General features: G+C 38.6%; 5 protein-coding genes and 1 long non-coding RNA gene across 6 annotated transcripts; 2 read left to right on the forward strand and 4 right to left on the reverse strand.

Annotated features, from left to right (window-relative positions):
* Positions 1–8,793: 8,793 nt before the first annotated feature.
* On the reverse strand, positions 8,794–10,343 carry LOC110860414. The gene is made up of 3 exons (XM_022109445.2): positions 10,161–10,343; positions 9,635–9,826; positions 8,794–9,312 (listed from the first exon to the last, which is right to left on the reverse strand). Exons 1-3 carry the CDS (start codon positions 10,209–10,211, stop codon positions 8,848–8,850), a joined length of 708 nt encoding a protein of 235 aa, XP_021965137.1. The 5' UTR covers positions 10,212–10,343; the 3' UTR covers positions 8,794–8,847.
* Positions 10,344–13,341: 2,998 nt separating this feature from the next.
* On the reverse strand, positions 13,342–15,766 carry LOC110860415 (mucin-5AC-like). The gene is made up of 2 exons (XM_022109446.2): positions 15,645–15,766; positions 13,342–15,205 (listed from the first exon to the last, which is right to left on the reverse strand). Exons 1-2 carry the CDS (start codon positions 15,709–15,711, stop codon positions 13,773–13,775), a joined length of 1,500 nt encoding a protein of 499 aa, XP_021965138.1. The 5' UTR covers positions 15,712–15,766; the 3' UTR covers positions 13,342–13,772.
* A 5,207-nt stretch (positions 15,767–20,973) lies between these two features.
* On the forward strand, positions 20,974–22,078 carry LOC118439235. The gene is made up of 2 exons (XR_004837298.1): positions 20,974–21,138; positions 21,777–22,078. It is a non-coding gene; the product is annotated as an uncharacterized LOC118439235 (long non-coding RNA).
* Positions 22,079–32,137: 10,059 nt separating this feature from the next.
* On the reverse strand, positions 32,138–34,116 carry LOC110860416 (lysosomal acid glucosylceramidase). Its single transcript, XM_035860340.1, has 5 exons — positions 33,576–34,116; positions 33,282–33,509; positions 33,205–33,250; positions 32,502–33,130; positions 32,138–32,431 (listed from the first exon to the last, which is right to left on the reverse strand). The coding sequence occupies exons 1-5, from the start codon at positions 34,104–34,106 to the stop codon at positions 32,261–32,263; spliced, it is 1,605 nt and encodes a 534-aa protein (XP_035716233.1). The 5' UTR covers positions 34,107–34,116; the 3' UTR covers positions 32,138–32,260.
* Positions 34,117–53,067: 18,951 nt separating this feature from the next.
* LOC118439233 lies at positions 53,068–56,071 on the forward strand. The gene is made up of 5 exons (XM_035860367.1): positions 53,068–53,172; positions 53,865–54,383; positions 54,822–54,958; positions 55,037–55,199; positions 55,584–56,071. The coding sequence occupies exons 2-5, from the start codon at positions 53,877–53,879 to the stop codon at positions 55,938–55,940; spliced, it is 1,164 nt and encodes a 387-aa protein (XP_035716260.1). The 5' UTR covers positions 53,068–53,172; positions 53,865–53,876; the 3' UTR covers positions 55,941–56,071.
* Positions 56,072–61,563: 5,492 nt separating this feature from the next.
* LOC118439234 lies at positions 61,564–66,671 on the reverse strand. The gene is made up of 11 exons (XM_035860368.1): positions 66,434–66,671; positions 66,177–66,347; positions 65,744–66,092; positions 65,448–65,670; positions 64,984–65,387; positions 64,741–64,929; positions 64,566–64,675; positions 64,359–64,481; positions 63,923–64,289; positions 63,770–63,852; positions 61,564–63,698 (listed from the first exon to the last, which is right to left on the reverse strand). The coding sequence occupies exons 1-11, from the start codon at positions 66,645–66,647 to the stop codon at positions 62,728–62,730; spliced, it is 3,204 nt and encodes a 1,067-aa protein (XP_035716261.1). The 5' UTR covers positions 66,648–66,671; the 3' UTR covers positions 61,564–62,727.
* Between the last annotated feature and the right edge of the window lie 5,177 nt (positions 66,672–71,848).

Below are 71,848 nucleotides of genomic sequence, written 5' to 3' on the forward strand. Positions count from 1 at the left end.
GGGTTATTTTTACTTATAGGCACTGTCGCTACTTGCCCATATATACGAAACTACAGCAATGAAGCAATAAGCTATGAAGCTATGAAGCAATAAGTTAAATGATATAAAAAGTTTAAGTCAAGTCGAAAGTATTTTACTTTTACTCCATTTCAAGATTTTCAAAAATGGGTCCGAAAATTGACCCCAAAGTGTTTCACTCAGTAAAAGCACTTTGCGCAGCTAGAGTGTCTCCTAAAAATATTGTCGACCAACTTAAAAATCAGGGGATTGAACTTTCCATAAGGTCTATTCACAGAATAAAAAATTCCGAAGGAAACAGGCACCAGGCTACAGAATTAGGACTTCCACATCCGCCCAACACCTGCCCCGAAAAGTGAGAAAACCGACGCTCATCACAAAAGTTAACCGTGACACTAAAAAAGAAAACCCACCGACCCAAAATCAAATGGCAAAGAAGTATCATGTATCTCAGTCAACAATAAATAAAATTATTCATCAGGATTTAGGAAAGAAGACATACAAAAAGACCAAAGTGCATGCCCTCAAACCACGGCACAAGAAAATACGGAAGTCGACATCTAGGAAGCTGTACAAAAATCACCTCGCAGGTAAAAAGTCCGAATTTGTTGTCACATTGTCCGAACCATTATTCTTCATCGAGGATTGCAAAAAGGATCGTAGAATTTGCTATTCAAAGTGCCAAAGTGACATGGAGAACTATGTCTGCGAAAAAAGTGAAAAGTTTGCGGTCAAAGTTATGATAGTCGGCGCTATGTGCGGTCGTGGAACACTCCCCTTGATTCGAGTTCCCCATAATGTGAAGATTAATGCGACCTATTATGTTGACAAAGTTTTAAGTCCTCTTTTGGAGGAAGAAATTCCAAAACGCTACCCTGGCGAGACCCACAAGGTGTTCGTTCACCATGATGCGGCGTCCTCGCACACCGCTCGAATCACGACCCAGTACGCGGCCGAATTAAAAGAAAAATTCGGAATAACAATTATTCCTAGTCCAGAGATACCAGTTAAGTCCCCTGATGCATCCCCGATGGATTTTTTTGGATTTGGAATGTTGAAACAGGCCCTTTTTAAGAGGCGAGCTACCACTCTCGACGGACTTTGCAAAGTTTTAGATGAAGAATGGCGCAAAGTCACCCCTGAAATGTGCCTAAAAGTATTCAATTCTTGGAAACGACGACTTCGTGCCATATCAGAAAACGATGGGGAACACGTAGAAAATACCAAAAAAATTCACCGACGAGCCCTTCAACCCAAAAATTAAGGTTAGTTACAGTGCCTATAAGTAAAAATAACCCTCTGTATTAAGAGAATGGTAATAGATGAAACAACTTTGTAACTTTACCTCAGGTCAAGGAGTACGGGTAGGGCCTAGCGCTTCAGGATGACCCTAAAGCAATTGTCCTGGGGATTGTCCACGCGAAGTTTGCCCGCTCTGGCATTTGGTTCCCTCACAATCGAGGAAAACATTTACACATATTTCTCTAGATATGGTGCTTTCACCCTCACCATTACACGGAGAGGGACGTGTAAATTTTAAAAACTGGCTACATCTAAATAACTTAGTATGACTAAGTTTTTGAGCTATGGCAACAAAATAAAATCCGACCCTTTTTACCGGCGATGGCTCATGGAAATCGTCCGCTACAAGGCTAGTAAACGTTAAAAAGCCGTAGAAGTTTTGGGGAATGTTCCCAGACTGCTTCTCGCCTCCATAGTACTTAACGTCAATTACATTAGATGAACATCTACATATACGATTATATGTACGTATAATCACGTATATGAACATTTGGACATATGCATGTGTATACGAAAATCGAGGATGAAAGACTTTTGACATTTGTAAATAGATCATTGGGGGTTGTTCGCGTGGTAACAAAGTTGCTAAAATATTTGAGTGAAATATGTACCTGCCCTCGAGATGTTCAAAATTAATTTTTTAGCCAGATTTTTTCAAACACTACTTCATTCTCTTACTTTATGTATCGTTTTATATTGGACCACTTAAAATTGGGACGAATAGTAATTTACGAGGTGATAAAAAATAAGTTGGAGCCAATTAAATTCATGAACCATAAAGCACAGCACTAATTGTTATCTGCGCATATCTGTATATGTAGATATGCACATTCCAACGCGAAAACAATCCCACTCTCAAAATCGGTATGCACATATCTGTGAATACGTTCACAGGTCCGCAAAGTTGCACGTATTTAATTGCACGTATACCATCAACCCAGATCGTGTTATCTATCTGTGCCATAGCTTATCTAACTAAAGCAAGGCGATTGATTTGACAAGAACCTCATATATGTATTCATTGTGTAATAATTGTGTGAAGTCATTCAGTCTCCACTTTGTGCAAATTAAACTATTCTTGGTTATTTTCTTCACTTGCAAAAATGAACCACAACTCAACTTTAACACCAGCACAAAGGAAAAGGTGTGAGGAAAATAGGCGAATTGCTCTATCTAAAAAGGCAGCAGTAGAGGTACGTACACACGCATAGAGTGCTAATTTGAGGAACATGGTTTATTAATTTTTAATTAATTACGAAATCTTTACATATTTTTTCACAGGTGGGGACAAATAGGATTCCGACACCGGAGGAAATTGCACGGTGTGAAGAAAAACGTAGAAATTCTATATCCAGGCGGGAAAAATCTGTAAGAATAATTAATTTAGATAATTTAGACCTTAATTGTTCTTTATCGCGGTGAGGCATAAGTTTAAGAGTGGTTAATTTTGCGTATAAAGTCCATGTAGTTTTTGTATGATTACTTGGTTAAGTATGTACATGGGCGGAGCTCTGCAATAAGTTTTACATACATGCGTATGTATTGGGCACTAAATTTTGTAAAATTTGCGAATGAAAAGGTTTACGCAATAAAAGTGTAGCGTAGCCTTTAACATTCTTTGTAATAGAAAATATGTAACTGTGATCAATGGCAGGTAAACAAATTAGTCATAATTATCGGAAACCTTATTTTTAAGAATTGGTTAAATTTCTGATGAAGTAACTAATGTGTTTAATAAGTTGGCACCTATAATTAAGGTGTCGTTTTATCAACAGGGTGTAAAAAAATACATATCTGAAGAAACAAAATCGCTCATAAAGGAGAGAGACAAAATGTACAAATTATCAACTACTGATCCGTCTAATCAAGTACTAGAAAAGTTGGCTAGGCTGAAAAAAAGGTGTAAAAAGAAGCGTCATAAAGGATTCAAGAGAGAAATTCAATAAAACCGTAGACAAGCTGCACTTTTGGGGAGCAATGCACAAATTATATCCACTTCTCAAACCTACATCCCAAATCCAATTAGATGCAAATATGGTCAACAAATATTTCGCTGACATCTGTACTCGTGACCTTATACTATCGCAACCGAGATTACCTTGTAGACCAAGTTTTTCTTGGCCGGATACCGTTGATTTCAAATTTTCATCGATCACCGCGCTGGAAGTTAGAAAATCATGGAAACTAACTAAGAATAAGAATTCTACTTCAACTGATAATCTGGATATGTGTAATATTATGTTAAATCATTGCATGAAATCAGATCACTTTATAGGTCAATTATCAACTCTCTTTAATATCTATATAAATAGTGGGACATTACCAAGTTTGCTAAAATTATCCAAAGTTATCCCAATTCCCAAAAAGCCTAATCCAACTTCGGGTAATGACCTGCGCCCTATATCGTTGCAACCAACAATTGCTAAATTATTTGCAAAGTGTATTTTTGAACAGCTCTTTAGCTATCTTGAATACAACAAAATGTTTTCAAATTTCCAGTTTGGTGGCAGAAAGCACCATTCAACAGCACATGCATTAATAGCAATAACTGATTATGTATATAAAGCCCTTGATAATAACAATTTTGTCATCTTCATAGCCTTAGACATACGTAAAGCCTATGACCGCTGTGACCCAGAGGTGTTATTACATAAATTAAGGTGGTACGGGATTAATGAGAAAATTATTGAATCATTTCTAACTGACAGAAAACAATTTGTTTACATGAAATGTAATAATAGATGCTGTTCTTCTGATACGTTACCGACAAATATGGGTGTGGCTCAAGGTCTATGTTTAAGCTGTCTTTTGTTTCTCATAATGATGAATGACCTGCCACTATGTATTTGTAATTCTTTGTGTATAAAATTTGTGGACGATACGGGAATTTTAATCTCTGGTGAAATCGGTAATATTTCTGAAACTGTTAGCAAACTTGAATCTGATTTATTAAATATATGTAATTGGATGAAAAGTAGCAGGCTTGAACTGAATAATGATAAATGCGAAATGATGGTCATTGCTGCAAAAAAACATATCCAATATGTTCAGGATATTAGTGTTAAACTGGATGGAGTACCCATGAAAAGAGTTAATTTTATAAAAATTCTCGGTATTATAATTGATAACGATTTAAAATTTAATTTACAATGTGATAAGGTAGCGGAGAAATGTAACTTTGCGTTATGGTCGCTATATTCATTAAAGGGAGTCCTCGATGTAAGACATAAAATAATGGTGGTGCAAGCCTTAATTTTACCTATTATAATGTATTGTTGTCCGATTTGGTTAGTTGGGAGTAGCAACTTAAAATGTATTAATAATATTTTACGAAGATGTGCCAGGTTTGTGTATGGTAAATCTAAATTTGACAGCATTTCTGATGAAATCATTGTAGATCTCGAGTGGTTAAATGCAAATTGTTGTAAGTTTGAAATGAGTAAAATTGCCTTTAATATGTATAATAATATCGGACCGGGAATTTTCCGGGACTATATTTGTCAAGAGAAAAGAATAGTAAGGGCAACAAGAACTGTAACGTATTCTGAGCCTAACATTATATGTAATGGATTAATGAGAAAGTCATTTCAATATAGGGCGTCAAAAACGGTACTGAATTTACCGGTACGAATCACTGAAAAGTTAAGAAATCTAAGTATAATTGAATTTAAACGACTAGTTAAATGTGAGCTTGTTCATGAACAATGTACCGAGAGAATGGTGGAATTATTTGATATTTTAGACGATCATGATGCACTTTGCTAAATTGTATTATTTATTTTCTTAAATCTATTGTAATGACAAATTTTTTACCTTGAGGCGTAATAACCCAGCATTGGGGTGTCTCATTGAAATAAATAAATCAAAAAATCAAATCTGATAATTCCGATGATTTTTTACACCAAATATGTGTCCCTTCCTTTATGCACAGAAGGCTTGCCTGTCTGCAGTACGTTTTTGTGGTAATGGTTTCTGTTTTACAAATTTTCCACAGATGGGGACATGGCCTTGTGACAGGAGAAAATGCTCAGTTTGTCCTTACATTAATAGTCATCAGATTTTTGTAAAAAACGGGAATACGCATAAAATTAGTGGTCATTTTACATGCAAAACCAAAAACGTGATTTATGCAATAACGTGTACGAAAAATTGCCGTGATGCGATTTATATTGGTCAAACGGCAAGGTCGTTGGCTAAAAGATTTTCCGAGCATTTAAATTGCGTAAAGAATACGGACCTGACTGGCAGCGGGAAGAAGATCCTTAAGCATTTTAACAACAATGGACATTCCAATGAAAATATGAAAGTCCTGGTTTTGGAGTCAACCGTTAACGTAGATGAGTTTCGCCGAAGAAAGCGCGAATCTGATTTCATGAAAATTTTCGAGTCAGTGAAGTGCGGTCTTAATTACGACAAAAGGTGGGTTTATCATAAGAAGAGGAGAGCTTTCGAACAACAGAATGTTAACTTGAGAAATAGTGGTAGACGTTATCAGCATCGGCGAAGGTCAGTGGCCATACAACGGACTTCAGCCATGCATTGGTCGCCGGGAACAGGATGTCCACCTACGCCACGGTCTCCTGCCTTATCGACAAATCCACCTACGCCACGGTCTCCTGCCTTATCGACAAATCCACCCACGCCACGGTCTCCTGCCTTATCGACAAATCCACCTACACCACGGTCTCCTGCCTTATCGACAAATCCACCTACGCCTCGGCCTCCTGCCTTATCGACAAATCCACCTACGCCACGGTCTTATGCCTTATCGACAAATCCACCTACGCCTCGGCCTCCTGCCTTATCGACAAATCCACCTACACCACGGTCTCCTGCAAGTCCAGCAGGGAGTTCCACGTTATTTTCTCCGTTATGGTCCCCAGGGACGCCACAATCTCCTATTTCGTACGCAGAGTTGACACCACGTCAAGAATGGTGGTCCATGCCTGACATATTTTAAACCTTCCCAAAAAGTTATCACACTTTCGCTTAATTTTAAGAGGGTCATAGAATGTTAACAAATTGGAAACGTTACCGAGATGATAAAATACAAATTCTTGCAAAAATAATAATTAAAGTAAGTATGAACAAATGTACAGTCCCAGGATAGACAATTCTTTGTGGAGATAAAATACACACAAAATATATATGCATGCGTGTTAATTCTTTTCATCCATCTTTTCTGCAGAATCAGTGACGTGGATACTTACCTAAATTTATTATCATAGTCAGAGAAGGAGGGAAAAAGCCTAAAAAATCGTGAATCGCTTGGCAAACATTACCATGAATGTACATTCGTATAGCCACTAGTGCTGTGATTTATGGTTCATGCATTTAAGTGGCCCCAACTTATTTTTTATCAATTCGTAAATTACTAATCATCCAAATTGTAAGTAGTCCGATATAAAACGGTTAGCAGGAAAATAAAGCTCACAAGTGGGTAAAAAAATCTGGCTTAAAAATTAATTTTGACTCGAGGACAGGTGCATATTTCGCTCAAATATTTCAGCAACTTTATTACCATGCGAACAACCCCGAATGATCTATTCGAAAGTATTTACAAATTTTAAAATCCTTTCGTGTACACATGCATATGTACAAATGTATGTAGATATTTATTTTAAGTGGCTAGCCCCAATTAAATAAGTATGTAAATAAAGTGCGGCAAAGCACGATACATAAGTAGCGCAAAAATGCTGAGAATGCTGGGTCTTAACCTTAGTCGCCATATTGCGGCATGTCGACAACACCAAAAAAAATGTTTTGCCCAAATTGTGACACCGCGACCATACCCCCTTGCGCCGAGGGGGTGAGGCACAACTCAGATACACGTAATTTAACTGGATTTCATCCAGAGATTAATTTGCGCTATAAATCTCATTTTGCCCGATCACACTGCGACCACACCCCCTGGCGCGGAGGGGGTGTGGTCCAAAAGTTTACGGGATCCTGCCCCTGGGGTCATGTGTATGATGCCGCAAACAGATTTCGATGATCTTGATGCGTTCTCGAGTTTTAGTGCTCACGGACAGACGCACGGACAGACTAACTAACCGATCGCATAAAGTAGCTTGCGCTACTTCATAAACCGCACGTCTCATTAATCAATTATTCCCTCCAGTCATTTTCAGGTCTACATGCTGAAGAAATTTGAGATCTTGGTGATTTCTTTATTACGGATATTCAATATTTTATCTAACCAACACCTTCATCTTGCCATTGTATCTATAAGTGGTTGCTAATTAAGCTACTACAAACACCGAATGACGCCGGGTGGTAAACGATTAATCAACTTTTTAGCAACATTATCAAACTCAAATTGGTCGATCCATAATAAATGACAAATTATTCTTACACAGAAAATATGGCTAGTTTTTTCTCCAAATCCTTTCATAGATTCAGATTATCAACCTTATTTATGAATATGCTATCGTAGGTAAAGTGGGGCGTGACTAATCTCTTGTAAAATTTTATGTGTTCCAAATTCTAAAAATAAATTAGTCTTGTTGTCCTTGCAAGAAGGCTGTGAATTTGTAAATTTAACACGTGAGCAGAGAAATTCGCATTAAATATTGTCTATGAGCAGATTGTTGTGTGTATGCACCAGTGTTTCTTTTGTGAGCACGAAATTATTCGTATGCCTGAACTGTGCATGAAAATACATAAAATGCATAAAAGTGTACGAAAATGCACGTAAATGCATTAAAATTAATGAAATTCATTTCGTGCAGAAAATTTCATATTTTTGAGAAATTTTATATTTTCCTGCCATGTCAAATTTGGTTATTTCATACCTTACTGATTTGCAAGCCTATGACACTATTTCCTAAATTTTAAACTTTTTAAATTTAAATATTTCATTAAAAGGGAAAATCTTTTGATACTAAAAATTTCAATATTACAATATTATTTGCGCTCATATGATTCTTGTGCGTTTTTGTGCATTTTCATGCCCATCTCGAGATTTTTGGCGGGTGTTCTAAAACGTTTAAAAATATTTTCTTGTACTAATTTCGTGCAGGTGTTATTTAACAGCTGAACCACGGAAAATTGTACAGTTCGGCGGAAAAGCTGTGACGAGAACTTACAAACTGTCATGAGTGGAAATTTACGTAGGTCACTAATACTAGAAAATATACTACAACATATCGTCGTACTAATTCTAAAAAGATCTATGCGCACCGGTTTTTTAATTCTAAAAAGAGCTAACTGCCTTTGTTCGTTAATTCTGAAACCAGTTAAGTGCAGCCACTTCTTAATTCTGAAACTAATTAAGCCCAGTCACTTCTTAATTCTGAGACCAGCTAAGTGCACCGTTCACACCATTGGTTCTTATCGTGCACTTAGCTTTTTAAAATTATGCGCTAACTGCACATAGCTGTTTCAGAATTAACAAACGACTGCACATATGCCATTTTAGAATTAAGATACCCGTACACATAGATCTTTTTAGAATTATTGCCACGATATGGATTAGCCTGAGTCACAAATTCATTTATTAAATTATCTTGCAGCGATTTAATCGAATCAACTCCTATAACCATACGAACTGAGCCGGTTGTACAAAACCCAGTCGAACGCAGGCCACACTTCCGTTATGAAACACTTCACAGGCTCCCACAACCAGGGGAGGAGGCACAGAAGGAGAATTTTGAGACAACACCACGCCCACAATTTCAAACACAGGATCCAAACCTTGAACAATTTAAAGAACAGAATCTTCTTCTTCAAAATGATAACTCCTTTAAGAGCAATTAGTAAACTGATCGGGTTGAAACAGGGTAACGGCGGGCAGTAGCAGGTGCAAATTTTCGCGTAGGAATCAGTCGTTGGGATGATCGGTCCTCCATAAACTTCTCCACAGATTGCTCCTGCACCGCCGGGACAGAGGGTGGAACATTGCTGGTTGCACCGTGCCCCAGCCGTGGGGTCGGGGTCGGGTGGGTCAACGGATTCGGGGGGACACCGGTCACCAAACCGGACGGAAGGGGGCTGAAACCAAGAAAATTTGTTGGGTACGTAAATAAAGAGTAAATTTTGCAAATTTGTGAAATGGACCGGTTTTGCCAAAAATAGGGAAAGATAATAAGCAGGAAACCATAATGATAATGTTGTATCAAGCTGTTCTTACATTAGAAAACATATCGCAAAATTTTTTGCAAATCTTCTCAAGTTAATGCTTCGCATCGTAAAGACCATTGCGCATTTTGACCAGGTAATTTCACACAATTGTTGAAGGTTGAGAATTGTGATTTTCGTAAGTGTACAATTACAATAAATTGTTTTCAATAGTTATTTACATATTCCAACTTACGGCCGTTCCACAGGGTCGATTACACTGACAGATCCCACTCGCCGTACAGGTGGCCGTGTTGGTCATGTCCTCCACCAAAAGATCGTACCCGCACGAGTGATAGCAGAAAGAGTGGCTGAAGGTGGCAGAATTCAGGGCATGATCCTGTATCAAGGGATCTGCACAGTCACGGATAAATCGTTGGCCAAAAACCTGACAAATTAAGAAAAAAATAGTAAAATTCACAACAAATATCAAAACTGAAAAATTCAGATAAAATAGCAAAATTCACAAAAAATATCAAAACTGAAAAATTCAGAACAAATTGTTAAATTCACAAAAAATATCAAATTGACAGAAAATATCAAAACTGAAAAATTCACAGAAAATATCAAAATTCACAAAAAAATCGAAACCGTAAAATTTAAAAAAAAATAGTAAAATTCACAAAAATATCAAACTGAAAAATCAGAAGAAATTGTAAAATTCACAAAAAGATTACAATCTTTAAATAAAATTATTTTTAATAAAAAATTTTTTTACTCACGTATTTTCCCAGTAGAGCAAAAAGGATTGGCACGAATTTACGAGGAAACATTTTGTCGCAAAAATATTTCCATCCCAATCCCACCACGGCGGCGTCATAGCGTCTGACACTTCGTGCGGTTGGTGGTCTAATGACTGAAATCGGAAGGAGTTCATATTCACCTGCGAAAGATGAGTATGTAGCTGCAAAATTAGTAGAAGCGAATCCAATCAAGCCATATCTTAAGGCTGATATCTATTTGTAAATCAATCGTGAGATGCAAGGAGGGTGAAAAAAAGAGGCCCAACAATTAAACCCGATTTAAATGCAATTGCAGTCTCACGGTGTGTGCAGATATTTTCTAACAATGCATCATCTCCGCTTCATTACGACCGACTTTGTTATATGGTGGAATTCTTCACGCTACGAGTTTCAGTGATGATGGATGATGGATTGTTGTGTGTTGTGACTCGATACACATTAACGTATTAAATTTATTTACCGTGTAGGATTGCATTTTGGTGACGGTTGATACCCAGTCTGAATATGTACGATAAATGATGTAGGCTGGTTAAAAAGTACCTAAATCGTTGTCATGATTGGCATTAATTAACGTGTTTTAATTAAACATGGTGTCCCCCATACCATGCATTTCGGTGCCACTTGTGTACATATGTCCAAAAGTAGTTGAAATCATTATCATTACAAAGACTGTAATAAATAAGACGAAATATTTATTAGGGGTATTCACCACATGTAATAAATTTAGTCAGTGGTAATCGTAAATATGTTGTTGGGCAGCGACAAGAATTTCTATCAGTAGTATTTCCGTAATAAAACGAATTTCAAGAAAAAAAGTTGAAAAACTTCGCTCCAAAAACAATTCCTGGATTTATCCCAATCCCAATTAATATAAATTTGTGTAAAATTGCCACTAACGCAACTATTGAGTAAAATTTAATATGACAAAGGTAAAATTTACTCAAGGCTGAGGAAAAATCTTTCAAAGTTGGATAAATTTTAACTTTTATTGGGCAAATTTCACACAATAGTTGTGTTGGTGGAAATTTCACTCAAAATTCAGTAAATATTAGCCAAATTTGTTTATGTAGTGTGTGCATAATATTTTTTCTGCAAAGCATTTAGAGTGATGAAATAAATACCTACTTAAGTTGTTAAAAATTTGAAAGAATTTTAAAAAACAACAAATAAATATCTTGCTGCGGTGAATACCCCGATTTTGATTCTTTAATTGACTTTCAGTACGCAATTCATCCCCAAGAGCGGATCCGGATTCACTTTTTACACGAATCCAATCACTCTGAAAGATTTAGTTTTGTGTGAAATTATTCAACAACGCAATGTTCATCACCTACTTCAGTAATTATTTTAATGTCACTCACACCCACGGACCATTAAAAAGTACGCAATTGGCTCATACATAATATTTAATGCGAATTTCTCTCCTCCTTTGTATTAAATTTACACATTCATAGCCTTCTTGCAAGGGCAACATGACCAATTTATTTTTAGAATTGGAAATACATAAAATTTTACAAGAGATTATTCACGCCCCACTTTACTTACGGTAGGATTTTCATAAATAAGGTTAATAATCTGTATCTACGAAAAGATTTGAAAAAAACTAGCCATATTTTCTGTGTCAGAATAATTTGTCATTTATTGACAATTCTGGATTTAAATCTTATTGAAAATAGTTGGTGATATCTATCGCGTCAAGTTTATGCCGAAAGTCTACAGTATTCAGCAGTTTCGGAAGTAAAACTATGAATCATTGATGTGTGGGATTCAATGCCAATCAGTGTTATTTATATGCACGTGGGGTTGATGAAAAATCTTATTTTTCGTGTAATCAGCAAAATCGGTAGTTATGCTGAGTATTTATGCTGACCATAAATGAAAAAGTTCAAAATAAATCCTCCAAAGACCAATAATTCGAAAAGTGTCCTTGTTTTAAGAGCCACCTGATTTTGAGATATTATTAGATAATTAGTGCGCCGATGCAGTAATTTGTCATTTATTAGAGGCAGAAGAATATTTTTGAGTTGGTCTGTATATTTGTCCTATTAGCTTCCAATCTACGGCTGTGTTAAATTCTGGAGAATCGAGATTTCTTATCTTTCTGCCCATGGACCCCCAGGGAGTGGTCCCGGACCCCCCAAAGTATATATATTCTGAATCCTCTCACCGAGACCTTACCAACGATACCCCATATGTGGGGTTATGTGAGACTTTATCTCCCGATTTATCCCGGTGGCCTCTGAAACAAGGTCACGCAGGTCGATTTCGACCTACCGGTAATTTATCTATGTTCGGTTACTAAGAGTCAATAACATACCTAAATTTGAAGCAAATCGAACCAGCGGTCATTAAGAAAGTTAGCATTAAGGGCACTTTGTCGCAATTTCGACCAAAGTCGGTCTTCCTACAAAGTACCCTTCATTTTTTAGCTAGGAGGTCCAGACCACCGGCATTGGACGCAGAATATATGGTTTCTGTACGGTTTTGAAGTGGGATAGTTACCATTTAATAAACATGGAAAATATTTAGAAAAAACGAAAAAAATGTCGAAATTTTCAGGTCAAGGGCATTACAGACTTTGACCTGGGGACTTGATTTTTGCTCACACGAAGAACGACCCCAAATGAGAGGCCCATGCCAAGTTTGGGAAATCTATCTTCTTTGGGGGCGGAGAAAAAGCTGAACTAAGCTAAATGACCTCTGGGGGCAAGGGGGTGGGGTAATTCGAAAAAAAAATATTTTTCTGATTTTTTTTGGAGCATTTCCAGACTATTCCCGTTACTCATTTCCAATTCAAGAAATGTGAGGAAATGTGCTTGTATACCTATACCAAGAGTCCGTCTGGTAATAAAGAAATCACAAAGATCTCAAATTTCGTCTGCATACATTGATCTGAAGGTGACGGGAAGGAATGATTGATTAATGAGACGTGCATTTTAGTTACATACATACTTATTTAATTTGGGCTGATCATTTAAAATGTTATACTTGACATGAAAGGATTTATTAAATACTTAATAAGTATTTATTAAATATACTTATCTATTTGTTTAATTTATTAAATCTTCAATTTTATTAATTTAAGTTTTTTTTACTATTTTTTACTAATTAATTAATTTTAATTAATAATTTTATTTTAAAGCTTTAATGAATTAAAACTTCAATTTAATTTATTAAATTTATCTATGTATTAAATTTATTAAATCATAAACCTGTAAAACTACATAATATGCAGTTTGGCATGTTTATTTACTAGTCTATATACTAGTCTAGTTTATAATTTAGTCTATCTGCCTGTCCGTCTGTCAATACGATAACGGGAGAATAAATCGAAATAATCGAAATCGGTTTGCGATATCACACGTATGACTCCACTGGGTGGAAAATGTGGCTATGAGGATGATATATGTGTCGGCAGTGCGCAGAGAGTTAGGAAAGTTGACTAATTACTTGTGTTAAAAAATAAATCTAAAATTTCGAAACATTGGAATGCAATATCTCGTTTTTGTTAATTATATAGATATAGATATATGTTTATATTTTGAAATTGTATATGTCTATTTGAGCTGACGATGGCGACGTGTTGCTTTATTACCAATACTTTCTCGTAGTACGCACAGTTGTTGGGATAGTTACCCTCGTGGTTGTCGTTGGGACTGTTGTTGATGTCACAGGAGTTGTCGTGGTAGTCGCTGGAGCTGCCGTTGTTGCAGGGCCGGCGGTTGTCGTTGTTGCAGGGGTTGCGGTTGTTGTTACAGGTGCAGCGGTTGTTGTTACAGGTGCAGCGGTTGTCGTTACTGGCGCGGCGGTTGTTGTTACAGGCGCTGCGGTTGTTGTTACAGGCGCTGCGGTTGTTGTTACAGGCGCTGCGGTTGTTGTTACAGGCGCTGCGGTTGTTGTTACAGGCGTTGCGGTTGTTGTTGTTACAGGCGCTTCCGTTGTTGTTGTTGTTGTTGAAGGGGCTGCGGTTGTTGTCGTTGTTGCAGGAGCGGCGGTTGTTGTCGTTGTTGCAGGGGCGGCCGTTGTTGTTGTTGTTGTTGCAGGCGCGGCGGTTGTTGTCGTTGTTGCTGGGGCGGCCGTGGTTGTTGTCGTTGTTGCAGGGGCGGCGGTTGTTGTCGTTGTTGCAGGGGCGGCCGTGGTTGTTGTCGTTGTTGAAGGGGCTGCGGTTGTTGTCGTTGTTGCAGGAGCGGCGGTTGTTGTCGTTGTTGCAGGAGCGGCGGTTGTTGTCGTTGTTGCAGGGGCGGCCGTTGTTGTTGTTGTTGTTGCAGGCGCGGCGGTTGTTGTCGTTGTTGCTGGGGCGGCCGTGGTTGTTGTCGTTGTCGCAGGGGCGGCCGTGGTTGTTGTCGTTGTTGCAGGGGCGGCGGTTGTTGTCGTTGTTGCAGGGGCGGCCGTGGTTGTTGTCGTTGTTGAAGGGGCTGCGGTTGTTGTCGTTGTTGCAGGAGCGGCGGTTGTTGTCGTTGTTGCAGGGGCGGCCGTTGTTGTTGTTGTTGTTGCAGGCGCGGCGGTTGTTGTCGTTGTTGCTGGGGCGGCCGTGGTTGTTGTCGTTGTCGCAGGGGCGGCCGTGGTTGTTGTCGTTGTTGCAGGGGCGGCGGTTGTTGTCGTTGTTGCAGGGGCGGCCGTTGTTGTTGTTGTTGCAGGTGCTGCGGTTGTTGTTGTTGTTGCCGGAGCTGCCGTGGAAGTTGTCGTTGGTATAGTTGTGGTAAAAGACGGCAGTCCTGTAATTGACCCAATTGTCGTTGCAGGTAACGTGGTAGGAATCAATGTTGTCACAACAGGGGGGAGAGTTACTGGTGCCAATGTAGTTGTCGTCGTCGTGGAAGTTGTCGATCCACCGCATTGGCAGGGGGCACTAGGCGCATAACATGCACATGTCTGCAAATCATTCGAGCATTCCGAGTTAGCAATGCCCAGCGCTGAACACCAAGTTTGACATGGTGTCAGACTACATCCAGCAGCAACCTTGAAAAAAACGTAGTCGTTTGTACCCACTTTTGCTGCATAGTATTCATTTCCGTTCAGAATTCCTGTGTAGAAAAGTAATTATTTAATTAATTATTCATTTCGCTGATGTCGAAAAATTTTTCACGAAGGGTAATGTCGTTTAGATTTACTTTAACCCGTTAAGAACCAAGCACACACACTTGTCTACTTTTCTGCTTTCCGCTTATGACCAAGTACACATATTTGTGTCGTTTTAAATTTTTCGATGACAACAAGAAACCAAGGCAAAAATTGAAAATGGGAAAACTTCATTGTCAAAAGTGGTATTCTTGTTGACTGTTTCTGCAAAAAAACTGAACTTATCCTATACAAACGCCATGTAAAAAAGTGGAGTTTTCGAGTTTGTCACTGATTTTTTCATATTTTTGAGATTTGGCATCTAAAATAAAGTGGTAGCTAAAGAATTTTTGTGGGAATTTTTGTGGGAACGAAGGGGTTAACGTAAATCTATATATTTTTTACCTGTAGTTTGTGATACACCTGTTCGTGTCAACCCCAGTATTAAGAAGGACATTAAAAGTGTTACCATTTTTGCTTCCGTAAAGCTTAACTAAATTTTTCTTTGCTAACCGAACTAATTGAATCTCTCCAGGTTAATGGGCACCGATCCAAATTCATCACGCCATCAGGAATTTCAAGGTTCACCATACATACATAAAACTAACCATTGATACACAAATATTTGTGGTACGTGTCGATACTTATTGTAATCACAGCTGCGTGCAGCAGTTGCTTGGTGACGTGAAATTATAGAAATTCAAGGAATCTATGAATTAAACTTATACACAAAAGACCTTTATTCAGTTGGAAAATGTATTTCATACAGCATGTGGATTAAAGTAAATAGTTTTATGATTTATGAAATTCTATTATATAATTACGTTTTACTGGGGGGTGGATTCTATTACATGGTAAATGTATTCGAAAAATGCTTACACCTTAAAAACTCCTACATATCACTGGATTTATTTAATGATGAGTATATTTATATCCGGGTTCGAAAACCAATTTCAGTTTTGGTGGACCGAACTTAAATTTTTATGTGCAGACTTTCTTGTTTGTTCTTAATCTTTGGATGGCATTTGCAGCGAATTCTGTAACTGCTTTGTGCACTTCGCAAAATATGCTGTTACTCTTTATTAAATTACATACATATTTACATATGCCTACGGTGTATATATTTAGTGATTTGAAAATATTTTTCAAAATTCGAGGGGGGGGGGGACGGAAGCAGATATGAGCCAAAATGTGTAACTTTTTGTTGTTAATTTTGAGATATTGATGTTTCAAACTAACGCTTTGCTTTTGTGTGACTCGACATAACTAGAAAACTTATGTTGACTAGAATCTTGCCGCTGTGTTCATTTCTGACCCCAGTTACCAATTTGTTGAGTATTGTAAAATAATTGCATTTACCAAATTAGTTTCATTTTCCCAATTCTTGTTCATTCAGAAATACTGGAGCAAGGGAATTCTCGTGAGGCTAAATGGCCGACCTCTCCATAAGTAATAACATGTGGATTTAACGGTCAGTTGTTGATTGATTTTCAAAATGGCCTACTTTTTGGAAACCTTGAAGCCTTGAGTGAAATATGCATTTTCAAATTTTTAGCCCGAGTCAGGGCTTATGGAACCGTCATGTCCGTCCGTCTGTCCGTCTGTCCGTCTGTCCGTCTGTCCGTCTGTCCGTCTGTCCGTCTGTCCGTCTGTCCGTCTGTCCGTCTGTCCGTCTGTCCGTCTGTCCGTCCGTCTGTCCGGCACGATAGAGCCAAAACGGCTGCACCGATTGACTTGAAATTTTTACCACATGCATATTGGACAAAATTAGGAAACGAGTTCGAAGATGAGCGAAATCGATCAAGTGGTTGACCGGTGGGGGTCGCCGAGATGGGTGGGGTATTATGCACCAAAATTTCAAACTTGTCGTAGAAAGCTGAAATTTGGTACAGAGGTTGCTAATGGCCTCTAATGGAACAATGTGAAGTCAAATTGGAAAAATTTTTGTCCGGAGGGACCCTATTGGGATACAGATTTTTCAAAATTGTCGTATTAAGCTGAAATTTGGTAGAGAGGTTGCTTATGACCCCTCACGGAAAAATTTGATGTGAAATTGACAAAATTTTTATGTCGAGTGACCCTATGGTGCAACCCATACCGGTTTTTAAAAATTGTAAGATGAAATTCGGAACGGTGATACGCAATAGCTTCTAATGAGAGAATATGAAGCTAAAAGTGAGCAAAATGTAACCAGAGTGACCCTAGGAGGTGACCCACACCGTTTTTTAAAACTTGCTATGTTCAGCTGAAATTTGGTACGGAGGTTAAAAATTTGTTATGCGTAGCAAGTAAAGCTTTGGAAGTTCAATAATTGAAAGAAGTGAGCCCTACTTGCCCTACTGGTGATGGGGAACGATTCGTAAATATTTCAAAAATTAGGTGTTTGGTAATATAAAATTTCTAAGAAACATTTGACCATCCACACTATAATATACTAGGGGGTGGTAATAGTAGTCCGGTCAAATTGGACATAAGTTTAGAAGCGGAGTCTATCCCTGACTCGGGCTAAATGGAGTCTGCACTGTAGGTTTTTGAAATTCGGCCCCTCTCCCTCGAAATCAAGGTTACAAGGACCAATTTTGTATTGAATTCAAAAGTACTATGACAGAACTTGGCGCTAATTCTTGTCGAAAATGTTTGAGATAGTCAGGTCATCATACGCAAGGATTAGTTGGTCACATCAGCTGCTCTGGAGCCATTCTGGGAGTGATCAGGAAGCAAGTCCGAAGAATAAAAATAAAAATAAATATACTCTTTCGGCATTAAATTTTTAAAAAAATGGTAGTTATCTGGGAGCGGTGGTCTAATGATGGTTATCTGCGAGCGGAAATTATTTGACGTTGCTACAGAATTTTCTTAACGTTGCTAAGGAAATTATTTGATGTTGCTGAGGATTTTTTAAAATGTTGTTAAGGAATTTATATCCGCTGCGGATATTTCGCAGCGGGTGTTTTGTCCATTTCCTTAGGAAATACCAATGCTAATTCGAGCGTATAATTTGTTATGAGTGGCGAAATGTCCTATTTCCCGTCATAAACCATTTGCTTAGAACAATAATCCATTGTTCAAGGCAATTTGATAAAACTAACCAAACATCCTGTGTTTTGTACGCATTCAAAAAATTCACTTGTGAGTACATAGAAGAGCTCCATGAAGATTTCAAATTTTCCGGAGATGAAAGTACTAGTCGTTCTTGCGGTGCTGATTTCAGGTAAAATACGCCAAGTTCCGCCAATTTAATAACAAAACGGCGACATAAATATTTTGGGAAATATAAATTAATTGAAAAATCTTAATGCGCACATTTTACTTTAAATTGTGATCAGTAACACGTCGATGTCTTTTATAATATTTTCCGTGCAGGCAGTAATAGACTTGTATACGAATTGTAGGCAATTTTACTAAATATTTATGTAAATATGTATCCATTATATAAACAAGTTTCGTCTGAATGTTACAGCTTCCCAAGCAAGTCCTGGGGCAAAGTGCGTGTGTAAAAATGGCGACGACGTATTAACCGGGCGGCAGTGTGGCAAAGAAATCAACCGATTGCAAGGCAACCCTCCCGTCAGGAAACGAAGGGTGAGTTTCAGTAATTTCTGCCGTTTAAGGTAACCATCGACGAGTCATTCCCGTGTGTCTCATTCCGCCCCATGTGGCATGTTCTCTTATGGAGAACTTACAATTTATATTTCGCCATTCATATTCAATGAAATTGCAATGTTATTATTTTAAAGAATTCTATATTTTTAATTGGAAAAATTCATCTCAACAGATTTTTTGGAAAAAAACTTCCTTCCTTAATAATTTGTTGTCCTTTTTTGGAACGAAGTTTTTTTTAAATCTGTTGAGATGAATTTTTCAAGTTAAGTATATAACATTGCAATTTCATTGAATATGAACCGCGAAATATATTGTTTAAGTTCTCCATAAGAGAACATGACACATGGGGCGGAATGAGACACACGGGAATAACTGGTTATCTTAACCGTTCTTCAGTTTGTTTTACGAGACATCTCAAAATTTTGAAAAGCTTTTGGCATTGAAACTTTTGTACATAAAACCTGAAGATCTAATCACCCGGCGTGGGGGATTTAAATAATACGTTATAAGTACAATTAACACAATATCAAAATGGTTACGTACAGGGAGCAGCTATGGATACGGATTACGATGGTGAGGAATGCCACCTAGATGTAATTTACGAGTGCCCAAATCCACCAGATGCAACAACGCCGGCGAAATATGCGGAAAATTGTATCGCACTCATTGAGAATCATTATTCATGTTCGGACCAGGATGGACACGGATTCTGCCAATTTAGTTCATCTCAAGGCTAAATTTTCGGCCCAAATGAAGGCTCTAAGATATTACCCGACAAACGGAATAAATTGTAATAATAAGATTTAAAAGAACATTTAAACCTGGGGAGGAATTCAATTATAATTTGCGCAAAGCGTAAGCACTGATTTTGAACCAAAATTTAGACTTACGCCGTGCGCAAATTACAATTGAATTCCTCCCCTGGTGAACAAAAAATTAGCTTTCACCAGTTTTAAGGTAGCACGGAATTTGCCTTATTAAATTTAATATTTGCACATATTTAAATATATCTGCTATACAGCATTTGCTTCTTTGTACATTTTCATCACCGCAATTCGACAAACTGAGGCGCTACATCTAATCAACATAACGTCGCACTAATTCTAAAAAGATCAGTGTTTCTTAATTCTAAAATGAGCTATGTGCAGTCACTTCTTAATTCTGAAAGCAGCTGAATGCACCGTTCACACAATTAGTTCTTATGGTGCTTATGGTAAAATGACATCGGCCAGAGATATTCCCCAATGCAGAACAAAGGTCAAAAGGTCACTAAATCCAGGTTTTGTGATGGGTTTGGCAAGTGAGAGATAATTGAGAATTCTCATTATTTTCGTATAAATATTTATTACGACAAATCATCCGGTTGTTTGTCATGAAATTTACTGCGAAGTAGTGGAGGTTATCATGTTCATATTTGCAGATTTTTTTTCGTCCAAAACTATTAGCTGTCACGGAAAAAGATAGGAAAAACTGGCAAGAATAGTTTTTACCGTCTAAAACGGGAAAATATGCTGCAAAAATTTCTCTAATACTTAGTATTTTCCTAATCGGACTTCATATTCGTCATCTCGAGAACATTTTGCTACGTAACGCGCGCACTTTCAAACAGTTCTGATTATTTTTCATGTCAATCTTGTAGATTATTAACGCAGCCGTATTATCAACTTTTTTCTTAGAATTTAATGGAAAATACGAATACCTATAAAGTCAGATTTTAAAAATATTAAGTTGTGTGGAATCGCCCCAAACGCAGAGTTTCTCCCACTTACTTTAGTGGGTGGTAAAAAGTGCCTTTTTGTCCACTTTTTCCTACTGCTCTGTTCAATTTTTACCAATCGAAACAACCCTGCATACTTACAGTGTTTGACTTGTTTAAACGTCACGAATTTGGTAATTAAGTTCGTGAAATTAAAATATGAAATATAAGCAATTTTAAAATAAATAAATATTTAATTATGATAATTTTTTTAGTTGGCTAAAACTGAAAATCTGTTTTTACACCGGTTTCACAATGAATTAATAATGCCTGGTCTGCAATTTGCATGAGAATTCATGAATCTAGGACATTTCAGACAATGGAAATGTGGTCTACAATGAAATATTCATTTGCGTCACTCACACTCACATTTGTTCACTACAAAACCGGGTCATGTTGAATCGAGCAGTCAGTTAGGAAGAGGATTTCGTATAATTTCCACTTTTTAAGTATAATTTTACTCTGGAGTTTTGTGAAAAAAATTTAGCTGCAAAGATGAAATTGTTACAACCCGTGGTGATTTTTCTTTTGGTCCTTCTGGTAAATGCATATTCCTAATTTACACTTTTGGTCATCTTGTACACTCCAAGAAATCCAGTAGCAAAACAACCTACTCCTCATTTCCTTTAACAAAGTGGTATTTATGATTAACAGCTCGGTATTAAGGATTAATATATAGGCAGTAAGTTTTACCGGACCGGGGTAATTTTAATACGAAGAGGTAGAGCAACTTTAATAACGAGAAATCAATACCTACGTGACCATACAGGTTTTGTAACATAGCTGGTAATACATTGGTCCAAGGTCCATCTAAAAAATGGTCCGTGGTCCATCGACGGACCAATTTATTGGAGTCCATTGTGCAAAATGGACCATTTTGATCCCGTGAACCATATCGTCGTCCTAATTCTAAATTGAGCTAAGTGCAGGGAATGCTTAATTTTAAATAGAGATAAGTGTAGTCAGTCCTTAATTTAAAAAAATCTAACTGCACAATAAACACTATAGTTAAAACAAGTGCAGTTACCTTCTTTTAAAATTAAGAACTGACTGCACTTAGCTTTATTTAAAATAAAGTTTTCACTGCACTTAGCTCAATTTAGAATTAGAACGACAATATGCCATTGTGAGTTATGATTCTTAAGAGTGTACTAACGTAGCAACTAACTTAATTCCAGGGGAACGTCCTTGGACGGGGAATAATCGGCGATGGGGACACGCCGCTTACTGCTAGGGTCGATGACCTCGAGATGATTCCAAGCCAACCTGCGGAACAAAGATGGTTTGGCAGGTGGTGTACTTGCGTCCATGGAAGATGCCAGACAGGGACCTTTTTCCCCTGGACGAATAATGGTGATGTCGATGGATGTTAAAACTATCTTGATTTTAATAAATTTCACAAGAAATTTGTATCCGATTTAATTTTATGTAATTTGTCATGCTTGAAAGTGAATAAATAAATAACTTCCTGCCTAAATTATTCCATTTGTGCGGAAACAGGCTTCCGTATTAATTACACTCTTATATCACTCAACGCGGTGTTGATATGTGACTTTACCATCTTGGTATTGATTTGGTAATAAATTTACAAAATTAATACCATATATATGGTACAAAATTTAATATCACCTAGTAATAAAATGATTACTGCATAGTATTATTTCATTACCGAATCTATACCAGGGTAGTCAACCGTTTAATACCAAAGCGGTAGAGTCACATATCAATACCGCTGATTTTTTTAATACCCAGTTTCTAAGAGTGTATGGCCCATTAATTATGTCGTCAAAATTCAACTGCTTCCACCGTTAGAAGATGCTCCTAATTTTACGCTGCATCTAAACTTTCTGCGAGGAGAATCAAATCCTCGGAAACGGCAATCTTCATATAAAGTTAAATTCTGTCCATAACCCGTATTTTTCGACGTTTCCAAGGTTTATTCAACCTGACTTTATTTATCTTCTGAATTAATGAATAATACATAATAATTGACATATGTAATTTGTTAATTTACTTTACTAGTTTGTCACAAATTAATGATGGTTACATCGTCGACTAAATTTATTTCAGCACTCTCAGCCGAATCCTACATGAATACGTAGTTATGCAGATTTTCCTACAAATTGATTGACAAGAATGGTAAAAAATGGGTTGGAGTATGACTTAAACTTGTCATCTTTTGGACCTTGCCCTTTCCCCGTTCCACTTCCGGGTTCAATTGGAATAGCTGATTTCTCTGATCCCGTCGTGACTTTTGTTGGGGTTGATGGTGAAAGAGTTGTAGTCGTCGTCGTAGTTGGTGTCGTTGGTGGATTATTCTCGGACAAGACTTGCTGCAAGAGTTGTTTTATAGCAACCACACTCCAAATGGGGACACTGATTGGTTTAGCTTCTTCCGTGGTTATGGTTACAATGTCGTGTCCTCTATCTGTATAACGGAGTGGGCCGGTGTCAATGATTACCGTAGCCACTTCCAGAGGTGGTGCGACGGAGATAGCAGCCGCTGTAATTTTTGTGTTGGGTGACATGGTGACCGTTGTCGGTGAGGTGACTCTATTTATCGTCGCAGCTGGTGTAGTTGTCGTGGGTGTGGTCGTAGTAGGTGTCGTGGGTGTGGTCGTAGTAGTTGTCGTGGGTGTGGTCGTAGTAGGTGTCGTGGGTGTGGTCGTAGTAGTTGTCGTGGGTGTGGTCGTAGTAGATGTCGTGGGTGTGGTCGTAGTAGGTGTCGTGGGTGTGGTCGTAGTAGGTGTCGTGGGTGTGGTCGTAGTAGGTGTCGTGGGTGTGGTCGTAGTAGGTGTCGGGGGTGTAGTTGTCGTGGGCGTGGTCGTAGTAGGTGTCGTGCGTGTAGTTGTCGTGGGTGTGGTCGTCGTAGGTGTCGTGGGTGTGGTCGTAGTAGGTGTCGGGGGTGTAGTTGTCGTGGGTGTGATCGTAGTAGGTGTCGTGCGTGTAGTTGTCGTGGGTGTGGTCGTCGTAGGTGTCGTGGGTGTGGTCGTAGTAGGCGTCGTGGCTGTGGTCGTAGTAGGCGTCGTGGGTGTGGTGATTGTAGGCTTTATCGTAGAAGTCGTCTCCGTTAAGAACTTGCCCCTAGCTATTGAGGCGATTGTGTACCCCTGCCGAATTAGGTAAGTAAATCAGTACCATATCATTTTATCTATTCTTGCGTTATCTACAAATCATCTACAAATATCCATCCCGCCCATGCTTCAGGTAAGGGAACTCTCACACAATTCGTCATCAAATTTCCAAACCTACCTTGAACTGGCTCGTAATATGGCGCAATAACATGGGCGATACTCGTACAACTAACTCGGTCTTTATCAATTGTTGCATTGCTGCTGACAATTGCTTCCACGCCTCATCTTTGGCTGGCTCATCCGGTGTGAACCAGTTCGCCAGGGTCGTCGTCTGGGGATTGTGCACTCCCAGTAGGTCGAGTTCGAATGGAATTCCAAAAACCCTTTGTCGTCTACTCGATACCTTAACCAGAGATGTGCCGATAGCCCAACGCTTCCGTAAAATCCGCCTTCCATAAAGAGCCTTTCCTCCCCAAGGGTCCCGTTCAGGGAATATTCCCCGCTAACTGGGAACAGAATTAACAGTAATACTTATTCTGCTAACTTTAAAAAAACTCGGGTACAATACAATTTTACATTTTACTAGTCTTTCTCATATTTTTGACCGAATTTTCTCTGCACTTATAAAATTACTTACACTCATACATACTTACTTGGTACAGCTTTCCAGGACCCGTCTGGCAATATTGGCTTAAATTCTGTATTGATGTATCCATCATAATTGCTGGTAGCAAGAGAACCAGTGGCGCTTGTTTTAGATTTTTCAAAAATATTTTCTATCTTGACATTCCTGCACAAAATTAAGTAGTTATGAATCGAACAAATACGATATTTGGGAGTATAGACTCTCAACTGGTCAACCGGATATTCGGCTCTACCGGGTTTTTAAGGCTGTATACATAAATCCCATTTATATGTAGTCGGCATTACAAAGGAAATTTCGCGCGGCGGCACAATAACTTTTTTGTGAGTCTACACTCTTAGAAACTGGGTATTAAGAAATGAGTGGTATTGATATTCGACTCTACCGCGTTCGTATTAAACCGTTGTACTGTCCTGGTTTATATTCGGTAATGAAATAATACCACGTGGTAATCATTTTATTTCTAGGTGGTATTAAATGTTTTACCATAAGGTATTAATTTTTTAAATTTATTACAAATCATTGCCACGAAAAGTCAAGGAAAAGTCGCACATCAATACCGCGTTTACTGATTTTGTTAAGAGTGTAATAGTGCTGCCATGTCACATGCCAGGTCCAAGTGGTTATTTCTAGTAATTTGTTACCCAATCGGTAATTAATTATAACCCTGACGTACTCCATTCCAACTGAGGAAACTAAAATCACCACCATTTGCCTCCCCGATATATTCACTCTTTTTTCAAAAACCTTAAAGTGACCCCTTGAATGGAAACCAGCCAATTAGTCTCGCTGCTTGTCCACGTGACGGGTCCCTTAATCTCAAACACCTCACCAACCCGCACCACATCGGGAGGTAATGGTTTCACACGGAGGTGTAGGAATAGAAGGAAACAGTCCTCTGAAAAACCCGGATTATTTCAGTTAACAAAATTTCAAATTTACAAATGTAACCAAGTTGAATAAATGTTACTCAATATTGGGTCAAATTTATGCTCTAGAAGGACGCATATTTATTACCTGGCTGGTTGCACTTTGGTGTGGGAACCACTGACCATTCTGCCTGACACAAGGCGAGCAGGGCAGAGAGCACAACGAGCAGCGTTATGCCCATGATTGTTAACAGATCAATTATTGGCAATCTGACTTTCGCTATTATACTTGTGCGTATACGGGTTACCCCAACGCTGGACACAAAAGGTGACGAAATACTGACTCCTTAAAACGGCGTCGCTACGTTTAAAAGGAGCCTCTAAGAACTGTGCCCATGACATTATGTAACTAACGCGCATAGTTAATTATACTTGTCAAAATTAATTCTATTGATTCCATGATAACTAACGACGCCGGCGGAACGAGCCAAAGAAAAATTGTGTGCTTAATAGAAGACTTATTTTATTATATAATCACGCATGTACGAGTATGTACACTGCAAAATAAGACTGGTATGATCCGATCTGAAGGATGTCTTTATCCATCCTTTGCTATTACACAGATTCGATCCGGTAAATACGGATCGGACTCCGAGTATTGCAACTTTTCGGATTGGATCCATGCTATAATTATACAATGATCCCTCCGATAAGAATAGGATTACAGGCTCCACTGCAAGAAATTACGTGCTCATTTCTTACCCCGCGGTGTGTATGCGTGACTCCAACGCCGTTATTGTAAGCTCTACAACACACTGTGCCAATATTGACGCCAAGGGGGTAACAATTTATTCCCACGAGAATCACAACATCATGCGTTTATATATCAGCTGTAGAGTGTATACACAGCGCTCGGCCCCCCAATATTTTTTTAGTGTGCCAGTCAGGTGCGTGACATTAAAAGTTTAAAAAACCCGTGCAATACACTAATATGGTATAAAATGTAATACCAAATACCAACTATTATTAAAAGTATTACCACAAGGTATTATTTTAATACAGAATCTATACCAGGGTGGTACAACGGTTTAATACCAAAGCGGTAGAGTCACATATCAATACCTCTCATTTTTTTAACACCCAGTTTCTACGACTTGGGGTTCCTGTGATCAAAATTACTATATCGAAGTATTATTAGAACTATTTCCTGCAATTTGGACATGTTGCTAATTATGCAGTTATGTTTGTACCCATGCAGTCACTACATAACCTAATCGGAATTAATTATGTCGTTTAATCTAACATTAATCTGCGTGACTTTACCGGATCATTAAGAGTGGAATGCTTATGCATAAGTTAAGTTAGGTTAGAGGGGCTCTAAATGAGAGCGACATAGCAAATTAAAAATTGTAATTTACTTTATGTAAGGTACATAATGTAACTAGTTAATTCAACACGTGCTCTTAAATAATGCCTGTGCAAGCTACATCAACAATTTCACACAACAAAGACCAAACTTATGTAAGTATGTTTCAATTACAGAATCCTTTATTAAACTGTCAGTAGATATCAGTTAGCATAAACTGGTTTTCAATTCATGACATGTTGGCCATAATATAATTAAGCAATTGCTAACATTTTTGTATCTGTGCGTCAACTAATCCTAAGACGCTTAATTATTAACTGTTGAGGTAGACCAGGAGATTTGAGTCAAGAAATCCACACTCAAAATAAAATTTTAGCAAAATCGCTACTAGCCGGTGTCACTGAATAGTAGGAGTGTTGTCACCTGGTGGTAAGAGGCTGATACAAAAACCGGTAGTAGTCTGCTACCAAACCAGTGAGGTCATATATAGATACCGGCTGGTAGCGATTTTGCTAAAATTTTATTTTGAGTGTGGATTTCTTGACTCAAATCTCCTGGTCTACTTCAACAGTTAACAATTAAGCGTCATACAATTAGTTGACGCACAGAAAAATAAACCCTTACAAACGAATATAAAAAGGAAGCGTCAGACGGTTATTAATATATGTCCCAAATATCCGTACGTCCTGTCTACAACGATCCAAACTAAAAATTCTATATTTTTGACGTTTGACCTCGTCTACACGGTCACGAGGTCGAAAATATTGTCGTCGTTTAATTCGTATAAAAATGTCCTTTAAAATGACATCCCATATGACAATTAAGTATTTTTTGACCTCATGACCCCAACGTCGAGGTCAAAGGTCGAAAATATTGGCGTCGTTGAATTCGTGGCGAAATTTCCTTTAAAATGACTCCCCATATGAAAATTAAGGTTAAATTCAATTTTCGACCACACCCCCTGGCGCCGTGGGGGGTGGTTCGATTGACCCCATTATCGAACTCGACCGAGAACTAAAAATTAGAAGTACAAAGGCGAAAACCGCATTTGATTATCTCGATCCGTTCTCCTGTTATCCTGCTTACGGACGGACAGACGGACAGACGGACAGACGGACGGACAAAACCATCGCAAAAGTAAGCTGACGCTTCCTAATAAATGTTAGCAATTGCTTAATTATATCTGCACTGCAGATATAAAATGAGACACCTCGATCCACCACCACTTCACTTAAGAATCATAGGGGCCACCTGCATATCGTCGTTCTAATTCTAAATAAAGCTAAGTGCAGTGAATGCTTAATTTTAAATAAAGCTAAGTGCAGTCAGTTCTTTTTTTTTGAAAAGAGCTAACTGCACTTGTTTTAACTAAAGTGTTTATTGTGCAGTTGGCTCTTTTTAAAAGTAAAAACTGACTGCACTTAGCTCTATTTAAAATTAAGCATTCACTGCACTTAGTTCTATTTAGAATTAGAACGACGATATGTAACCCAGACGGGAAACATAAATGGCGAATTTGGGGCATCTATATTTCCAGCAGTGTCTCTCCTGTTAAATAACACCCGCACGAAATTAGTGGACGAAATTAATATTTAGAAAATGGTGTTTTCAAACCAGTAACGTTTGAAATAATCGAATCTCACACCAATTTGGCATGGGTGGAAAATATCAAATTTCTTTAAAATATGCATTTCCCTGCGAGAAGTGAGTTTCATGCATTTTTGTGCATATTTATGCACCGTGCATACACAAAAATAATTTGGTGCGCGCAAAAACAAACACTGCACATACACACTTAACTCTACGGATATTTAGAGTCCACTAAAGTCGTTCATATCATTCTTCCATGTCCTTTGGAAAGTTCAGCGAGAGAAGGAAGGCTGAAGGGGAAGGTTTGCATAATAAGAAACAGCCATCATCGCCATTTTCACGCACAGCATGGACCGTCATCGTAAATTGTTCTCTCGACGACTGTCGGGTTTGGGTTAGGGAATTAATATGGACAGGACGAAATAGAGACGCCAAAATGAGGACAAAAAAATCTGGACAGGAATAAATGTGGACACAAAAAATGTCGAAAATGTAATTAAAAACTACAAGTAATTAAAAATAAACCCTGGTTCGGGCTAAAAACTGTTCAAATCAAATTTTGTGCGCAGCTTGTCGAGCACTTTTTCATAGTATGGGCGAATTACTCTTTCTCTTACGACCTCGTCGGTTTGGTACGGGCGATGTGCTGTACGTTTGGTCAAATTTTGATGAAGAACACGAGGGCAGGTCAGAATTTAAAGTAAGAGTGACAAGCGGGAGAAGCGGTGCTTGTTGATCTCGCTCTGTCTTTTTTCGGGACAAATTGCACATCATATTATATGAAATACCTTTCACAAAATCATTTAACTCCATCTCATTATATTGTAATACGAGGGTTTTAAGCCTGTCGTCCAATTTTATTTGCTTGAATTTTGTGTTCCTGGGGGTCTTCCCACTTATTCTTTCTTCAATCGACGCGCGAGTGGAGTGCTGCTCTTCTTACGTACGAATAATTTTTGTAATGCAGACAAGGCTTATTCTTGTATGCACCGTGTTTGCGCGTGTCTATATCTATGTTGTCCACATCTAGTCCAGTCCATATTTTTTTGTCCACGTTACTCCTTGTCCATGTTCATGTTGTCCATATTAATTCCGTCTCCCGTCGGATTTGGTTTAATATGTAAATCATACATATTTATTCGACAACGGCAAGTGGCAGGGTTTCTCCGTGTCTCTGGACAGCCTATGCTTCACAATACATTCTAAAGCCACTTTTGAAATTAACCTGGTGGTGATTTTTTTCTTATAGAAAATCGAAAAATGTTATGAAAGTCTCCGCAAACTTTCGAAATACTCTCAAATTTCGAGAAAAAAATAATATTAGGGATGCTTCATACAGAGGGTTATTTTTACTTATAGGCACTGTAACTAACCTTAATTTTTGGGTTGAAGGGCTCGTCGGTGAATTTTTTTGGTATTTTCTACGTGTTCCCCATCGTTTTCTGATATGGCACGAAGTCGTCGTTTCCAAGAATTGAATACTTTTAGGCACATTTCAGGGGTGACTTTGCGCCATTCTTCATCTAAAACTTTGCAAAGTCCGTCGAGAGTGGTAGCTCGCCTCTTAAAAAGGGCCTGTTTCAACATTCCAAATCCAAAAAAATCCATCGGGGATGCATCAGGGGACTTAACTGGTATCTCTGGACTAGGAATAATTGTTATTCCGAATTTTTCTTTTAATTCGGCCGCGTACTGGGTCGTGATTCGAGCGGTGTGCGAGGACGCCGCATCATGGTGAACGAACACCTTGTGGGTCTCGCCAGGGTAGCGTTTTGGAATTTCTTCCTCCAAAAGAGGACTTAAAACTTTGTCAACATAATAGGTCGCATTAATCTTCACATTATGGGGAACTCGAATCAAGGGGAGTGTTCCACGACCGCACATAGCGCCGACTATCATAACTTTGACCGCAAACTTTTCACTTTTTTCGCAGACATAGTTCTCCATGTCACTTTGGCACTTTGAATAGCAAATTCTACGATCCTTTTTGCAATCCTCGATGAAGAATAATGGTTCGGACAATGTGACAACAAATTCGGACTTTTTACCTGCGAGGTGATTTTTGTACAGCTTCCTAGATGTCGACTTCCGTATTTTCTTGTGCCGTGGTTTGAGGGCATGCACTTTGGTCTTTTTGTATGTCTTCTTTCCTAAATCCTGATGAATAATTTTATTTATTGTTGACTGAGATACATGATACTTCTTTGCCATTTGATTTTGGGTCGGTGGGTTTTCTTTTTTAGTGTCACGGTTAACTTTTGTGATGAGCGTCGGTTTTCTCACTTTTCGGGGCAGGTGTTGGGCGGATGTGGAAGTCCTAATTCTGTAGCCTGGTGCCTGTTTCCTTCGGAATTTTTTATTCTGTGAATAGACCTTATGGAAAGTTCAATCCCCTGATTTTTAAGTTGGTCGACAATATTTTTAGGAGACACTCTAGCTGCGCAAAGTGCTTTTACTGAGTGAAACACTTTGGGGTCAATTTTCGGACCCATTTTTGAAAATCTTGAAATGGAGTAAAAGTAAAATACTTTCGACTTGACTTAAACTTTTTATATCATTTAACTTATTGCTTCATAGCGCTGTAGTTTCGTATATATGGGCAAGTAGCGACAGTGCCTATAAGTAAAAATAACCCTCTGTAGCTTATCCTGGTTCTCAGAAACGTTAATTTTGAATATGCGACAAACAAAATTAGAATTTTGATATAGAATTTTACATTGAAAAAACATTTTTAGCCTTTAAAGTGGGCGTGGCCTGCCCAAATGGGTCAGCGAGTATTGTCGTTCGGGGATTTTCTTTAGTAGGTTTTTAGTAGGTTTGGCGTCAAGTTGACCCCGTCATATTGACCCCATGATAGATTGATCCCATACCATATTAACCCCAGGACAGATTGACCCCTTGCCACATTGACCCCAAGACAAATTTACCCCCACATCAAATTGACAAATTTAAAAATTGTCAACCTCAAACAACCGAGGGGATGACTCACAATGATTTTTTTAATTGGTTAGAAATAGCTAAAATTATGCATCAATGTGCAAGTTTATCAGATTTAAGAATATGAGGGGAATTTTAAGAAATCTGGTAGCAGGAGATCGGTCGATATTTTATTGACACATGTGACAGTGAGGATGAACTATTGTCTAGTGTATGGAACCTTATGCCGAGAAAACTACAATATAGCGATAACCCGCGTAGTTTTTGCATTTTAGTTTAGTAATAATAATCACTGGGTTATATGTAGGACACAAATTTAAAATAGGGCTCTGACTCTGACTCGGGCAACTAAAGTCTTCAATTTTAGATTGGAATATTTGATTTGAGCCTGAATACAAAATAAAGGACACCGCACGATCAACATGGCACATTCTCCCTTTTGTATTTTTGTACCATTTTTTGATATGCTGTAGATGTTTAGTAGCAGAAAAATTGTTACCATTAAAGTCGAAATCCACCTCCTTGGGTAAAAAGGTCTGTAACGCTGTGTGGCTTTTGACATCCCGACCAGGTAAATGAGGTCGATTTCAACATGGGTAGTTTAACTTGTGTTCTGCTATTAAAGATCTTCAACTTATCAAAAGCGGGCAAAAAAATATATAAGAGTGATTGTGCCGTGGTGATCATGGGGGTCTTTTAATTATTAGTGTCAATTTTGGGTTGGGGTCAATGTGGTTCGTGGTCAATATGGTATCATACGGTATGATTCATACCAGGAAATCTGACCAAATTTAATTATGTAAATTTCCATCAAATCACGACAAATTGACCCCATACCAACAGTTAGGGGGCAATCTATCGCGAGGTCAATATGGCGGGGTCATTCTGTCGTGGGGAAATCTGATGGGGTAAATTTGACATGGAATCCTGTAGAATGCATGAACTCCACCCCAACTGCAGTTTTTAAAAATTATTTCACATGGCCTACCTAAAAATAAAACATAACGTTTGGAACAAATTGATTTAAATTGGCAGAAATGGGTGCAATGACAACGCAAGATTGAACGAATGACCAGTTTTATTTCAACTTGAGGTTTCTAATCAACAAGCTTTTAGATTATAAAAATTTGTGTTCGACCATCTAAAGGCTTGCCATGAAAGACAACACATACTCAAATTAAGTTTAATAATATAAATAACTATTGAAAGACTTGGCACCCACTCGGATCTTAATGGTTCCTTTGTTTGGAACCGTCAAGTTGAGGACCTGGTCCTCCATTAACATGTTGTACGAGACAATAGTCACGCCACCATCCGGGCGCAGGAAGGCAGTAACACGGAAATCGGACGTACCCTAAAAATTAAATCAGATTTAGGGCTCACCTCTCGGGTAGAATAATAATTTAAATAAATCCCCATCTTACCGGGAACACAGGAACCGTTGCCATTCGTCTTGATCCCGGAACGACAAACTTGCTCCAATGTGCAAGCGCATAGTACATCGGCATTTTGTAGAACTCTGAAGCATCATCACTCACAATAATGGGGGCCGATCTCTCACTAGCCCCCGCCCAGGTGGGACCACCCGACATGTTGAGCGCCAAGTTCCAATCCGTCCACCCCGCGACCGAGTGTTGCGTCGTGGAGGCGATGTCTTGCATGTAAGTTTCCGCCAAGTACCAGCTCCCCAGACCGACAGGGTCTTCCCCGAAGACCATCGAAGCCTCGGTGAGAAGGACGAATTTGTTGAATCTGGCGACAATCTCGTCATACACGGACATCGGGACTTGTTCGCTGAAATACCAATGGACGGCGGTTCCAGCGACAAATTCGTTCGATATAGGGTCAGCTAGAATGGTCTCAGTCCAGTTCTGCACGTGGGCGCGATCATGGTCTAGAATCATGAGGGAGAAATTAGTCGGTGTGTTGTACCCGGCTGCGCGAAGGTTTGGGCCGAGATGTTGGACGATGAAGTCACGCTCCATGGCTGCCGTGAAGCCGCACGTGTTCCATGGGAATGTTTCTGAGAAGCCGGTCATGGGCTCGTTTTGAACTGTGTGGTGAATAAAGGGAGGAGATTAATAGGTTGATTAGTTGGTATTTTGATTAATGAGTACTCAAGCCAACCTGTCATTCCCCAAAGATCAACGCCTTCAGCCCTGTATGCGTCCAAGAATCTAAAAAAAATGTGGGAAATGTCTCCATTTATAAAATTCTTTCCCCCAATTGCGAAAATATTTATGACCGAGGTGATCACCTACTTGACCAAGTATTTCGAATAAGACCCAAATAGCAGAACCAGGCCCATCCCTCAAAGTCCCGTTCCCATTGACTATCCCGTTTGTTTTCATCCAGGCTGGAGGAGCCCAGGAGGATCCGTACCATTTAACGTCCTGAGCAGCCAACTCCCTGGCCAGTTTGAGTTGTGGGATCTATGCATATTTTAAAGTTGAGGGGTAAATAGACTACATCATGAAAAATACCCGGGGATTCCTCACCTTAAAAGAAATATCCTCATCCACCAAGTTGAACGAGTCCAGGCCAATGTCCTCTGCCACGTCGTCATACGAATACGGCCGGGTGGAGAAGTCCGACCCGGAAATTGTGATCCTTCCCAGTGCGAACTCTGCCCCAGTGGCGCCATAGAAGGAGGTATACGCATCCCGCAACATTTTAGGGCTTAGTCGGCCAGGGTTTAAGGCGGCCGCATCGCTGAAGGAACCCCCAATGCCGAGCATCTCTTGGTGGAGTTGGGTCGGTTGAAGGATGACGTTCCACACCTGTCCGATCGGGTCTTCCGTCCCGTTGAAGGATTGTAGTCGGCGGACAAAACGCTTGTTGCCGTCGCGATCGCTCTCAAAAATTTGGACAATTCCGTTCGGAGTGGGGGTGAGGGGATCGATGGTGTCGCACCAGAGTTCGTCACACACGCAGACCATGCCATCCGGGTAGTAGCGGGGATTGCAGGGGTCCGCGGCGAGAATGAGGGACGGGGCGAGGAGGCCCAAGACGAGGAGGGAGAGAAGCATTTTGAGAAGGGATGAGGGTGGCAGTGTAGTGGCCAGATTTGGAGAGTGCAAGGTTTTATATACCCGGCGGAATGGTGTGGATTAAAGTGTGGGTTGGAGTGCAGTTGGTTCTTATCTATTTGGGTGGATGATAAATCGGTTAGGTTAATAATAGTCGGGCTGGATGGGATGAGTAGCAGTTGGGGAAGACGTTATTTGTATGCTTACATTCCACTGGAATTTGGCAGGGTTCCAATTGTTCCAATTGGTTTGGACTTGTCGGCTGTGAGCGAGATTGTCAACGTGACCTGATTATGATTACATACAAGGTTTAAGTGCGAAATGAGGCTGGATGTTTCCTCTACATACGAGGACGTGGAGAAACAAAGATATAATTACTTTGGAAGTAGGTATGCATACTTTTATTATGGGGAAGTTCAGACACTTTTTTCCACTTTGGAACCCTTGACGCGTCTGTGTATCGTGCGCTGCAAGATTTCAGACCTACCCAACGTGTTAATTAATCACTTCTATGACCCCTTTACACGTATTCTGCATGATATTGTAGAGTTTGAGTTACATACTTACATACAGTTTGTATGTAAATACGTTCTAATTAGCCATAATTTTGACAGACTCATCCGTCTGCCGGCTCTCTGGCTGATGACAATGATGGATTTAAACTACTGAATTTAAATATTTAGTAATTCGCAGTGCTCGGTAAAAGGCTAAAATAAAAATAGGCTGTATTACTTTTTTTAGTTAGTTTTTTTCTTTTTATCTTTTTACTATATTTATGTGCTTTTATTATTGTCTTACGTACACTTACCCAGCACCACCTAAAGACTTGCATAATAGAGTACAAATAATGAAAACCGGTTTTTGCCAAAAGTTTCCTAATTAATTTTTACTCCAACAACCGTTTTCGGCGTATTTCTAGAATTCTCAAGAGAAATTTCACGATTTGGAAATAAAGGTCAAATCTCACATACCCTCATAAGTTGGGCTTCGTAGGAAAGATCTTTTTGGGAGGATTCGATTTAAATCAATTTATATTTGATAAGAGGTTTTCTTTTGCTTTGCCGAACCCTGGCAATTTGCACACCATTCTTGAATTGATAGAATCCATCACTGTCACGAGATAAATAAATAATTGGGTTGGTTGCTATCTCAAAATAACGTTGGGATCCAGCATGTCACGTTGTTTGGTATCTGCTCCGCCTGATCCACTTAGGAAGGTGTGAGTGCTCTGTTTAGATAATTTGCAATGTGTCCAACATGTCTGTGAATCATGATAGTGTTTTTCAGTATCACTGCTGTTAAATAACACCTGCACGTGAAATTAGTGCACGAAAATGTTTTTAAATGTTTAATAACACCCACCAAAAATCTGGAAAATGCATGAAAATGCACAAAAATCTTTTTAGGGCAAATAACATTTAATTATTACTATTTTTCTAAGTAATTGGTTAATTAAGAACCCGTTGTACCATTTTATGGTATTTATATCATCAGCTGAGTATTTTAGTGTCAAAAAGTATTTCCTTTTGGTAATAAAAATATAAAAAATCTAAAAAATGTAATCTTAAGTAATGGTTTTATACGGTTTCAACTTGAAACTTTCTAGACAGTAAAGTTTCATATAACTGAATCTCACCCGCATTTGACATTACATGAAAATATGAAATGTATGGAAAATATGAAATTCCTAGCAAGAAGTGAATTTCATTTATTTTCATGCATTTTTATGCACCGTGCATGCCTAAATATAATTTCGTGTGCACAGAAAGAAACACTTGTGTATTTGTACCAATCAATCAGGTTTGGGCATTGTTTATAGTGCTGCCCAGAATTTTGCACCCAACCCTAGCAGACTTGCGGGTTTGATTGATGGAACGGTAGCGTTACGTTGTTCAGAGTCAAACAGAGAATGAGGTGTCCCCGTTCGACCCAGAAAGCTGGATTTGCCTCTTGCTAAGTATAATTTCAGTGGCAGGATTTCTCACATTTTTGACCAGGCAGACCTTGGTCCATATGATAATCACGGTCACATTTGTATTTCTCGGAAACGTGGGCGAAACTTGTGGAGAGGTGTATTGTTCGAGGAAAGTGTGCCTAGTTTTGGTGGTGATATGGTTTTTTGGGAATTTTGTCCTCATGGTGAACGTTTACCAAGGGTCGATGTGTTCCTGCACGACGGTCCTCTTCCCTCCACCGACGCCACGTGGGGTGGAAGATCTTGTCAAATGGGATATTCCGATCGTGGCTGGGGATACATTTTATGATAGTGTGACTCGTCCTTCCCACAACGAGAACGACATTTGCGCAGAAAAGTATTAATTACCGTTCAATTAAACTTTGGAACTCTTTGCCACGGGATTGGGAAGGGAATCTGAGTTATCCAAAATTCACGCAAATATGTCATGAATGGATAATTACTAGACGTAATGACGAAAATATCTATTATTAAATAATATATAAGTTTAGTTGTGGTTAAATGCCTAATTAGAGAATTAGCTCATTGTGTCATGAGTTGTAAACCAGTTTGTACTAACTGATATTTATTGACACGAATAAAGGTTATCAAATCAAATCAAATCGTTCGGATAAATAATACCTGGCGGATTACATTCTTCCCGAGTTACGCCAACGGGTAAAACCGGGTAGAAAATTGTACAAGTTTCTGCGGAAATTTCAAGAAAAGTTGTTATCCGTTCAAAACACCTCGATTAAAGCTAAGGTGAGCCAAATTCTTGCGGAAAATTCGCCCCGGGGTCATCATCCAACCATTGCGTTATTAGTACCTGAAAGTATAATTGATTTTTCTGAGTGGATTTTTAAATTTCTTGGGAACCGCCGCATGGTGCGGAATATACGCAAGTCACCATTCCACATTGTCGATTTTAAAGTTCGGCCGGATAATTTGCTACTTCCATATTTCAAAAAGGAAGCGGGACGATTTAGTGAGTCCGGGTTGGGGGAGATGTGGGATAAGGTGCACAGGATTGCGCAGGTTTTGCGGCACGCAAAATTAATTCCGGGAGAAAGAATTACTTTAAAGCGGTTCAATATTCGTTTGGGAATGTGAGGGAGCCCGTGGTAGTTCATGAATCGCATCCTGTCACCATAGAGCTTATTCTGCCGGCGTTGGTTATATGTACAATTGTCATGGGGGCAGGAGCGGTGGGGTTTATTGGTGAATGTAAGAATCTTTTTTTAGATGATTCTGGGGAAATTAGCGTGACAGATTTGGGTTGCTATTTGGGCGGGATGAGGAAAGTGTAATTTTGGTTAAATCTGATGATTTCCTGATGGAATTTATCCAATAGCTTTATTTACAGTATTTGTATTTGAATTTGTGTAATGGACGTAGAATAAATTTTTAAAAGCTTTTGTAGATATTTGCACAAGTGGAAGTTTGTAAGTTTCTAAAATGTCTGCAAAACATGATGCGTATGCGTATGCATACCTAATTACCGACATGCCTGTACATATCGTGCGTCAAATAATTTGAATCTATTGAAAAAAATTGAGGTTGGAAGAATCGCAGGGCTATCGGAAGTCTTGGACACCTCCTTGATTTCCGGGATTATGGGACAATGTGATAAAACTGTTTTTGTGCACCGGACATTTATATCAAATCAAGTGGGTATTTGTTAAGTGTTTTGGGTGGGGAGAGTTCACACTTAAATAGAAAACCGTACGCGACAAGGGCCGGGACCGTTTATTCGAGAGGGTCTAACATAAAGGTTAGAAAAGGGGGTGCGATAAGCAGGGCCCGAGCTTGCCAAAAATCTTACCGGGGCAAAAAAAAATTTGGCGCCCCTAGCCGCTCGCGCCTTCGGCGCTCGCAGGCTATGCTTTTCCTCGGGCTAATAGACGAGGAAAATCTTCTTTCCCACATTTGCGAAACAACCGTTATTATTATCTTAAAAAATAAATTAACTAGACCTACTAGGGGTAATTAATGATCAGTTCTTATGCTGTGGGCCGTATAATAAATTTTAAGACATTGACACGGTTCTACCCTACATATTTGACGCTCTAGCAGCTGCATAATTTTCAGGGTAGTACCAGAGCAGGATTTTGGTTCCAGGGATGTCCAAAACACACGGTTTCAAAATACAAAGCGGAAATACACTTCAGACTTTTCAAAGTCCAAAATACATTAATCAACAAATACTTGCACTACAGAGGGTTATTCACTAAACATGACAGTCTGTATTTTTTAAGATAGATCAGTTTCCCCCGACCCAAATCGGGAAATTTAAATAGTTTCTCACAAATTGATTTATTAGAGTTCGGAAAATTTTTTACTCCGCTTGAAAATTTTCACCATGGGCCCACAAAATGACCCCAAAGTGGTCCATGCCTTTAACGCACTTTGCAAAGCAGGAAAGACCCCTACGGAGATATTTCAAGAACTAAAAAAGCAAAACATTACTATTTCTATTAGAAACATATATAGAATAAAGAGTGGCGAAGGAAAAAGAAACATCGCAGAATTTGGGACTTCCACAACCTCGAAACGACTGCCCCACAAGATTGCAGAACCCGACGCTTATCCGAAAAATTTCCCGTGACGTGAAAAAAGAAAACCCTCTGACCCAAAATCAACTGGTACAGAAGCACAAAGTCTCCTAACGTATAATTGGCCGAATTACTCATCAATATCTTGAGATCAAGACATTTAAAAAGATGTAAGTTCACGAACCACAAACTTTTTCTCAGACACCGCTCGAATCACCACCCAGATCTCGAACAATTATTTTTAAAGATCCGAAATTTTAATTATTTCGTATAACAAAAACCTAGTTACGTCCATTTATGCGCCCTCCATGTTTTATCTTCGATGGAAAATTTCAAATCGATACTTTAAGAATTTACATGAAAATTTTTTTGATGGATTTTGCAAAGTTTCAGATGAGAAGTCATTCAAAGAGTATCTGCTGTCGGCCTTAAAATTTTAGCTTTTTAAAAATTAGAACTTTACTCCCCATCAAAAAAGGGTGAGGAATACGATGAGAACACCTAAAAGATTTACAGGAGAGTCCTTCGTACAAAAAATTGAGATGAGAGGGACTGTCATGTTTCGTGAATAACCTTCTGTATTATGGGGTGAAGCGAAGCGAAATTCCTTTATGAGAATGTCTTGTATGTCTGTAGACAGACAGACTGTCTGTCGGTCTGTATCTATAACTTTATAACAAATTCGAATATGGACATTGGATTTTCGCCAATGTGTTTCTAATTTTTTAAGTGCATATGAGTTCAAAGATAGGCGTTTTAGGTCATAAGGCCATGGCACCACGGACGCCAATGGTCAAAGATGTCGAGTTTTTTGTCTTAACCGTTCTAGACGTATTATTGGAAGTGGATTTCAAAAATCGCCATCATTTCGACGTGCGGTGCGCGTTGACAGTGTAGACGACGCCACTTGTCGAAAATGTCGAGTTTTTTTGTTTCGGTAGTTTAGGACGTAGCTTAGGGTGGGGATTTCAAAGATCGACATCATTTTGACATGCCATGACCGCATGACCGTGTTGCTTCAGCCCTTTGCTAGATTTCGTTTGGAACGGTTTATTTGTTGTCAAAACACAAAATACAGTGTGGCTATTCACGTCACTCAAAATCGTTGGTTCGGACCACATCGTCGCAACTTCTCGGTGTTGGCGAAATGTGTATAAACTGAAGATGAGAGGAGAAATGAAAATTTTTCTTGACGACGAGTTTGTGAAACTTGTGATAATAGATGCACATTGCTTCGTATGTTTCGTAACAAAATAAAAGAGTCTGATTGTTTGTCGCATCGCAACTCTTCGTGAACATCGCAAACTTGAGAAGCTACGTTGGGAAGTACTATATGTAAGTACTATATGTTGGGTACTAATAATACATGGAATACGTAACTCATGATTGCATACATAGGTATATTGGAAACTAAGCAGCATTAAAAATCACATTTTACTACTACACTTTATTATTTATTGTTTGCCTTTAATATTTAACTTTATTCAACATGTATTCAACACGTATTCAATGTAAAATTCAATTATATCTAGTGTAAAGGCGGGCGCCTACCGGCGCCCCCCTGAAATCTGGCGCCCCGGGCAATTGCCCCGCTTGCCCTCCCCAAAATCGGGGCCTGGCGATAACCCGAGGTGCACCATCACGAAATTGACACGAGTTTGGAACGAATCTAAACACCCCCGTTTTCGTGTTAGACACGTATGAAACTGGTAGAGATTTTGTGCCAAACTGGTGGTACATGTCGCTCTTTTTAACGTGTGTAATTCGTTCCTAATACGTTCATCAAGAACGAATTTCGACATTTCGACACGAGAATTACCCTAAATAATCACGAGAATGCCCCGAAATAAACACCAGTTTTTCACGCTTCAAACACGAATTTTGATCATGACTCTTGTTCTGGGTTTATTTATAATTTTTCTGCTCAGTAAACAAACTAACAAAGTAATTCACAGAAAATTTAAATGAAAAATGGTAAATAACGATTTATCACTCGTCGACTTCGGATCCAGAATTGGTTGAAGGGAGAGTTTCGCGGGATTTAGCCAACCGTTTCCTGGTGAAATAATTACACAATAAAATTAGTGTAAATTAACCAACAGTAATAGTTTAACAACTGGGATATTTTTTATACCTATCGGAATCAATGCGCTTGTAGGAGCTTTTTAGCCAATTTTTAATTATGTCTGCAATTTCGTCGTCATCAGCGTTGTCTAATTTTCCATGAATTGCTTCTGAAAACCATATTTAAAATATAATTAACGTCATAGCAATTGCATATTTATGAAAAGAATATAAAGCTCTCACTTACCAAACACAATTTGTTTCATAAAAGATTTAGAAAAGGGAGACTTTCCTCCTCTTGAGCCAATCCAATTATAAGATGACGCAAATTTATCTGTCATCAATTTCTTTAGAATTCGCTGCGTTATGTTCGGCAATTTCTTTGTGCCACTTATCCCTCTTTGAAGTTCTACAATCTTCAAACCAAGAGTTGTAATTGAGAGTTTGGCTAAGCTAAATAGCATTCAATATCATAGATAGCTTAGATAGTTACCAATACGGCCTTGGAATTCTTGACAAAATCCTCAAGTTTTTCTAGGTCGGAAGGATCGTCCATTGGTAGTAAACCTTCAGGAAAGGTATCTTGTGTTGGACGACCTTCTATTTCATTGGAACTGTTGTTCATTATGACGTCCACGCTTTCCTGCAATTGCCTTAGCTGAGCTTTAACAATATTTACTTGACGCACCATCCAGTTTTGAAATTCTAAAATATTAAATAGGTAAATTAGCATATTAGAATTTTATTAAAATTTGCATAGTATTAAAATTAGCATGTTAGGTATATTAATAATGTATTGTTAATCACACTAACCTGTGTTACTATTATTTGTGACATTTATTGACACGGATTCATCACTATTAGAAATTCCCACATTGCCAGTTTTATCACAGTTTGCCAAGTCATCCATCCTCGATTTTTTCGATGTGCTCAAAATTTCTTTACCATTCACTGGATCAAATTTAGTGCTAGTGCTTGGACGATCGGAAATCACCTTGGGCGCTCGAGACGATCGGACGTTCTGGCACACGCTTGCATTGGGGCTCGCAGGTATGCCTTGCGGCGAATGTGGGGAATTAATCAATGGGGTCAGTTGGTTCACTTCCGTGATAGTAATGCTGCTATCCTCATTGACATCAGAAACCTGGGATCTGGTTTGCGACGTACCATCTCCAACTAACACTAAACAGAGTTTTAATTGTTAGCTTCACCTCACATGAATTAAGAAAGCAATAAAATATATTTTATTTTGCTTCCACAAATAGAACTCACCCAGATATTTTGGAGGTGGTGGCATTTGTTTCACCTTAGCTACATGTGACATTTTCTTCTTCTTTTTATGGCTAACAGATTCCGCGTCTTCTTCCGAGTCGCTAGGATTTCGATTCGACATATTTTTCTTGTGTCGCAGCTCACGAACGCTCTTTTCTGTTTCACTCTCGAACTCTGGGTCTGTTTCCTCTAGAGCTTTGCCGATATTGTTTTTGGCTTGCTGGTAGGTTCCTAAATGAATGGATAATGAAGTGGTTAATTTTAATTCAAAATTACATATCTTAAAACTCAAATAAAAGGAGACTTACCAAATCTCTTTCCACCTCCAAGAACAACGACTTTGAATAAAGTCCACGTGTCTGTGTTTGGGTCGTCGCCATCCATAGCGGCCTTCACTTGTCGGTCCAAAGATTTATACGGGGGCCACCAACATTGCTCATTAGTAGATTCCAACCAATTTATGGGCGTTATTTCAACCTCGTCGGTATCCACGAAATGTACAATTGAATAACTAGCCGCCGGTGAACTTGCTGCAGGGGGAATGCTGGTGATCGAACCAGCTTCTTTATTTGCTGCAACTTATTTTCAAATGGGAAGGCGCTGAAGTTGTCAAGAGGGCCATGTCGAATGCAATCTCGAGCTAAATGTAGCAAACTGTGGAGATTATGGCTGCAGTATTTCTTTCCATATATTTCGCCAAAGTTGTTAACAAAATATTTTAGTAATTCTTCTGCGTAGTTATTAAGTGTTAGATAAGTTTTCGGATTTACAAGAATAGTGATGGCGACATGGAGACACAAAAAATGTTGATACAACTCGGCCGCTAAGATTTTGTTCAGTACTATGGGGCCAGTGTACAACACGAACTGCCGATACTCAGTGGCCTTCCAGTGATCGAGTTCTTTAAGTGGACGTGGTTTCCTTGCAAATTCCTTTGGAATTGATGTTCTTATGTTGCACAAATTAATTGATAATTGATCAACTTCGTGAGGGCGAAGGGCCCATGGACATTTTTTACCTTTCGTCCATAAAAATAGCAATTTCCTAGTAATGCCAAGGCAAACCAGATGCATGAAATCTACTGGAATATCTTCGACCAAGTTTATAGGGAGCAATTCTATTATGGAGGGCTGATTATGATGAGCTGCATCCAATTTTAGACGGATAGATTCATCACTTCTCAAGTTATAATTTCCTGGAGGGAACGTTACACGCTTGTCCACATATTCACCTTTTATGTCACATTTTCCACACGAACTATAACCACTATGACACTTTGTGCCCAAAACAAATGATCTCGCAGGTAAATCGCACACGATTGCAGATATTTCGAATTTTAAACTGAAGTCTTGTTCCAACGAAATGAATTGGTTGATGAATCGACTTAAAAAATTGTTTATATCTGTAGGTTTTCCCAGACCAGAGTAAATTCCAATCACAACCACTTCATTTAACTGAATAAGATTAGCTAGAATTGGCCAAAATTGTCGTGCACTGCTTTTGTAGAGAGGAATGCCGTCAATGTTAATTTGAATTTTCACAATTGTGTGTTGCGGGGCTTGTGCAAATAACTTTTTAATGGATGGGATCCAGTCAAAGTGCACATATTCTCCGGGTTCAACAGTTTCAATTTTTGTTTCTCTTGGAGTCCGCAGAAAAGTTCTTGGATCTTTTGGTAAATTAAAACCAGATTGTCCATTCAAAATTTCTAACAGATCTCGTAATGCAGCGCATGTAATGTTATGTTTCACTGCCCACTCTCGTAAATCATTACTGGTGTCCTTACCGATCTGCTCGAAATCACTATCACTTGAATCTGACCCCGAGGTGGACTGACTGTCAGAGAAATCTGAGGAAAAAGGGTTGCTGTCACTGTTGTTGGCTTCTAAAATCAAATGGTCGCGTTGGGGTGAACTTTGTTGGTATGGGCCTGGAAATTTTGAAATCGGGACAGTAGATTTTAATATAGTTTCCTTAGCGTATTCGGAAACCAATGTGAAATCTTTAATTCCCTGCTTGGCACTACGGAATAATTTTCGTGACCTTGCTCGATGCATCGTTGAGATTGAAATAATAAATGCGATTCAAATAAAGTGACTTCTTCCTGGACAAACTGCACGGGCAGAATTTAGCTGCGCATTAAGTAGAACACGTATATTTTTCGTGATTTTCCCGTGCATCTCAGGAATACTAGGAACACGAATTTCGGTAATTGAGTTTCTCGAGTTTAATTCGTGCTAAACACGAGCGATTTGGAACAAATTACGTGGTGAGAAATTCGAATTTATTTTACGAGTTATGCACGTGTTTATAAAAATAATTACACGAAAAATGCCCCAAGAACGATATTGACACCGGGGATACCAATAATACACGTGATTATCCCGGTTGGTGCACGTCGAGAAGTGACTAATTCAGAGGCCGGATTCCTAAACTGGTGGAAAGCGGGTTATACCAGTTCTGGCAAGATTTGGAGGTTTATCTTAATGTAATTGGGGGAAGGGATAAAATGCATCAAGACAAACTTTGACAACAACGGAATTCTAATATTCTTACGATCTTTGTCATACTAGCGATTGCGGTAGGGTTTTGTGGCATGGTGTTTGTAAGTGAGGTTGTGCTGGTGATCAGGGTATGTAAATTGGAAGGACTATACATAGTGTGTCTCCGTTGGTATTCCCCTGCACGGAATTGTCATACGAATAGAAGAATAGTGGGAATTTTAGTAAGGCCGGTGAGGGAATAGTATAAAAGTAAGTTTGTGGAGAGCCATACCAACTGTTCCACAAACCCTGTTTCCATTTTTAGCAAAAAGCAGAGTGAGAGTTGGACTCTGGTGGGTATCACCACCACCGGCGACTGTCGATGCGACAGTGCCGTATGGTGGTCTGTCTCACTTCTCACTCTCTGCAAATTGTTTACCGGGATTATGAACCAACTCGTGTTGAGATGCTTTTTATCTCTCACACGAGTTGGTTCATCTTTGGAATTCTCCAGTTTTTTAAAATAAAACTAAAAAAGTGGGAGTTTTTTTTATAAAATATTAAAAAAGTGAATCATGGAGGCTCACTCCTCCCTCCCAAGAGAGCAGCCACCTTCACCACCACCCCCAATATCACCCCTGCCACCACCGCCACCCCCAATTTCGACATCACTTCCACCACCACCACCGGATACTACCACACCCACCGAAATAAGCCAAGGTAGGTACCTTTTAAGGTTGAATCTCTGAGAGCAACGGTCAAACGTGTCGAATTTTTTGTCTTGACCGTTTTAGATTGGTCGTGGATTTCAAAAATCGACTTTGTTTTGACTTGTCACGACCGTGTGACCGTGTCGCTTTACCTTTTTGCTACATTTCGATCGTTGTTTGCAACGGATTATTGAAAATGGTATGCTTTAAAAATCAGAGATGGGATAAATATTAAAATTGTTATATTATGTTATATTTTTAAAATTGTCAAAAACTCAGAGATGGGATAGTTTAAGTTGGGGTATATTTTAAAAATTTTCTAAAAAGCCGAGATAGCTTAATTATTTAAATTTTGCAATATTTTTAAAATTTTTAAACAAATAGAGATAGGATAATTATTTAAATTGGACAAGATTCCTGAAATTAAAAAATCAGAGATGGGATAATTATTTAAATTGGGGAAGATTTTTAAAATTTTCAAAAAATCAGCGATGGGATAATTATTTAACTTGGGCAGGATTTTTTAAATTTTCATAAAATCAGACATAGGGTAATTATTTAAATTTTGCAAGATAATTATTTAAATTAGGGAAGATTTTTAAAATTTTCAAAAAACAGATTGGGTTATTATTAACAGTTGGAAATTTTTACAAAAGTTTTGAATATTCAGAGACAGGTTAATTTTTAAAATTAGAACATGCTAATAAAATTCTATTGGAAGATTCCAATTAGTAAAAACGTTTCAAAGTATGTCAAAAATTCAAGTAGTGGTAATTGTTTTCTTTATAGTACGTCGCTGCGACATTGGACTCTTGATTGCCCACCACCGATGGACTTGTTCTGAAGACGAATCTCGACCTCTAGACAAGATTGTGCAAAGCAGAACTATGCAGTCTGTCAGGCAGTCATTTCCAGGTTTCAATTTCAAACTTATTTTCAGTGATAATTTTTTCTGTGCAAAATGCATTGAGTTTTTTGGACGGCGCCGTGTTCGCACATGTTGTCATCCAAAGCATAACAATAAATACAAAGGCAAAAATGTGAAATACATCACTGCGGAAGATTACTTTACCCAATACAAAGCCCTGGGATTATTACCAAATCAAGCGATATGCAAGGACGCAAAATTCTGCTATGATGATACCCAAGAAATTCAAGATCAAGATTCGGAAGATCCTACCTTTGAAGAACCAGCCTCAAAGAAGAGATTGGTCGAGACGTTAACAAGTATCAAGCAAACAATTTCCCCTTCGGCCCCTGCAATAGCATTGAACAGAAGAAATCTCAAGCAACAAAGTAATCTAGTCACAAGAGAACTTGAGCAAGTAACGAAGACAATCACCACAGGATTCCAAGATGTCGGACTACCAATTCCAGACAAAGAACAACACAATCAAGAACAACTTCTCCAGGATTCTACAGATCTCAACTGGATCATGAAGCACTTGAAGCTAAGATTGCAAGGATGTTCTGAAGCCGAAAAAAAACAACTGCTTACCTTAGTTCCACCGTCTTGGAGTATTAAGAAGACTCAAGATTTCTTCAATATTGGGAAACGCTTGGTCCAGGGAAGCCGCAAACGTCGTAAAGAAACCGACACAATCCTTCCTCCAATAAAACCAAAATCTGGATACAAAATTACCCAAGAAACCAAATCCAATATTCAAGATTTCTATTATCAAGATGATGTGTCAAGAGCCTGCCCAGGACAAAAGGATTTTCTGTCCATCAAGAACAAGGAAACAGGAAGACGAGAACACAAGCAGAAACGATATCTTCTAAGCAATCTCAGGGAGCTCTACCAAAATTTCAAGATTCAGTACCCGGATTCGAAAGTTGGGAAATCGTCATTCATGATGCTGCGGCCACGAGAATGCATCTCGCTAACCAGCAAGGGATACCACAACGTTTGCGTGTGCATTTACCATGAAAATGTGAAGCTGCTGTTCCATGCCATCAAGATTTCATCCATCAAGCCTTCAATTTCACAATTAGTCTGTGAAAGTGGAGGCAAGGATTGCTACTACAGACGATGTACAAAGTGTAAAGGATCTACAACAAACTTCAAAATAGCTTTAAGAGAAAACGAAGTCATCAGGAACAACACGTCAATTTCATACCGAAGATGGCTGACGACAGACGGAACTCAATACGTGACTGAGGAAAAAGAAACCGAAGACTTCTTGGACTTTGCAACTTCGGAACTGGAGAAGCTGTTGAAACATCACTACATCAGCAAAGCTCAGCATGAATTTCTTGTGGATCTTCGAAAGAATCTCAAGCCTGGTGAGCTCTTCATTTGGGGAGACTTTTCCGAAAACTACTCACCTGTAATCCAGAATGCTGTCCAGTCCGAATACTTCTCCCACAAACAGATCACTATTCACCCCTTCACAATCTACTGGGCCGTGAACGAAGTTGTATACAACATGAGCATATCTATTATCAGTGATTGCACCACTCATGACACAAATTCCTTCTACGCATTCCAGACTAAGCTCATACCAAGACTTGTTCGAGAGTTTGCTGCTGCCCAAATCAGAATTACCAAAATTCACTACGTTTCAGATGGATCTGCAGCTCAATACAAGAATCGCAAGAATTTCTGCAACTTATACCACCATCAGAACGACTTTGGAATTATAGCCGTATGGCACTATGGAGCAACTGCTCATATGAAGGGACCTCAAGATGCTCAAGGAGGAATTGCCAAACGTCGAGCAAGAATTGCATCTCTTCAAGGTATCAAAATTACAACCGCAGAAGAATTCTTCCTCTGGTGCAGTTCAAATATTGAGGGAATTGAATATATATTCGTCTCGGATTCCGAAGTTCAGAAGATTATTGAAGAAAAAGATTTGACAACCCGGTACGAGACCATCACAACCATTCCTGGAACTCAACAAGCTCACCGTGTTGAAATTGGATCGGGAAAAATTCACCTCTATGAAGTTTCTCGGGACACCACGGTGATGGCAACTAAAATAATGGAATCCGAAGTTGCTCAACCTCTGGTCATCATCGATGAATGTGCCGTCAGCGATTGGATTGCATGTGTCTACGAAAACCAGTGGTACGTGGCCATCATCGATGAAGTGGACCTTGCTGACCAAGAAGTAAAGGTGACTTTCTGGAAACAAAACACCTCAAAATTAAAACTTGGAACCTCTTATATTTCTGAAAACGCGTCCTGTTACATCAAAATTGGACAAATTCTCAAGAAGATCTTCCCATCAAGAGCATCAAGACGTGGAAGGACAATCAACATCTCACTGGAGGAGCAGGAAGAAGTAGACAGACTCTTTAGACAATTTCAGCGATGAATAAGGAAGTCGTGGCGAAGATGGACTTCGAATGGTGGTGTTGGTGACTGTTTCCCAAAGATATTTTTTAATAAAGTTATTTATTAAATCATATCATTAAATAGTTTTATAAACCTGTTGTAAAATAGGTTTATAAACCTATTTAATTCATTCAATTTTACGAAAATAAAATCTCTTGGTAATTTAGTCATGATCGCATATCGCAAATTAATTCATCAACTTGGCTTTCAATGACTTGTTTTTAATTGGTAAGAATGTTAGTTTAATTATCGCGCGATAATTAAATTAACATCACCTAAGGCGCAAAGGACCAGGGTCCGAGATTGCTGCTATCTCGCTGATGACTGGATTTTCCAGCAGGAATTATTTATAATCAAATAATTCTTGGACTAAGCATAGTCGAAACCCAAAATTACTGCATATTGTCTACTAAACATTATAATACGAATTTTTTGTAATCGCCGAAATTCATGATTTTTGGCATTTAGAAATTCAGATAAGTTTTTAATTTGGAGCGATTTGGATAAACAAAACTTGCTAATCTGAAAAATTGATAAGTGCCGTCATAAGCTCTATAGCGTCAATTTTCGAGTGGATATCACCATTATAAAATCAAAAAAGCTTAAGTTTTAAATTTGGGGCGATTTGGATAAACCAAACTTGCTTATCTGAAAAATTGATAAGTGCCGTGATAAGCCCTGTAGCGTCAATTTTCGAGTGGATATCACCATTATAAAATCGAAAAAGCTTAAGTTTTAAATTTGGGTCGATTTGGATAAACCAAACTTGCTTATCTGACAAATTGATAAGTGCCGTGATAAGCTCTGTAGCGTCAATTTTCGAGTGGATATCACCATTATAAAATCAAAAAAGCTTAAGTTTTAAATTTGGGGTGATTAGGTAATTAAAATATCACAAACTTAATTAAGTTGGGTGGTTGAAATCCATATCTCATTAGTGGCCAGAGTTTGTTACGGCTCTTGCAAAATAAGTCCCTCCCTCAGAAACTTTGACCCCAAATTTCTCGTGGTACCATCGATTCCCTTCGGGCAACAAAAGCTGAAAATGTAGCTCTTCCCAAGGAGAAAAATCTGGCATCGGGTTGTCCGAAGTAAATGGGTGGTACCATGCGTTTTTTAAGGATTTCTGTGTACGTAAAAAAACCGCCAATTTTCGAATTTTGAAACTCTTGATGCATTAAAATGTTCGTATTTCAAGCGGAAGTCAAATTGCAAATGCAAGTATAGGTCTAACTCTTATTCTACACGATGTACATTGACTTTCTCATTTTTCCGAACTTTGTTCCTTTATTTTTATAGGGGGTGTGGTTGCACAGAATTCAAAAAATGTTGTGGTACATTTGTCCTTGTACCCACAATTGCATTTACAATTAATTTTATTTGATTCAATGAAATCGATGCGAAAAGCTATGGAACGTATCCGTCATTTTATCTCGTTTGTTAAAATATAGTCAAGGTTTATATATATATAAGTGTGTATTCAAAGTACTCATTTGTCTATGTATTAATGCTACAAATAATACCTGCTAGTCTCCAAATAAATAAATACATAAATGTCATAATTATGTAAGTAACGTCATCTACAGTACATTTTGTTTGTAATAGTGCACTTTAAATAAAAATTCGAGTAATATTTACTTAATTTTGAGTGAAATTGCCACCAAGACAATGATTGAGTAAAAGTTATCCAATAAAAGTTCAAATTACCCAACTTTGAAAGATTTTTGCTCAAACTTGAGTAAATTTTAGCTTTGGCGGGATAAATTATACTCAATAATTGTCTTGGTGGCAATTTCACTCAACTTAGCTATTTCCATAAGTCATATGTATAATAAACAAGCCTATTCAGGTTAAGCATTAAAGTAAATTAAATCGAAATACGATTTCAAATACTTAAACTTTCCGGTATTGCACAATCAAGATCATTTTGTATCATATTCATTTCAGCTCAACACTTGCGATAGAGTAATTGTTGTCAATAAACGATGTGTCCGATTTTGTCTGGAACAATGCACCTTAATCTGTGATTCGCGCGCGGTCTGGAGCGCATAGGCGAGGTCAACTTCGATCAGATTATGGCAGCGTAGGCGCCAAATTTGGATGGTTTTTTGATGGGTAAAAATCGTGACGTAAAATTGCGTGATGATTAAATATCTGTATACAGATATTTAAATATATATATATATATATATTTAAATGCATTCAATTATGAATGCATATCAAGCACTCATCAAATACACAAATTTTCATTCAAGTCAGAATTGAAATAAAACGAATTTAAATAATACACATCATAGCTCGCAATAACTTGGTCTATGGTCCATGGTCCATAACTACATGGTCCATGGTCCACCGATGGACCACTTGAAAATTGGTCCAGGTGGACCATTTTGGCCCAGTGCACCATGGTCCATTACGAGCTATGATACACATATGCATTTAGATAGTATTTTAAATATCGTTCGGTATACATACGGCTTGTGTATAAAAAATATATTCATCTGAACAAGAATAAATGCAAATTTAGACTTTTATTTAAAAAATGATACATATACTTAAAAATAAAGTCGTTGCATTTTTTCAAGGACGGATCATTTTTCGAATAAAAGTCGCACACACTAAAAAACCATTTCTTATCGAAAATTATATTGCGATAAATTTTAACTTTGCTGAATCCGTAGTAAATGAGTGCGCGTGCCGACAAGGTTGACATGACTGAATTGTGTCACATGTTGTACAATTGCCGGTACACACCCTCAGAAAACTGGCATTAAATTATTCCCGTCTGTGGTAATAACTAAAACGGTAGTTAGTTTTGCAGGACACTCTTAGCAAACTGGTAATAAAATTTTAATAACGATCTTTACCAAGCCCCCGGTGAACAGAGTTGTTCCGCATGGGTAATAACACTTATTACTAGGTTTATTACTGTTTGGTAAAGACACGACTCCACGTGTTGGTAATATTCGTTATTACTTATTTGACAAAGATTTATTACCGCGGCCTTATGGTTTTGAAGAATTTGGTAACAAAGTTTGTTTTCGTCATAACATGAATTTTTTACCGTGGCGTAATAAATTATTACTGCTCTGGTAATAAAATTATTTATTACCAATCAGTAATAATACTTTGCCATTCTGTCAGAGTCATAAGCTTGCACAGCTTGGATAGTTGCATCCAAAGAGGCGAAAACCCGCATATTTGTCATGCAAAATTCGAAAAGTTCAAACCTGGAAGCCTTTGGGGCCCGTTTTTTTCTCTTTTTATGCAAATATCTTCGCCAAAACTGCGCATTGACAGATTGTTGCATTTGCAAATTTCGCATAAATTAATTCTGTGATGGATTGAGTCAATCGGATTGACACTATTTACGTCCAAATCTGAGAGCATAGGTTGGGAGACCATTGCCAGTGGTGCGATGTGCAAAATGTTTTGCAACATTGCAATGCGCAAAACATTTTGCGATTGCTTTCAACAATCTAATCAGCAGGTTTGAGGCCGTGCAAAGTACAAACTCGTGCAGCCTTGGCACGTGTGTGAGGTGTTATTGTAAACATGCTATATGATATAATCTTGTATTTCATCAATCTTGTCAGTAATTGTGAGTAACCAAAAATCATAAAAAATCGTATACACAAAACAACATAATTTATCTGTATTACGTTGCAAAGTCCAACAAAATCACATGTACATAAGTGTAAGTATGTATTGATTGCGAGTTTACGGAATCACACTAAAATTTTGACGTGAATGCTAAATTTTGACTCCCGCCAAGTTTGGGCGACGCCGACTTTACGCTTACGTTAATTTTGTTAACGTTGCACTTATACTTTTACGCTAAAAATCATATTTTAGCGGAACATAAGGTTTTTACGTAATCAATAAATCTTCAGGTTTTAAGTGCAAAGCGAGACCAAATTCAAACTTCGAGGGCATTTTTGCGTTAATGTTAATTCGCACATGATTTATTTGACCGCACGTTAACATTTACGCAAACGATAAATTTAACGTTTGCGTGAAAATTTAGCGTTTACACGTCAAGTCGCAATCTCCGTAATGTATATGTACATTTGCACTGATTTTATTACCTTGTGTGGCGAAAATTCTTAATTACCACAGGATGTACCTGGGTAAACGGGTTACGTAGCTAGCTACATATATATGCATAGCAATCAGCAAATCTGGGTAACATCCAATCAAGTTTTTAGAAAAATACACTGTAAATACATTGTAATACATTGTACTTTTTTACAATAAAAAAACAAGAATATCCACTCCCGAGGGATAATTGAAGGTTGACCTTGTTGATTAGGTCATCCGGTTCGCTCTGAAACGCAAAATTTATGAAGACATACTGAACGCTCATTTTATGTATAATTTTTTTCGATTAATTCCAACCTACCCAAAAATTCCCAGTCATTTAAAAGTGGTTTGAAAGATTTTCCAACTCATCGTGGGAGCTAATTAATTTTAAATCTACGATACATAAATGAAGGGTTTACATTTGTGTCGTAATTTGATGTAGATAATACACTACATATTTAATCGTTTGATATTTCTAAGTATTGGTCAGTTGTCCACTGACAGCATCAAACTGCACATCTTTTGACAATTTGGTTCAATACGAAATTTTGGGTTTATCCAATTTGACTAAACTTACCTGGGAATCTATGTAATATTTAGAGGTATTTTCAATTTCACATAAATATAAAAATTTCAAATTGATAGTTCTCAGGCCAGCTTGTCTACAACTCATTAACATCTCATTAACGACTCATCTACAACTCATTAGCAGTTTGGTTTCAAACGAACATGGTTACAGTTCTTATATTTATTTGAAATTGATATCATTGCACCATAAAATTATCTAATAATTGAAAAATGCTTAAAATTTCAATTTCGCACCAGTTAGTGAATTTTCATAGTGAATTTAAGGGCAACTCATCTTCGACTCATTAACAACTCATTGGCACCTCTAATAATATTCGCACATTTGAAGTAGGTGTTATACGTAAGAACTATTTTTTAAAAAATTAGACCCTTTTTTGCATACCTTTCTTACGCAGAAAAAGGGTCTACCGTAAAATACAAACGTTAAAATTTTAGAATAACTGGAAGAAATAATTATGTAAGGTTTAAAATGACGGGTTATTACAAATTGAAATTGTATTAAAGTCCTGTATCCAACTTTTGTCCTGGTCTTATTTCAAACCGATTCGGGTTGGTCTCCTTCAAGCTCAAAATTAAGCCGGGCTAATCGCAGTAGATGTTTTTAGAACAAACGGGTTTTAAATGAAACACAAATTTCAAGGAGTTAAGTGGTTTCTAAAATGTGAGCTTACTAAAATTTTTATTTATTTATTACTTTTATTTTTAGAGTATTTACACCATGACGGCCAAATATCAACCCTCCGCTTTAAATGGGCACGTGGAATTTAAACTTCCCGACATTTCGCACCCCTCCTTCGGCAAGGTGACGATTTCTGGGCGATTTCCACGCATCCAGCCGCGCTTCTCTCGTTCTGAAGTGGATCCCAAAATATTTTCCGGTCTCGTCTCCAAGTACACGAAATTGGTGGAGGAGTGCGGACTTGGAACGGGTTCGTTCGAGTGGGCCGGTGCCATCACGACTACCGTGGCGGCTGCCTTACAGTTTTCACTTTATTGGAATCCCACGCTCGCCTTGGACTCGACAGAGTTCACTTTTTACGTTTGGTTTATACTTTTCGCCTATTTTTATGACGATGGTTTGGAAGATGGCTGGTTTGAGGGGAAACTGACCGTTGAAGGGTGGCAGTACGCGAGTGAAACCTACATCAAGATCATGAGGATGCATGTGGTGGAAGACCCACTGCCCGAAATTGAGGGATTACCTTCCTTCCATGGAACTTGTAAGGTATATGTGAAATAAATTGTATTTTCAATGAGCCCAATTAGACAAATTTGAGCTTATTTTGCTGAAAAAACGGAGGCATTATTATGGAAGGTCCATAAATTATGTCAAGCGAGAAGGGGGAGGGGGGGTCTAAGGCTCCAATGATATCTTGCCTATGTGACACATGTTAAAGGTTGGGTTAGAAAATCGAGATTTTTGCGTGACATAACTTATGGACCTTTCCTTACGTTAATGATTTGCTAAAAGTGGTAATATAAATGTACTCTCTTTGGATTCGGGGCATGCAGAAAGTTTGGACGATTTACGTATAATTTATCAAATTTTATTGCAACTTTTTGATGGAAGTTGGAACTTTTGTTACCAAATTTACCCTGGTTTCTATTTGGCAAGATTGTCAAAACTTGTTTCTCTATAGAATATATATTTGAATTATTTTAGGCATTGGTAAGAATGGTTGCGGCCGGGGTAGAATGTGTGGGGGAAAAATATGTCGAATATATTGAACCTATGGCTCACACATTCCAAACAACCTTCCTCAGTAACGACTGGTTTACCTCTTGCCGACTAGATAAAAGGTTGCCCATCTATGTTTCATAATTTTTTAAAAAATTGTGCTGTATATTTCTGAAATTAAAATAACAAAATATTTAAAGGTTCAGTCTCCGAACGTACAACGCTTGGCGTGGATGGAACGTTGCTGGCGACGGGTGCTTAGAAGGGCAGCTATTCGTTCGGGGAATCCCGATTTCGCAAAACGTGAGAAGACATCCACTCTTCAAGCGGATCATGAACATCGTGAGGGGTAATATCGCCTGGGTACTCAAAAATAATTAATAAACCTTCAAAGCAAATATAACAAAACCGCGTCCTTTAACACGACACCAGACATGACAATTATATATTTCTGACCGTGAGGATGAGATCAATGGTAAAAAATATTGAGGCCGTCGAATTCGTGGTGAAACGACATACCATTTGACAATGAAAGTAAATTTAATTTTGGCCCACACCCCCAAGCACTATGGGAGGTGGTCCGTCGATCTACCCTATTACCGAGAACTGACTTGAAAAACACAATGGAGGAGGAGGACAAACGGACGGACAAAGTGATCACAAGAAACAGCTGACGCTACAAACCTTAATAATTCAGCTGTATATGTTGTGATTATTATGTCGCAACGCGGGTCTTATGAATTTCAGGTTAACGACATATTTAGCACCGGGAAGGACCTCACCACCGAAAACTATCCAGATAACGAGATCTTGTTCCGCGTCCTGGAAAAGGGTGAAAACATCCATCATGTCGTTGCTGACACGTGTGTCAGCAACGGAGAAGAGTTGCAGGATCTCATTTACTTGAAACAAACTTTGGTCGACATTTTTGGCGAGGATGATAACATTTGTGGTTTCCTGGAAATGGTCGACGTCGTCATCGATGGTCAGCTCATGGTTTATGTGAAGACAACCCGCTACCAGTGTGACCGCGTGTATGTCAGAGTTTTCATGGATGGCGATGAAAAAGGCCAACTGAAGCTGTCACGTCAGCCTAGAAATTAGGTAGCGATGAATTGTTCAAGCATATTGTTCAAAATTAATCACCAGGGGTTAGCAAACTATTAATCGTTAATCTGTAGTTTAATTGATTAATACGATGTATAATAAATAAATACTTTATCGTTTCATTTCAATGGAAATTTGACGTTGTCAGGTAATCTGATAATGCCATACATACCACGGTCATACTTCCAAGACCATAATCTCACTACCTCTTATCTGGATTCGACTCCGGTACGGTGCATGCTGTCTGATCTTTCCACCAGTCCAGAGATTTGCATTTACGCTACGCAAATCGTAGTATTGTGCACTGTACCTGTCAAAATGGAACCAACCAATTTAAACTCATCCTCTCCTATCCTATCTGCGACAGTCTGCAACAGCCGTTCGCTAGAAAGCGGACTATAACCCCCCAATTATATTAACAGGGCATGATCAAATTGTTTTTTCATTACTAAAATATCTAAGTTAATAAAATATTTTTTCTCAATTTTTGTTCATCTGATATTGTGGAAATATGAATAATGGAATTAAATATTCACGCTATGCTTAATACACCGGGTATATTTAGATATATAAATAACAAAGTTAATATGAAATAAATAAAACATGAATAATGAATATTAAACTTTTATTTCCGAACGCTGCATTAATTTAGAATGATTGAATAACTTTTTTCAACTTCCAAACTTTGAATTAATTACGAATGAGGGAACAATGATATCAAATTTTCAAATTGAAAGAATTAAAAAAAAAACTTTATTTAAGGATATGAATGCATATGCCTATGCTAATGCCTTGCTGTGTTTCGGTCTTGCTCATCCGGGCCCATTTGGTGGAGCTTTTTTGCCCCAGCATTTTGGCACCTGCGCATCTGCCTTTGAGCTATTCTTCCCGGCCAGTTTTCGAACGCCAGACTCCTTCACATCCCAGATTAGTAGTCTTGTAAGTCTTAGAATCTTTTTCGTCACGATCGTCGTCCGAAACTTTCTCTAGAATAGCGCCAACCGGAAGTACCGAGCCTTCGAAGGATTTCTTGGCACGTCTCCACGAATCCCAGGACTTTTTCAACAATTTTTCTGGGATTGGAAAATGATAGGTGCCATTCATTAGAAACATTTCACTTATTCAACTCCTGGTACCCGTAGTTTCGTTCATGTGCCTATCGACACGTTCGTAGTAATCGGGTCGCGCCTTGTAAAACACACATATCCTCACGATTTGAAAGATGGTCGAGTGATAACCTTTTTTTATTTTGCAAAGTATTGTATGCACGGAAATAATGAATGAAGTTTTTTAAAATGTTAAGTTTACCTGTAGGTTCATTGTTTTTAAAACAATTGTTCTTAGCTTTAATTGTTGAGGAACCTTTGTCTGTGTCGGCTTGATTGTTCGTTATATGAAGTTGCTTAGGAAGGGGCTGTACATAAATCACGTGATCGACTTTCGGTTAATTTTTACCCCCACTCCCCTCCCCCTGGTGACCTATATGCCCCATGTTGTAATTAACATGGGAAGGATAGCATGCCTCGAGCCCGCCCCCTCCCCCCAAATCGATCACGTTATTTATGTACGGCCCCTTATTGAGAAAAAATTCATGCGCGTCACAAGAACTGAATATTTATGCGTAATTGTTATATTTGAAGTTCATATAAAGGGTGTTGATTTAATACGTCCTGATTTCGCTGGTTAATATTTTAAAACTTATAACTAAAATACTTTGAAAATTTGGGGTAAACTTTTTTATCAGAGATACATTGCTAATTGGTTAGTCTTTCGCCATTTTATGCTAACCATGTCCTAACTCTTTTGTTTCGCCTTGATGCTCATTTTCGTAAATTTGTGTCGGGCTGACAAACAACCATCGGGACGAATTAAACCAACCCGCTTAACTTCAAATGCGGAATGTTCGGGAATTCATAGACGTCAGTAAAACTGGTTATTTTTGCATACGTGGTAAACTTGAAGTTTATTTAGCCATGTATATATCCACATACACAGTGCCCGCATAAAGAAACTATGTCCCCAAAATGTATGCCACAGTCTTGTACGCAGTTTAGGAGGACAACCCCTTACCGACAAAGTCACCGATCTTGATGCCCTTTGGATATGTCGTAGTACTAGGTGAGTCTAGCACAAGTGTGGAAGGATTTCATTCCATGGCCCCATTTGCGCCCGCCACACCCCTTTGAAGGAGCGCCCCATGCTAAACTAGCCGCACTAAAACCTTCGCCAAAAATCCAATTTTGGTCGGATTTTCAAAAAAATTACATATTCTTGATCCCAGATATGTAGTTGCTTTATCATATCCAATATCAAACTCAACTTTTTTAATTTTTTCAATATTTTTAAAAATTTCATGGCAGAGGTATGATCTGGAAAAAATCAAAATTTCAAAAAAGTTGAGTTTGATATTGGATATGATAAAGCAACTACATATCTGGGATCAAGAATATGTAATTTTTTTGAAAATCCGAGCAAAATTGGATTTTTGGTGAATTTTTGAATGAACCAAAACAGGGTATTTTTCGTGTTTTCCGCACCTTTGAGTGGGTGTGGCGGGCGCAAATGGGGCCATGGAATGAAATCCTTCCCAACTTGTGTTAGACTCACCTAGTACTACGACATCTCCAAAGGGCATCAAGATCGGTGACTTTGTCGGTGAGGGGTTGTCCTCCTCAGATCGAGCGCAATGTTGGCATATTTGACAAATATAAAGATAAGCCCTTGCATAAAAAGGTTCAGAAAATGTTCAGAAAATCATGAAATAAAAAACAAATTATGCTTAAGATATTATACACTTCTTCAAATCTAATGAAATGTGATCCTGACCTTTGATACATTTCATGTGGCCAGACTTGTGACTTCATTTCCTGACTGCATATGGACAGAAAACCGACATAGCTAATAATGCGTGATAAATATTTATCATGCATCTTTGTTTTTCATGCAACAAGCACATCGGGCTGTGCACAAATCATGTGATTGATTTCAGCCTGAAATTTTCAGGTAGTAAGGGTCAAATCCTTCCCATGTTAATTATAACATACAGGTCACACCACGGGGGTTGGGATACAAATCCATCAAAAATCGATCGCATCCTTTATGTATAGCCCAAATCATGACAATTTCATTTTTGTTAACAACAAATCTGAAATTGTAAGACATAACTTTGCACATGTTGAGTATTAATATTTGTTTATGAAAATAATGGATGCGATAAAATATTAAACTAATTTCTAAAAAAGCCTACTTAGGTGAGGCGCTACTAAAAACGTTAAACAAGGTCCGACCTCCTTATATTGAATTGCTGGAGATTTTGCATTACCGCAGAGCCAAAATTTTTTAGCCCATCAATAAGTAGCCACGCTGCCAAAACATGGGCATATCGCCAGCACTCCAACGGCTCTTTCCATTGTTGCATACTTAATGCAGGTATGAAGTAAGGTCAAGGCAGTACTCATTGAAAATTAATCCATAATTTAATAGTTAATTGATTTAAATTTAAATTAAAAATTATTTAGCTCTGAATTAATGAAACGTGTTGAACATATTGCTGTGAACTACAGATTAACAACAGAAACAAAGTTACAAAGTTCTAGAGAGTTTACACATAAGAAACACTACCGACGCAATAAACCAAGATAATGGCATGAACCTCAACCCCATATGGTCATCATTTATGTTACCCCTCCTTTAAATTCCATAACTACATAATATGAAAATATCAAACAATTTTTCCAATCATTCTTGAAATTTAAGAACAATGACTGTTTTCTCGATTCCAAAAAATTGTTAATCTCCTGATGATGATGCAAGTTTAGCATCGAAAGCTCGAATAAAACTGCTTTTTATCAAAAACACCCATGTCTTCCGAAAACAACGCTCTAAAGTTACAAAGTTCAATTTGTAATAGAAACAAAGTTACTAAGCCCACAATTAAACCCTAAAACTGGGTAGCAGTATAGTTTGAGATTGAGGTTTTCCAAAACTGGAAAAATTGAATTGGAGCTATGATAAGCAGTATACATGATGCATAGCATGGCTTTTACATATGCTAGCATTGATGCGATTTGTGCAAAATTTTTGGCTCAGCGGTAATGCAAAATCTCCAGCAATTCAATATAAGGAGGTCGGACCTTGTTTAACGTTTTTAGTAGCGCCTCACCTAAGTAGGCTTTTTTAGAAATTAGTTTATTTTAGGATTTTAAGTGTTACATACAGTTTTACACTCATAATCAGTACTGTCTGATTTTGTTGTGAAGAAATAGAAAATCGGTTCAAAATATATTTTTCCTCAAACATGCAACCTTGTTTTTTTACAATTTTCGAATCCGATGAGCTTGTGAAAAAATGTCATTCACGTAAGAATATGATTTAGGAAATGTTTCGTAAAAGTTCAGATTCATGCGTTCAATATTCCCTGAGAAGTTGACAATTCAAATTTGCCCATGCCGAGTGGTCTAATATCGAAGTACAATGGACAGTGCAACGCTTAGTTTTGAATTTGAAGAATCAAAAAGTCTAAATTTTTCCTCCCTCCCCTCGAATAAAATCTGTATTTTTCATGTATTTTTAATAAATTGTTGGCAGGATCAGTTTTAATAACATGAAAGGTGCTGTTTTTAATGCTTTGTGATAATTTAATATGCAATATTTCCAAAATTGTTTTTCTACTTGTATGACTTTATGGGACCGAAACTCAGAAGGTGTAACCAGGGGAGTTGATTTATGCTATAGGGCAAACTTTGCGAGTTTTCGACCAATTTTTGTAAAATTTTCACCAAAACATGCAGAGGTAAATAAGGTACAATCTGAGCAGGTTTAATTTTGGTATTCGTTTGTTGGAAGTGCCTCAAATATCGATTTGAAAGTTTAAAATCAAAACTTGAAACCCAAATATTAAACTTTCTTGCCAAGAAAGAAGAAAAACCACTTCTCCTCACAATTTTCTGCACGATTGCCTTTTACACCATGTGGATCAAGCTACCGCGGACCACGGATCAAGATACCACGGACCGCGGAGGTCCATCAACCTACCGCGGACCGCGGTACCACGGATCAAGTTACCGCGGAACAAAAAAAAATGTCACTTTACCCCCAAAATTCTCACTTTACTCCAAAATCTCACCATAACCCAAAAATCTCACCTTACCCCAAAAATCCGTGGGCAGCCCAAAAATCTCGTTACCCCAAAAATCTCACTTTACCCCAAAAATATCACGTTACCCCAAAATTCTCACCTTACCCCAAAAATCTCACGTTACCCCAAAAATCTCACTTTACCCCTAAAATCTCACTTTACCCCAAAAATCTCACGTTACCCCAAAATTCTCACCTTACCCCAAAATTCTCACCTTAGCCCAAAAATCTCACCTCACCCCAAAAATCTCACGTTACCCCAAAAATCGAATTTGATCGCAAGATGACGTTTGCGGTTACAAATCACGTGTAATCCTTAAATCATGCGTTATGAGGTTTTGTGACCTCATATCACCCCTCATGGTCAATGGTGTGTGAGGTTTGTGGCAATGGGAGAAAAATTTCGAATAGTATAAAAATGCAGCACACAATTTACCGCAACAATTTAAAAAAATTATTATTTATTAAAAGAAAACAAGCCGGCGTCTAACAGCAGATACAACTAATAATTTGCAATTATAGTAAATTATCAAACTGTAATTATAATATTTCAGATTATGAGTAGAAAATAAACTTATAAATATTCAAATTAGATTGGTTCAACGAGACTTGTTGCACTTCGTTGTTTCACTAATCTTTTTTTTAACAATACTGCACAATTTTGCATAATATTTTTCAATGGTTTCCATATAATAAAAAATATACATTTACTTGATGAAATATTTATTTTAATAAGTAAAATTAATGAAATCCCAGAATTGGCTAATTTGTTAACATTAATATTAAGAATTAATATTAATAAAGATTATGGCATAAATACATTAAATATGACGGTTTAAGAATACATATATAATTTGTCAAGGATTTCTAGTACGCCCTAATAAGGAACGTCGATATAAGTAGCACTTTATAAACACGATTTTGTGAAATTTAGTACCTATAAAATAAACGTTTGTGAATTTAGATGAATGAGTAATTAACGCCTCGATCTGGAGGGGAAGAATTAAAGACGAAACCGAGCTAATAATCAACAGAAATATATAACAACACATATTGCGTTAGTAATAAACCAACACGATTTGTTGCGAATTATTTTCCTGGGATTTTTCCAAACTCTGACAATGGGTGAATTTTTCTTAATATTTGGAAAGTTTAAAGTGTATGTATGTGTTTTGTGGATTCAAATAATATTATTTATGAATCTGATTCATAGACTATGAAATTATATGTCGAAGCAAATTTGTCCTACTCCTAGTTATATTTGTATTTTCTACCTGAAATTATCTTATCTAAATCATTGAACTTAAAAATACAAAGGAGTAGCTTATACAAATCAAAATCGTGGTCATTTTTCAAAGAGAAGTCGCTGGTTGATCGACGCATAACTGCAAAACCACTTGGTCGTCACTAAGAAAAGTTAGAACATATTTATTTTTTTCATCCAAATGGTGCTTACTTTATGACCTTCCCCGGATGAATCAAAATTTTTCAGATATTTGCTAGATAGCCCATCATAACGATACTTGTTACGGTTGTAGATAAAGACAGCCGTAAAATGATTCGAACAACTAACTGAATATGCAAAGGGGACATACTTTGAACCTAAGATAATGTTACTGGTTGGAATCATCTCTTCGGTTATTGGAGTTTAAGTGCTACCCTTAGCCAGCTCCAATATGTTATGAACCAAAAAAGGTGGGGCGCCCTCTGATGGCCAATCGTACCACACCTGACAATTTGCCTTCAAACGCTTACATGACCCGGAGGAGCAGGTTTTCAAACGCCTTACGTTATATTTAAATGCGAAATCGTCAGCATCAGAAAAATAGAAGGTGGACAGTGGATAAACTTCCTCTGCTTGAGGAAGTACGCAATTAGTGTTTTCACATTTACGAAATATCGTCAATCTAATTACGTTAGACATACAATCCAAGAATCTTCCTTCTGAGCCGAAAAGGTTTTTAGAAAGCAAAACTTTTGGCTCTATTTTCAGAAAATTTTCCAGTAAAAACTGCTTTGCCAATTTACCGTTATTTCCGTCCATCATCTCAAAAACTCTGTATAAAGCTTTCACATTTTCTGATTCATGATGTCTCCACAAAAAATCATCCACATCTTTAAACATTTTTGTCATGGTATACAATATTTGCATTTGGGTGTCAATAGCACATGTATTATAAAGGTTCTTCACTTCTTTGCCATGAACAGAAATGTCCCCTCCGTATGGAAGCCTATAAATAGAATGCAAGGGGGTTTGGGTATTAGAAGTCGGAGGTGGTTTTTGTTTCTTTGCCTTCCAATTCTCACTGGCGGTTTCGGGGAATTTGCTACTTGATTCAGCATATTTGACGGGGTGATTTTTCACATTTTTGCTGCCCTCCTGTCTGTCATGCTTTACCTTGCTTGGTTTTTTATTAGAGGTCTTTGGAAGCGTTTGTGGTAAGTTTTTTATCCTGGGTTGGCCATCATCATCACTCTTGCTATCATCGGAAGTTTCTTGCTTTATGGTTTTAAGGGTTTTTGCCACCTGGCTTTGAAAGTCAGGTGCTTGCTGGGAATTCGACTTGATACGGGCTTTCAATGCTCGTTGTAAAGCCAAATCAAACTTTAAGAGCCGACCTAATTTAAGAAAATTAGATTCAGTTGTCTCATTGTCAGGATTTTGGAAAACCTCTTAATCCTATTATTACCCGTCAAGTTCTCCTGTTGAGCTTCTAAAAATCTGCCAATCTTCATGGGCAGCTTTCCTTTGAAAAACCGGTGCTTCACAATACTAGGTAATGTAGATAATTATTAAAACATTTGTTTTATTGAAAGAAGTTGAGACATTGTTACCGGCTTACCTATTCCATGACTCGGCTGTGGCCTGCGTGTCGTCCGCCACTGAAATCTTATTCAGATATATCAGGGATTGATTAAACAAGCATCCGTACGGAAAAATGTGCTTCAAACAGTAGTTTATAAAGGCCGGGCAGTAATGCGGATTTTTCTTTTTCTTTGCACCTTGAGACAGGATATTGTCCTCTTCTTCACTCTCGTGCTCTGTATGCGTTGATTGACTTGTATCCTCAGCTACTGCAGATTGCAGTTTTGAATGATCAATTTTAAATCGAGCAGCAACTGTACAAGCAAAGTAGCCGAATGGAGAGAGCTGGTAAAAAGGACCATCCCTATATTGGAGTGCATCAGGCACCATGGATAAGTATGTATCTAGAATGCAGTTTAAATTTAATAGAACGAATTTTCACTTGACTCGTTTAATACTGAATTAAAAATTACCTTTTCCGTCGGCTAACGTTGGCTCATCCAGCTCGTCAATACGTTGAGCAACTGTTGGATTAAAGTGCTTCGTCCCACAAATTAATAAGACGTCCCAAACACGTCGGCAAAAACTCACCAAAGCTAATTTATAAAATGTAATAAATAAAATAACTTGTTTGCAAAACCATTTCGTTATAGTATAATCTAAATACAAACCACGCTAACATTTTCCGTAGAGAAAGGCGTAAACCCATTTTTTAAGTAGTTTAATAGATTCTTCTCGGGATCGAAAATCCGTTTCGATTCGTTTGAACAAGAAGGTCAATGCGTGCTTCCTGAAAAACTAGCAATAGTTAACTATTGTTAAAGTTATAGGTTGTCAAAAATCCTGAAATACCACCTGCATATGTGGAAAACTACATAGATTTCTTCTTCTGTCATAAGACTATTCCAGGCATCCTTGAGATACGTATACACTGTTCCCACTTCAAGTCCCATCATAACTCCTGATATTAACGCTAAACTATCATCTGTCTCTATACGTCTGATGCCAAAACAGCGAGATTTTTGTGACTGATATTCTCGCCACCTAAGTCAAGAATAAATTGTTATCATAATCCTTGTTGCTTTTGTGTAATTATACCTGTCGAAGAATAAGTGAAGCTGAGTTGATATTGAAACAGCTGTATGCGAGTTGGTAATGAATTCAAGCAAAGGTATAACTGGTGCCTCCTCTGATGAAAGGGTGACAGTCACAGCATAGTAGAATTGCCTCTTGGAATCAATGTACTCGGGAAGTTTATTGGAAATTGATCCAGTGCTGTCGATGTGAAGGCAAATATTACGATCGTATTTCAATAACCGCTGAAGTATTTTTAATTGCTTCTCCTGGAACATCGTCACAGCAAAAGGAAACAAGCTTATGTTTTGTATATATCCGACAGTCAAATTTCTTGGGCCACTCAAGTCGGGTAAAGCATTCATCTTGTGTTTCCTCAGGACTAGGTCATACAACACTTCGCGGTCCAGGTCTTTTTTCCCCATCGCCTGATGCATAAAAAGATATCAATAATTTTGCCATTAGGAAAATAATTTCAGTGCACATACCTCATATCTTGCATTTCGCAACACTGGCAGAGTCTGGACTTGTGTGTAATCGCCTTTTTTTAATGCAATTTTTTGCTCCCTTCTACTCTGCTTGGCGAATAGCTTTGTTTGATACTGCATAGCTGACGTTTCAGCCAACTTTGCTAAGGCTTTCTTCCTCTCGTCTCCACTCAAGAATTGCTTCCCCACCTCTGAAGTTTTGTGCAAGAGGGTCCCAGATGGCCTTCAAATATGCAATATTAGTTTAAGGACCAAGAAACGCTTAATTGTCTACGCCATTTAGATAACGCACTCACTTGACGAGAACAGTAACATCTTCCATCTCCTCTATCCTTTGTATGTAAAAATGATAAACCATGGAACACGTTGATTTAGAGCACTTGGCATCGGCATGCAAGTAGTTTTTTGCCGTATCGGACGTGTAAATTTCGTGCCCTTGGAACGCCAAAATACAACCTTGCATTGGATCTGGGCAAGCTCGTTTAAATGCGTCGGAAAACTTGCTGGCCCAGCGACCTCTTGGCAATCTTTCCTGGAACTCCAATTTTTTGTTCGTTAAAGCTTTTTGTGGCAAGATGCTCTCCCAAGTGGTCCACTGAATATTTGCATAAAAGTTTGTGTGCTTCGATATGGGTCCCTCCACGTCTGAAAAATAAACACGATTACTCGAGAATTTAATTTGAAATTACAACTAAAATAGATGAAGTCATACTAGATAAGCTGGCTTACCTTTGTCCACTTCTGAATCAGTCTCAGAAGATTGTGGTGTCGAACAAACTTTGATCGAGGTTTGTTGTTGGGATTTATTATTTGTCTTACGGCACTTTCTTGTTTTCATTTGTTCTTGTGGTTCATCGGAAGTTGCGTCGGATATTTCGTTTTCGACTTTACGAAATTCCTCTACGGGAAAATAAAACTTGAGCTATTAAAACTTCGGGGAAAGAGTTCAGCTATGTTATATGAAAATTTGTTATCGAGCTTTTTACCTTCTTCATCCAGGTCGGAATCAGACTCCCAGCCATCTGAGCCATCTATTGTAGTTTCATCATCTTCGTCAAATGCGTTAGTTGGTCTATGGATGCTACTTGGAATGGGGTCCTGCTGCTTTTTACTAGCTGGACAGGGTTTTTGTTGCTTCCTGCTAGCTCCTTCGGCTAAAACTTGTCCCGTGACCTCTTCCCACCGTTTAACCCTTTCCATATTAAATGATATATTGAGGTGTACTCAGGTGTGATTAGACAATTATAATTAGAAGATTTTTGCAGGTGTTGTTGTTCTCATGGGCTACTGTTGAGGGTACTTCACTGGTGAAGGTTGGCTAGTTTTTAAGAAGGCTGCTTTTGAGGGATGGCAATTTGTGTAGAACGGCTGCTATCGAAGCTACTGTACACTTTTGGGGTATGGCTATCTTGACGATGTGACACGCCAGGATGATGGCCACTCACTTGACGCTGATGTACACTTTTGCAGTGTGGCTACTCCCTTGTGGATGTAACAAGCTTGGAGGAGGGCCACTCAATCGAAGGTGATGTACACTTTTGCAGTGTGGCTACTCTCTTGAATACACACTGAACTCTTGGAGGATGGGTACTCTTGGAGGATGGGTACTCTTGGCGGAAGTGTACTCTTGGAGGATGGGTACTCTTGGAGGATGGGTACTCTTGGAGGATGGGTACTCTTGGCGGATGTGTATTCTTGGAGGATGGGTACTCTTGGAGGATGGGTACTCTTGGAGGATGGGTACTCTTGGAGGATGGGTACACTTGGAGGATGGGTACTCTTGGAGGATGGGTACTCTTGGAGGATGGGTACTCTTGGAGGATGGGTACTCTTGGAGGATGGGTACTCTTGGAGGATGGGTACTCTTGGAGGATGGGTACTCTTGGAGGATGGGTAATCTTGGAGGATGGGTACTCTTGGAGGATGGGTACTCTTGGAGGATGGGTACTCTTGGCGGATGGGTAATCTTGGAGGATGGGTACTCTTGGAGGATGGGTACTCTTGGAGGATGGGTAATCTTGGAGGATGGGTACTCTTGGAGGATGGGTACTCTTGGAGGATGGGTACTCTTGGCGGATGTGTACTCTTGGAGGATGGGTACGCTTTGAGGATGGGTACTCTTAGAGGATGGGTACTCTTGGAGGATGGGTACTCTTGGAGGATGGGTACTCTTGACGGTTATGTATCAACAAGCTCTAGAACAATGTGACAAACGAGACAAGTTGTTACAGCAGATATCGAAACTAAACTGAACGTTTTTGCGGTCCCGTTACGGTATAAAATCGAATGCGTAGTACAAATTTGATTAGGAGTCATATGTCCTCCCACGACTGAGCTTAATACCCAATCATATCGCCCGGCCGAAAGGCTGTGCACTGCTGGGGCCCCATATCTCGTAACGTGTAAGATTCCACCCCCTAATGTATCATAGGGTCGTCCTGAATTCTTGCGTAGGCGTACACAGAATTAATAGGTGACCAATGGACCCGATGAAAAACTGACGGATGGCCTAAGGATTTTTCTTCGGTTTTTGATTTCTCGCAAATATTCAGTCAGTCCACAGCTGCCGTAGGGTTCAGAGTAGATGTGCAGAAACTTAGATTTTCGACACGTCAAAGTGCTACCTCCATCGAGTGTACTCTTTACCAAGCCGGAGTACCACCAAGTGTGGCCAACTGCTAGTGCTACCTCCATTGAGTGTACTCTTTACCAAGTGTGCCCAACCTCCAAGTGCTCCCTCTGTCGAGTGTACTCCTTACCAAGCCGGAGTACCACCAAGTGTGGCCAACTGAAAGTGCTACCTCCATTGAGTGTACTCTTTACCAAGTGTGCCCAACCTCCAAGTGCTCCCTCCACCGAGTGTACTCTCTTATTTTCAATAGATACTTATAAGCCTACAAAATGATGCCTTTTCAATATCAACCAATCTCCCTATGCCAATTAGCTTTGGTTATAAACTTCCTTGGATCAGCAAATTCTGCAAGTATTACCGGAACTGAGCGGAAGGGACTTGAGGTGTATGTTTCGGCCGCTGCAATTATTCAACCGCTTAACGGGGTGAAAGTTTTTACCGACGAGCAAGAGATCACATTCCTTATTCCTGATCTTCCATCCCTACCACCTGATAAAAGTTATAATTGTCCGCCCGGAGCTTCATGGTGCGGATACATTAACGACATCCATCATGTTGAAGAACAGACATCGAACTTACTGAACGTGTTGCACCAAGCATTCACATACGACGGGATAAGTAAAGCCCCTGCAAGCGACTCTTCCAACAAGAATGTCGACCAAACCAACCCTAATTACAAGCAGGAGCTAGCAAACTCTGCAGGCCAGCAATGGTATTCTGATATGATCCTTGCATTGGAGGACCGAAAATTAGACGGAGAAGTTGAATTTTCGCGGAGGAGACGAAGTATTAATAGCAGCACGGACATCGAAGGCAAAGAAAATGGCAATCAGACTGATCCAAATGCAAGAGGCCGTAGAGGGGCTTTTGGAACGGTGGTAAAAACCGGTATTGCGGTGGGTGTGCCAATACTATTGGATTTCATTAAAGATAAATTGTTTGTTCCCGACCATGCAATTGCTGATAAACTGGCGGAATTGAAATCAAAACTTCCAGAGCAATTCAAAGTGTTTGCGGACCTCCCAACAATCCAATCATCATTTACCGCTACACGCAAAGTTGCAGCGGCCGTTGTGAAATTCGCAAACAAAAACTTCGCACAAGAGTTCTCGATTAATAACGGCAAGTTTGGGTCGACCATCTCGGATTGGATTACTGCGACAAATTTCAATCAGATGTCCTCTTCAAATTCAGTCAATCACCTAGCTCTTCTTGTTGGCCACTTTTCCGCCTTGTCTGACTGTAGGGACGGCAATGTGCATTTGGTGTTCGTACCTCCAGCTGTACTGGAACCTCAACTAGTTAAACTGGAAAAAAAACTTGACCCAAGTCTTGAAATGGTAGTGCCTTCAAAAGAAAGTTCCATGTATTATACTATGCAATGTGCAAAGTGTAAATTTGACAATGATGGTGGAATAGTTCAAGTTAAAATTCCAATTAAACCGAAAAAATCGGTTTTTACCGTGTACCAGTACAAATCTTTGTCTCTGATTACCCTGTCTCTGACTTGGACGAAAATGAATGTGATCCCATCGGGACAGGATTCTGCAAGTTACCACAGGTGTCAATTATATGCATACGTATTAACCATTGTTGAATCCGTTGCTCAACTTTGCAATTGTTGTATCGATTTCAGGCAAGCAATTCCGACATGCCTGGCCATTATTGCTTGATGACTATGATGGATTCCACTACTGCTGACGAGGTACAATAATTCATAATTGTCAATTAAGTTACTGACGAATGCATACAGTCACAATACATTGATCGAGTCAACATCCATTAATAATTGCCGTTTCCCTTTTGTAGAATAAGTCGGCCTGTAAGCTGAAATGTGTAGAAGGTACCAAAACCTCGGTTACTCAGATTAGCGACGATTCCCTGGTTGTGGCACATCTACCAAAGCTTGGAGCAACGGTTATTTGCGATAGTGGATTTACTATGAATATCAAACACGAAGTGGATGTTGGTGCGATTCGTTTCGATTTAGGGTGTGGCTGCTGCGTAATGTACGAAGGAAAAATTATTGGCAAGTCTTACAGAAAATTTTGTGACATTAATATGCCATCTGTGAAATGGGGTCAAATCCTTCCCATTCAATTCAGCTCACTTCATAATTGGATTCCGGTACTTGAAGGAGGGCTACAAGCTATGAAATACAACAATGCTGAGGACATCCTCGACCCTGATTTTATTGTGATCACCAGCGAGGGTCCAACAAACACCGAAAGCAGCGCCATCTTCACATACGAAATGCCAATTGGGTCAATTTTTCTGTTTGCTTTGGAACTACTCGGTCTGACCGCATTTTGCTATCGCTATCGGATTGGCCCGTTTGCAGTGTTGGCCATGCTCCCACGATTCGTTGCCGCAAAAAACTACCCTATACGAGATTCTCCCACTGAAATATACACCTTACTTTACACCATAGTCTGACTTCTCTTGCTTCTCGTTATTCCCAGTTGGACCTTCTTCTTTTTCTCTAAATGCCATCGGCTTTATAATGCTATTGTTACACGTGCGGCCGAAAGACGACTGGAGCAAGAAGCAATGAATCTTTAATTCTACGGCCGAGAACACGTAATGCATATACTCTTGTTACATAGCCGAACAAGATCGTTCAATAATGCACTGCCTCTTCTTTCGAATCCGCTTGCAGATTAAAAAGCAAATCTAGAAGCAAATCTACATATTTTCTGCTGTTTCCCACAAATCTATATTTAATAATGAATCTTATTAACAAAAGCCTAGCAGTATGCGCTGTGTCATTAAGAACCAAATTTTAGTTTTTGCAAGGTTAATAATTTTTAGTACCTGCGTTATTGACTTACGAAAATAACACTAATACTTTATTGGCTTTATTTATACTACAATTGTTTTCCACGTACACGGTTACAGAGCTTATTTTACATAGTCCCAAGTATGATATATGAATAACGTTATTATTTCCTAAACATGGTTTTATTTATAGCTGTGAATGGAGTCAGATATCTGCTCACTAGGTTATTCACTGTTAATTTCCTTCGATTGTATTTACGAAAACTTAATTCTTTGAACAGTCTTTCTGTTGTTCTAACCTGGGAATAAAATTATTATTACGTAAGCTATAATTAATTTGATAGTATTTGACACTACTGAAGGTTACAGATCCTATTTGCACAAAAATTAACACTGGCCTCAAATTTGCTGTCGGCGCCCATGAATTTGTTTCGTCAGTTTAATGTGTTCCCCAGGTCATTGGCTACCCAGTCTATATCGCGGTTTCCACGAATTCGTTGCTTGTCATATATTTTTGAGGGCAAACATCTTACCCTCCTCCTGAAGAAGTTTCCAAAACACCACTAAAAACTGCACCTCGTTTGAGCTGAATCGCATCTTGTAGACGTCCAAACCCATAAAAAATACAAAGGAGTGGCATCACGACATTACATAGGTATCTGAGTGTTAGGAATTGAAATTCATAGATTTTGTTTTAACAGGGCTATCTGCCGGGTCGTTTTCAGATAACTTTTTGAGATGAAGTTATAAAACGTGTGAACTTTGGTCTATGTTTTGACCTTTTTTTGAAACCTGTCCCTGGTGACGTAATTCACACAAAGCTTAGATATTTTGACAATTTTTTCACGATTAGTTTGGTAAGGAGAATTTGCGGGACCTCTCGGGGCGTCGATTTTTCAAAAAACGGTACGCGATCCTTTTTTTGGGGGCCGATACCTCTCGGGCGACAGAAATCCAGGGTTTCGATTGGTAAAAACCAAATTGACCAGGG

This window comes from Folsomia candida, unplaced genomic scaffold, assembly GCF_002217175.1.
Source record: "Folsomia candida strain VU population unplaced genomic scaffold, ASM221717v1 Fcan01_Sc032, whole genome shotgun sequence".
In the NCBI taxonomy this organism is placed as follows: Eukaryota; Metazoa; Arthropoda; class Collembola; order Entomobryomorpha; family Isotomidae; genus Folsomia; species Folsomia candida.

Coding starts and splice junctions, on each gene's coding strand:
- LOC110860414 (XM_022109445.2), bottom strand. CDS start 10,211: ATGTTTCCTCGTAAATTCGTGCCAATCCTTTTTGCTCTACTGGGAAAA. Junction 9,827..10,160: donor TTGCTCTACTGGGAAAATAC/GTGAGTAAAAAA, acceptor TTAATTTGTCAG/GTTTTTGGCCAACGATTTAT. Junction 9,313..9,634: donor ATCGACCCTGTGGAACGGCC/GTAAGTTGGAAT, acceptor TCTTGGTTTCAG/CCCCCTTCCGTCCGGTTTGG.
- LOC110860415 (XM_022109446.2), bottom strand. CDS start 15,711: ATGGTAACACTTTTAATGTCCTTCTTAATACTGGGGTTGACACGAACA. Junction 15,206..15,644: donor AGGTGTATCACAAACTACAG/GTAAAAAATATA, acceptor TTTTCTACACAG/GAATTCTGAACGGAAATGAA.
- LOC110860416 (XM_035860340.1), bottom strand. CDS start 34,106: ATGCTTCTCTCCCTCCTCGTCTTGGGCCTCCTCGCCCCGTCCCTCATT. Junction 33,131..33,204: donor TGATCTTTGGGGAATGACAG/GTTGGCTTGAGT, acceptor TTCACCACACAG/TTCAAAACGAGCCCATGACC. Junction 32,432..32,501: donor CAACGGTTCCTGTGTTCCCG/GTAAGATGGGGA, acceptor TTTAATTTTTAG/GGTACGTCCGATTTCCGTGT.
- LOC118439233 (XM_035860367.1), top strand. CDS start 53,877: ATGACGGCCAAATATCAACCCTCCGCTTTAAATGGGCACGTGGAATTT. Junction 54,384..54,821: donor CCTTCCATGGAACTTGTAAG/GTATATGTGAAA, acceptor GAATTATTTTAG/GCATTGGTAAGAATGGTTGC. Junction 55,200..55,583: donor TGAGGGGTAATATCGCCTGG/GTACTCAAAAAT, acceptor TATGAATTTCAG/GTTAACGACATATTTAGCAC.
- LOC118439234 (XM_035860368.1), bottom strand. CDS start 66,647: ATGGAAAGGGTTAAACGGTGGGAAGAGGTCACGGGACAAGTTTTAGCC. Junction 66,093..66,176: donor TGATTCAGAAGTGGACAAAG/GTAAGCCAGCTT, acceptor TTTATTTTTCAG/ACGTGGAGGGACCCATATCG. Junction 63,699..63,769: donor TCAACAGGAGAACTTGACGG/GTAATAATAGGA, acceptor TTCTTAAATTAG/GTCGGCTCTTAAAGTTTGAT.